This window comes from Lynx canadensis, chromosome A1 (genome assembly GCF_007474595.2).
Source record: "Lynx canadensis isolate LIC74 chromosome A1, mLynCan4.pri.v2, whole genome shotgun sequence".
Lineage (NCBI taxonomy): Eukaryota > Metazoa > Chordata > Mammalia > Carnivora > Felidae > Lynx > Lynx canadensis.
Genome location: NC_044303.2, coordinates 226,057,597 through 226,129,685, shown reverse-complemented (window position 1 = coordinate 226,129,685; position 72,089 = coordinate 226,057,597). Strand labels below are relative to the sequence as shown.

Here is a 72,089-nt window from a genome sequence, read left to right as displayed (position 1 = left end):
ATGAGACTGCTTAGCCCAATGGAAATAAGTCATTTAAGCCATGACACTGTGGAGCAAATAGCTATTTTACTGGGGATGGCTAACGACTTGTAAAACCTTTTACAGGTTAGATTGAATGTAGGGTTTATTAAACTAGACAGTATCATCTTATAAATCTAATTTGTTTGGCTGTGGGATTCAACATGGAAAGTATTAATTAATTAAATATTAATTAAATATTCCTTAGCGTTGGATGTCTAGTAAAAAAAAATAGATTAATATCATGGCAATGCCTAAAATCATGACCCTTTGTAAACTGTATGGATCCCTCTGCAAATGAAAGCATCCATGAGCAGGAGGGTTGAGAACATTTATCATGTCAGATGGATGAAGTTCAAAGCATGTGGTAAGGATCCTTGCATGAAATTTCAGTGCCTTAAAAAAGGATGCCGGAACCTGAGCTTGGTTTAAAAAACAAATACCAGCCAAGGGATGTGGCTTAGTTTTCTGAAAAAGGACACTAAGTTAGAGAACAGCAGGGATGCTCAGGGTGTGGACTAATTACCATCAGTACATCTGTTTGAGAAGGCGCTTTGTGTAGATGCATTCTCAGTACTATTCCAGAAATGCAGACACAAATATACAGTCTTAAGAAACCCGGCCTGGAGTCACTTTGTGAGGGAGGGCAGAGAACTGGCAAGGGTTTCTTTTTGTTTTTTTTTTTTTTAATTTTTTTTTTCTTAACGTTTTATTTATTTTTGAGACAGAGAGAGACAGAGCATGAACGGGGGAGGGTCAGAGAGAGAGGGAGACACAGAATCTGAAACAGGCTCCAGGCTCTGAGCTGTCAGCACAGAGCCCGACGCGGGGCTCGAACTCATGGACCGCGAGATCGTGACCTGAGCCGAAGTCGGACGCTCAACCGACTGAGCCACCCAGGCGCCCCTAGAGTTTCTTAAAAGAGAATTTTCTGTGTGGGTGTGAAAACATGTGGTTTTACAAATTATCACGAGTGCCACCAAACCCACAATTTTATTACTCACATAAAATGTTCTTCTGCTTTCTTGAGTTAACCAATGAAATCTGGGAAGCCTGACATATGATTATTTATTACAGGTTGGGCCAGCCTGGTCCAGAAAGTACAGGCTCAGAGGGGATGGTTTGGGGCGATTTGAGTCAAACGTAACATATGGGCCCCTCTCTGCTCCTTTGTCAAGTCTGGTGACTTTTCACCTGCCTTCGGTCTCCAGGGCTCCTCCTGCTCAGGTTACTCCTCCAATAATTTGCTTCCTGACATTATCTTCCTCTGACCAGTTTTCTTCCTCCACTCTGCTGATTCTCCTTTTTCTCCCCCTCTGGCTTGCCGAAATGCTTTCTTCCTTACAGAATGGCATTGAAGACACCCCTAAGTGCCTTAGCACCAAAATTAACTCATTTCAGGTGATAATTTTTTCATCAATGGAAAAAAAAAAAAAAATCCCAGTCCCGTCTTCTCGTATTTTCCCCTCTCTCCTGCTTGCCACTGGTGAAGAAGAGGGTATGTTGAAATCACAAGAAAACATGGAACTATGTTGAGAATCCTCCAAAATTGGCCAGAGGATGTTTTGGGTTGTGTTATGGCTGCCGCGCTCAGAAGAATCTGGAAGACCTCTGTCTACTCCTGTGGGAGACAGAGGGGAACAGCAACTCAGAGAAGAGCTTCCTCTAGAATAGGACCAAGGACATGGGCCTCCGAGGCCCAGCCTGGTAACACGTGTGGGGACACCCTGGGCCTTGTGGGTAGATCAGGATTAAAAAGAGTGGGAGTGAGTTGGGCACCCCCCTCGCTCATGCGGAGACTGAAGGGTGTCCTTGGGAAAAGAACAGAAATGCTTTCACACGCCCTTCAAGTGTGCATGTTTGCGGACAGCCAGTCTTGTCCCGGGAGAGGACGACGCCTACCTGCCCTTCCTGCCATCGTGACCATGTAGCACCCCACCTGTTCTGGGAGGTGCGCTTGAGAGGTAGCGGTTGTTCCAGTCTCTCTTCTGTCATGTGACCAAAGCATCACCCTTCCTCCTTCTAGCTGCCTTCCAGAGGTATGACTCAGATCTCCGCATGTGTGCAGAATCCGGCCTGCCCACGCCCTCCATGTCCTTCCCTGTTTCCCTCTTGCATCTCGTGCTCCTGATTCTCAAAGACAACACTCTTCTCCCAATCAAGAAGCTTGGCGCTTTGGACTTCTCCTTGACTCTTCTTCACGTCTGATCATTCACATGTGGTCGGCTTCAAGTTCTGCAGCTTGTTGGCCCGTGGTTCGTGTTGTGTAGCTATTCTCCTTCTTCCAGGGGCTTTGTGAATGCTCTGTCTGAGACTGATTTACCTCGTGGGACAGCCTTCTCATTGGCTCGTTCCTCTTTCCTCTCCCTTCCAAGCTAAATCCTTTAGCTAGACTTGCTGTCTTAAAAAAAGATCCTCTTATCTCTCTGCTGTTATTCAGAAACTCTCAGTTTATATCCCTTTGCTTGGTTTCCAGAGCCCTCTCGTCATTCCTCAAGCATTCTTATTTCTCCATCAGAGGGTCTTCACTGCATTGGAAAGGCCCTGTGGCCAGAGGGACAGAGGCTGCTTATTCTTACCTGGCTGTCTTTCTCTTCCTCTTCATCTATGCCTGTTAGCAAGGACGATTTAAGTTCTTGTGGCCCTCCCTTGGTACTTTGAAGCCCGGCATCACTTCCTTTGCATGGCTGGGCTCCTCTCATTTCTCAGATGCTTAGCACCCCTTTCGTGTTTCCTCTCCAGTGCTCACTATTGACTACAGATCTTGACTACATCTTGGTGGGCACTGTACCCAGGGTGAGGGAAGAACGTGGTCTTCCTCCCCATGAAAGCAAGGGCTCAACAGGCCATCTTGGATGACCACACCAACCTGGAAATGGGGCACCACATTTCCTTGTAGCCACCAAAGAAAGCCCTCCACAAAGCCTTCATGGCAACGTAGGTTTCACCAAAAATCTCCGGGGAGACGGCAGGAGAGGGCGTCCGTTACGCGACCGGTAATCACGATCCCTCTTGCTAAGGGCTGAGAGCGATATCATTTCCTGTCTCTGTGTTAAACAATACTGGGACCAAGCCTACTTTCCTGTCCTCGTGTTACCTGGAGTCAGGGATAGCTTCCTGGCTGTGTGTGAAACGACACGGATGACCATTCAACAAAACAAGCAAAACAAAACAAAACAAAGCAAAACACAGTAACAGAAATCTACGCTGCTCGCTCCAGAAGACACTTGCTCCTGGAAGACCGGACTGTGGATCACCGAGGAGCTTGCTCTTCAGGGCCCTCTTCAAAATCTCCACCTCCCTGTCCCCATCAAGCCACAGCTGTTAGGTTCTGAGTTCTGGCCAACCCCACCCGGTTCCCTGCCTTGGAAGACCCGCCTGATGACGACCCAGGTCTCAAAATTCCATACGTGTGTTTTTACAGTTTCTCCATTTTGAGACACCGCTACGCTCTGTCAGGTCTTGTGTTGTCAAGTACTGTTACCATGGAAAGTTAGTAAGCTGCACTTTGCTTGAGCAACAGATGTGCCTGGTGGCTTTTTGGGAAACTGATGAAAAGATCTTTCTGTCTCCCTCAGAGTCCGCCATCTTCTAGGCTTTTAATCTCTCATCGTGTGGCTCCTAACTGAGCCTCTGCCCCCAATTCCTCTTCCACAGGCAAGGAAATTTAGGTCAGCCTGACTGACAAACCCAGAGGCCTTGGAGGGCCAACCGTCAGGTAGGCTTACCTAACATCTACCCAACAAGGTGGCTCTCTCTCTGCAGAAATTAATATGATGGTCTCCGTAATGTTAAATAGCGTAACTCCACCTGCAGTCTGGATGGCGTAGAAGCCTCTGTGGGGTCTTTATGCATTGCTTTTCATTTCTTTCCTCTCTACCTATCGCAGGAGGCTGAAACAGCTGCCTCGCAGCTGCTCAAGAAATTGTTTGAAAGAGTAGAATCAGCAAGAAAACATTCAGAACCCTGCCTTGACCGTACTTCCTCTCTTCTCAGGACAGGAGAGTTTGTTTTTTGTGTGGGTATAGATTTACACAAGGATCATAGTCCTCTCCAACCAACTTCTCCTGTTTTAACACCATGGCGTGTCAACGTCTCTGATTTCAAAAAAACACAAAAAGTGAGAAAGGATATGAGGATATCCAGAAATTCTTTGGGATTAACCAGCGTTTCTGTAACCCTTTTGGAAGCATGGTGGAATTTTTAGAGCACAAGTGCGCTTTTAAAAGTTCCCTATAAATGTAATTTTTAACGACTATATAACATTCCATCTGAATCCCATTCAGTAATTTTCCTTACGGCTTCCTTATCGATGGGCATTTTGGTTGTTTATAATGTTTTAAGATTTTGAACATTCCTAAGAACAAATCCTTGTCTGCATTCCTTACTGTTTCCTTTCAGGGTAAATTTCTGGTAGTGGAATTCCTGCATACAGGGCGATGGTTATTTAAATGTCTTTAACTAGGGTTGGGGGCGGGGTGCCTGGCTGGCTCAGTCGGTTGAGTCAGCTGAAAGCTCAAGTCTTGCTCTCAGGGTTGTGAGTTCCAGTCCTGTATTGGGCTCCACCGGGGTGGGGGGGGTGGGGGTCAGTGGAGCCTACTTAAAACACAAAATGAAACAAACAAACAAAACATTAAAAAAAAAGAAAGCAGTGAAAGTCTGTAACTAGACATTGTACATGGGTCTCCCTTTGGAGATTTGAGATGTCCCTTGTGAGGTGGTTTAATTTATGGCAGAGAAAAAAAATATGCCGAGTTAGTTGTCAGCACCATCTGCTGACCACGTTTGTACGGAAATCGACCTTTTGAATAACAGTGAACACCAAGTTCTAGCTTTGCTTTTATGTATTTAGTTTTTAAAATTATTTCTTTTTGAGAGAGAGAGAGAGCACAAGCACGGGAGGGGCAGAGAAAGAGGGAGACAGAATCCCAAGCAGGCTCCAGGCTCCGAGCTGTCAGCACAGAGCCCGACGCGGGGCTCGGACTCACCGACCTGAGATCATGACCTGAGCCGAAGTTGGACGCTCAACCGACTGAGCCACCCGGGCGCCCCCACCTTTGCTTTTAAACAATCACAAGCAGACCTACCGGACGGTGGCTGGGGTCTGTCTGTTTAGGGAGAAACCGTAACCATTTCAAACGCAAGGTTCCGGAAAGGTGGTGCTTCTCGGCTTCCCACTGGAGCTGCAGCCTGCCCGTGCTTCCTGGAGAACGCAGAGGCCAGGGTCCTGGGGCTCCTTCCTGGCCCAGGTGGGGCATTCATGCATTTCCATTTGGGACCATCGTCCTGCCTTGGGATTACTTTCTCTGTGTTCTTTTTTTTTTTTTTCTTTCACTAGAACACGTTGTACTTTTGAAAAGCCAGACCCTCTTTTCTCTCCTCCCTTATGCTGGGTTGAGAGTGGTGCCTTTTCCCCAAATTGTCTAACCAAGCAGAGTAATTAGTGCCCAAGGAGACAGGAGGCCCGACTGCCTTTGCCGAATGAATGGTTTTCATGGGAACAGTGTGAACGCACTGGACTCAGCAAGGAAACTTGCCAGTGACCTTGTTTGGTGCCGGCCCTGCTGTTTGGTTTCCTAGAACTTGTTTATATTGCTGATGCTCTAATAAACAGCCCTTTTCACCGGGGCAAATCCTTGAAATAGTTCTATTCCCAACATGAGTCCCTATCGCCGGTCAGATGCTCCCGCACGTAATTAGCTGAGTGGTTGTTGTTCTCTGGTACATGGGCTCAGAAATCGGTAAGCCCCTGGTCTTTTACCCCTTGTGTGAAGGTTTTCTTCAGCTACTCAGTCTTCAAATGTTCATCAATTGGCCAAGCGGGTCAGATCCTGTTTGGGGCACTGGGGAGGGAATGATGGATGAGACAGACAAGGCCCCGTTTCTCATGGAGCTTACTATCTCATGGAGCTTACCGTCTCATGGGTGTAGTCGGACAATAAACAGATAAATAAATACGAAAGGTGTCAGATGCTGATAAGGAATGCAGAAAATTAGAATAGCCTGCTGTGACGGTGAATTTCTACCCCTGTTCGAGTGATCTAGGAAGGCATATCTGAGCTAAATTCTGAATAAGGGCTCAGATTGACCTGTTTAGAAGAGGGCTGGAACATGTCAGCACGAGGAAGAAGTAAGTATAAATCCCCAAGGCAGGCAAAGATTGGTGGATTTGATAAACAGAAAACCCGAAGGAAGGCCACATGGAAAGAACTTGAGTAAGGGGGTGTGGTATGTGATAAGGTTTGACAAATAGAGGCCAATCACAAGGGGCCTTGAAAGCCAGAATGAGGTGACAGGGTTTTATTCTAAGTGTGATAGGAAGCCATGAAGATTTTGTTTTTCAGTTTATTTATTTATTTTGAGAGAGACAGAGAACAGCATGAGTGGGGGAGGGGCAGAGAGGGAGAGAGAGAGAGGGAGAGGGAGACAGAGAATCCCAAGCAGGCTCCGCACTGTCAGCACAGAGCCTGATGTGGGGCTTGAACCCACGAACCGTGAGATCATGACCTGAGACAAAGCCAAGAGTCGGATGCTTAACTGACTGAGCCACCCAGGGGGGGGGGGGGTGGCGAAAGCCATGAAGAATTTTAGGCGATGAGCGACATATCGTGATCTATGTTTTTAGAAACCCATTCTGCTGGCGGATTATTAACCGCCTGGCAGGAACAGAGGAAGCCACAAGGCCACTGAGGAGGCCATGCAGAGGGGATCCCGGAGGGAGACGGGAACGGACTGAGCTAGAAAGGCATCAGCGGACATGGAGAGGGGTGGCAGAGTCGGACCGCGTGCGCGCACATTTTTTTCTAGCACCAGCCGGTTCCCTGACACCCCCTGGGTGTCCCAACAGTTCGGTTCAAGTCTGCCCAGAGTTCGCACAGACCCTACAGATTAAGGACTCAGTTCCACAAGACCGCTCTACTCCAGACACCGGCACTGTGTGGGGTCTCCAGGCTACCTGCACTCTTGCCTGGCTGGTGACAACTTTGGGGGAGTCCACGATGCGTCTTCTGCTTTGATAATTTGCTGGAAGCACTCATAGGACTCAGGAAAGTGCTATACTCACTACCAGAGTTATTATAAAGGATACTGTGGACGGCTAGGTGGAGAGGTACACAGTGCGAGGTCTAGAAGAATCTGAAGTACAGGAGCCCCTGCTCCCATGGAGTCAGGATACACCACCATCCTGGCATACGTTCCCCAACCCAGAAGCTTCTTTACCCTCATTGGAGGAGCGCGTTTATGTATCCAAGTTTCATTGCATGGGAACGATTGATTAAATCATTGACTGTTGGTAACTGAAGTCAATCTCCAGCCCCACTCCTTTCCCTGGAGGTAGTGAAAATTCTCACACTCGAATCCGTGCTTGGTTCCTTCAAGGGATCAGTCTCCATTTGGAGCTATCTAGGGCCCCTGCCAAGGGCCCCCGTCTCATTGGCATAAACCCAGGTATGGTTGAAAAGGGGCTTGTTATGAATAAAAAAAGACATCCCTATCCCTCAGGAGATCCATGGGTTTTTAGGAGCTCTACCAGGAAAGGAGACAACGATTAAATATACATTTTTTTATTATACCCAAACTGGAGATAGATTTTAGAGACTTGGATGGCAGAAAAGGGAGTCTGGGTGTTAGGGTTCTCTAGTGAAACAGAACCGATAATTTATCTATCTATCTATCATCTATCTATCTATCTATCTATCTACCATCTAACTATCATCATCTATCTAAAAAGATTTATTTTAAGAAATGCCTCATGTAATTGTGGAGGCTGGGGAGTCCGAAATCTACAATGTGGATTGGCAGGCTCAGGACCCAGGGGAGCCAACAGTGCAGTGGCAGCCCAAAGATATCCTACCAGAGCATTTTCTTTTGTTTGGAGAGACTACTCTGTCTTATTCATTCAGGCCTTCAACTGATTGGATGAGGCCCACCCACGCTATGGACGTCAATCTACTTTCCCCAAAGTCTATGTAGATGTTAATCTCATCCAAAGACAGTCTGCAAGTAGACCCATAAAATCAACTGTCGCAGTGGGTAACTCCCAGTTTTCTTGCTTCTGCATTACCGAGTTATACCGGTGTCTGGGCTTATTCAATACGGGCACAGACATATGACATAATTTGAGTCGTATGATTTCCAAAATTGTTTACATCACTCTACAAGATTTCATTTTCTCCCTAGCATTGTTTTGGGTGGCGATGAGGACTCAGTGGGAAGAAAGGGAGGGTTAGAATTACTAGTTGATGTATTTTAAAATTTCAAATCGATTGGGAATCTCTTGCCCACCGTGTAAGAGAAGGAAGGAAGGAAGGAAGGCAGGGTGCAGACCCCTGCAGCCCAGTGAACCGGTCTCAGTGGCAGGGGTCACGGAGCGCCTTCCACAGGGCAGCTTCCTTACCAGTAGGCGATTTCAGGTTCACAGACACAAGGTGAGCAAAGTTTTGCCGCAGGCTGGGGTATCCCTCCTGCTGGGTGTCATCACAGGAGAACTGGCTGCTGTCGAAGTGAGGTTTTTGCAGGCTGAGGGTGGGAAGGACAGCAGCCTTGTCCCGGGGCACAGACCATGCTCCCCAAGTGAGGGCTGTAGAATCTACAGAAGGTGGGTCGCTCAGCCCCCCCTAAGACTTCTAGGACTCAAGCAAAGCCCCTTGCCTCCTTTCTTCCTGCTCGTGTGGTCTCCCGTATCCTGACCTCTCGTTGGGGATCCCTGACTCATTATTTCCCTTCCGGTCTGCATTTCCCTAGCCTAGAGTTGTTTTCTGGTCCTTGGAAAGAAATCCTTTCTTTTTCAGGTGTGTTCCTGCAGGGATTTCCTTCTTTCAGGTTGCGCTGCGCTGAGCATACATTCGGAAGAAACATTGTTTCGATTTTTGGAATCAGGCTTTGGGAAACCGAAAGTTCTGAGCTGTGTGAACTCACGCAAACACAACTGTTTGTAAATGGAGGAGGAAGCCGGAAGGTGCCCAGAGTTTTGGAAAGGAAAGGAGACAACACTGGAGGCAAAGAAACATCATTTACGATCTCAAAAGCATTAGCCTGACCTGTAAGGATCAGGGTCTCCATCCAATGCTTTTCTCTTGGGTAATCCACCAGAGTCCGCTTTCCCATCAATTTCTAAGAGGATAGCTCTTTTATGCTTTTTGTCAATTTTTAGTAAGTAATGCTTTTCCACAGTGAGTTAAAAGGCTATCCAGACATGTGAGAAGGCTGTAAATATGACTGAAATAATTGATAGACACAGGGAAGCTGTTAAAAAGAAGTATAAACAATAACCTCCATTTAAAATGTTTCTTCTACCGTTGGCCACCCGCTCCTCATTAGAGACTTCTCTTAGAGATTTCGTCCCATTTTTATGTTGATCTCTGTCCTTGCCTAAAAGTGGATGGTCTCCAAAGTGGAATGTATACACAAGATTGGGTGTGGAGGAGTCAGATGATCTGTTGGGGTGTAGGAAGAAAATACTAGGATTTATACTTAAAAAAAAAAAAAATTATCCTTTACATTTTTCTATTTTTTTCATGCTACAACATTAGTACCACGATGATACACACACGTGATATATATATATGTATGTATATAATATAAAAGTAAAGGGGCGCCTGGGTGGCGCAGTCGGTTGGGCGTCCGACTTCAGCCAGGTCACGATCTCGCGGTCCGGGAGTTCGAGCCCCGCGTCAGGCTCTGGGCTGATGGCTCAGAGCCTGGAGCCTGTTTCCCTCTGTGTCTCCCTCTCTCTCTGCCCCTCCCCCGTTCATGCTCTGTCTCTCTCTGTCCCAAAAATAAATAGACGTTGAAAAAAAAAAATTAAAAAAAAAAAATAAAAGTAATAACAGTTGCACAATAAAAATGTCTAGAACTCCTGGGGCGCCTGGGTGGCTCAGTCAGTTAAGCGTCTGACTTTGGCTCAGGTCATGATCTCGCCATTGCCAAGTTTGAACCTCACGTTGGACTCTGTGCTGACAGCTCAGAACCTTGGCCTGTTTCAGATTCTCTGTCTCCCTCTCTCTCTGCCTCTCCCCTGCTTGCGCTCCTCTCTGTCTCTCTCTCTCTGAAAAATAAATAGACATTGAAAAAAATGTCTAGAACTCTTGAGCTAGACATCTTGTAGGTCCACATTTTTATTTGCCACCCCCCCCCAAGTTATGTTTCAGTTGGTCTTAGGTTGAGCCAATGATCTGAATTTTAAGAAAGTTTCCAAATGGTTCTTGAATGGATGTTTGGAAAAGAAAACAGGGTTTTAATTTCCAATTGCTCATAGCATCTCTTTGTGAAACATGAGACAGCATGAGTTATCTGCAGATTTTGACTGAGGCCACTTGCCCCAGATTGTGACCCTGCATATAGGTCTCCTGAATTGAAGCGATGCCTGTCTGTGTGTTCTTGACCCCTGTCCTAGATTCCAGGGGAGGACAGAGACTGTTTAAGATATTTCAGGGCCATCTTTTCAATTCTTGCCTCTACATGTAACTTCCACTGCTCCCTGTACTGTGAGTGAGCAGTCATGAGTCTTCATTTGTCCCCTGGAATTCTAAACCATGTGACAGTGTCCTCAAATGATGCTTCTATTGTCCTGCTTTTCCTGCCCCAAAGAGTTGTCCTCCCTGTACGGAAGACACCTTTGACATGAGCATCTTAATACCTACATTCAGGTTTGCTTTCAGCAACACTGGCCAGGAGTGTGCCCATGAGTGAACTAAAGATGTGACCTTTTAAATATCACGTCTCTTAAGGTCTCACATTGTGGGTCGAATCCTGGGAAAATGTCATATCAACTGGTAAACAGCCTCACCAGTACAATTTACTCTATTTCCACCAATAGGGGAAAGCGTTTGTTTGGGCTGTGAATTGTTTCCTCTTTCCACGGAGCCTAGCATGGGAAACACAAGAAACAGAGGCGAAGGACGGTTAGTTGTGCCATTGGTAAGTAATAATCTTACCTAGTGATATTCAAGCTGGGTATGCAGTTTTTAAATGGATCGAGATTCCGGATCCTCAACTTCCATATATTATCTTTCTTGGGAAGCGATCAGCCTCAGACCATGCCCTTGAAGGTGCTGGCTGGTTCTGCTTCCTACCTCTCCTCTCCCAATCTCGTTTCTGCTGCTTATAAAGAACAGTGTGGCCCTCTCATCTGCCAGTCCTTATTATGCAAGCTTGTTCACGATGAAAACACTTTAGGAAGGCCAAACTAACTGGACTCAAAATACCATATTGTGTCAGAGAAGTCTCTTTTAATCCAGGCTCCAAAACCTGGAGCCTATCCCTCTTACTAAAAAAAAAAAAAAAAATGTATTTCCAAAAAGCTTTACTTTTTAGGGCTTATTAATTACCAAAACTTATATGTGCTGTGTTGTCTTGATCCTTTGTGGACTAATAAATAATATTATTGGTTCCTGAAACCTCTGTCTCCCAAATTTTAACTTCAGTAACTTAAATACTACATAAATTTAAAATTATCTACCTATGTGTTGATCACCTCTGATTGAATGATCAATAAACCATATTCAAATGGGAAAATATATGACCTTAAGGTAAATTATGTGGGGAAGTAAAATAAAAATGGTCTCAAAGAGAAAGGAAATCACGTACAGTTTGTGACTTTCACGAAAGAGCTTATTTATGTAGTTTTAAAATGGCTGATGGCAGGGATCATGTTGCTCTGCTATTTAAATGAACAGTTTTGGGGACGCCAAATCAGTGGTGGCTTAATCAGTTAAGTGCCTGACTCTGGCTCAAGTCATGATCTCACAGTTCGTGAGTTCGAGCTCCACGTCGGGCTCTGTGTTGACAGCATGGAGCCTACTTCGGACCCTCTGTTCCCCTTTCTCTTTGACCTGCCCCTGCTGGCTCTCTCTCTCTCTCTCTCTCTCTCAAAATAAATAAATAAACTTAAATAAGTGAAAGAATTACATTAAAAATAAATTAACAGTTGCGTTTTAAGATTTCAAAATTTAAATACGATGCTAGAAATTCTATCATTTGCAAGCATTTAAACCAACAGTACAAAAAAAAATTGGGGGATGTCAACTATTTTAAGTATATTTTAATACATTTTCGTATTACATCAGCCAACGTTTGAGGTCCAACCCACTTGCTCACCACTTTTGTCGTTGCTGTTCATTGGAGGCGTCGTCTGATAGGCCTATTTTTCCTTCCAGTTGCTTCTCTGGTTTTAATTCATTAGTATGCTGACAATTGTTCTCATAACATCTTTAGCTCTACAGGATGGGGGAAGTTGAACACGTCAATGTTGATGGAAAGGAACCAGGAAAGACGAAGTAGAGGAAGGTGTAGACCAGGGCCCTGCCCGTGGACGTGTGGGGGGGATGGGATGCACAGGTACATTCAGCGAGATTTGTGCCCATCGCTTTGCCTCTTGTAGGAGGGAAGTGAGAATAACTATAGAGACAGCTAAGTCTGACGGCAGTGCCGGTGGTGATTGGGGAGTGGAATATTGTCTAGTTAATGAAGGCAAGTTGCCTCAATTTTCTCACTGAAGGAAGAAGCCCCTTTTTTTGGAGGGTGAAGGCAGTAAAAGTTGAGTCGTTGACATGTGACATGTTAAAGTTTGGATGGAACGGCTTCTATCCCAGTAGCGGTCTTACTCTTTCATAAATAATTTTGCATTACATTTTGCTTGTGAGAAAGACGCCTGCTGATTTGCAGTTCTCCCCAAATTGCTGATCTGTGATCCTTCTCACCGCAGCCGATCCTCTCGGGATTGAGAGAACTTCACTGTTTTTACCTCCTTCTTTCTGTCGCGATGAGAAAAAGAAAACCTCCCAGTGTCATGAGGGTCTGGTGTGTGTCCTTCACTGGGGGTCAACCCAAATCCTCCTCCGGGGCTTTCTGAACACCAGGACCCTCGGGGCTCTGCACCAATCCGTCTGAGTTGTAGAACGTGAGGGTCAGTGGAGGTTACCGAATGGGTATTTGTGTAAGGACGCGCCAGGACAGGGTCGGGGCTGAAGACCCACAGGCAGGTCCCAGGGCTGCTGGTGCAGCCCGCTAACTCTGCCCGAGACATTTGCTCCTGCCTGTCTGCCTCTTAAACATGACCCTTGCCACACTCCTGCCCTCTGTCCCTCCCCCCACTCACCTCTTTATTCTGAACCATTTCGTGTGCCAAGGACTCACCGCAGAATGTTAGGATTAGAAACGAAGTAGTTAAGGGTGCCTGGGTGGCTCAGTTGGTTAAGCATCTGACTCTTGGTTTCGGCTCAGGTCACGATCTCACGATTTGTGGGTTCGAGCCCCACGTCGGGCTTTGTGCTGACAGCATAGAGCCTGCGTGGGATTCTCTCTCTGCCTCTCTCTTTTTCTTCCTGAAAATAAATAAATAAAATGAACTTAAAAAAAATGAAGTAATTAACAGCACAGCTTCCTTATCACTCTGGGGCTTCAGAAACAAAAACCTTTTCTGAGGTCTCAGATTAAATATCTTCTCTTGGGTTTTTCTTTTTAATGAAATAAAAATTGCTCCTGGTGTTAGTTTTTGGTTGAGAGCACAAATGTCTAATATGCACTTTAGATGAACTGTGTTACATAATGTAACATACTTATATTATTTGTTTACCTTCTGTTTCTATAGACAGAATAATAACTTAATAACTACATAATACAGGTCATGTTCTCTCTGATCATAATAACCCACTTTTAGAGAAGCCTGATGAATCCTCACGGTGAATCATAGACATTTCAGGTATGCAGTAGGTTGAACCTGATATAAGTTAGAAACGGGGTCCCGATCAACTTGCAGCTGCAAAATGTGGGCCAATCTCCGTTTCCCAGATCCTTAAAGAAAGGGCCTGACCTGGGGGAGGGCTATCAGGCCACAGATCCAGAAAAAAAAAAAAAAAAAAAAACAAAAACAGAAACAACCAACTTGGATTGGATAATATCTCAAAATGTTGTCTCATTTTATACACACACACACACACACACACACACACACACACAAAGTGATACCTATACTGCTTAGGTTATTATAAGGATGGAATTGGTGTCTTCAAGGTGGGAGAGTCTCCCTAGTTCCTTTCTGGTAGGTAGATTTCATTTCCTGATGTGCTTGCCAGAAAGAACTTGGCAGAGATTTGAAATGTAGCACAGCCATTCATCTTGGGATAGCTCAGTAGAGATTTTTGCTCCGAGTCGTATTCATGCATTCTAGCCCGAGTCACTGTTTACATTCCTTTTGGAAACTCTTGATATAGCTGGTTGCAAAACCACTGCGGAATGCAATAAAATATAAAAATGAAGACTCGAGTGGGAAATGGATTTGAAATTCATGGTATTGTTTTTTTTCCCTAGCAAATATATTAGTAAGGAAACACAGGCATAGATAGATTTATTTTTCCAGAAATAATATTTTTTTCTAAACCGCTTTATTCCAAATAGAACCGTAGCTCCTTCTTTTTTTTTTTCTTCTTTTTTTTTCTTTTGCTAAATCTGCATTGAGTATTAAAGAACATAAATATTTTGAAAAGACTTACTGATTCCTTCATGTCTCTTCAGTTGAGATAAAAGGACATCAAAGGCATACATTGGGGGAAAAGCAGGGAGAATCCCTAGGGTCGTAAGTCTTAGTGAAAATTCGCCTGGGTGAGAGAGGACGAAGATGTGGCGTTCTCTCTGCGAGGAAGCTTTCTCGTAGATTATAAGCGCCACCGAGATTAAGATGTTAAATCGTATGTTTATTCTTAACACTAAATGATTACTTTTCACTTAGCCGTTTAATGTCTTTGTAGTCATTTAAAAATACAGTAGTAATGGACCCATCAGTCACAAGTTAGATCTGGGAGCCTGCAGACTCAGCTTGTTTTGCAGATTCTGCGGTGTCTGAAGATCTGTTGGTAAGAAAAATTTTGCGCTTTCCCCACAATTCAAGTTTTCATCAGGCCTCTCCTTTCTGGTAACTCCCGGTTCAGATGTTTCTCGTTTTAGGCCGGACGGCTCCCCGAAGAAGCAAACTCAACTAGATGATCCTTTAAATGGACTGAAAGCATTGGCTGCCATAAATCACGAAAGGCGATCTCTGCTCCAAGCCGCCGCTAATGTAGCTGACTTTTGAATTTGAATTCCCTGAGGCTTGACTTAGAGCTTGGCCCCCGGCCAAGCTGCCATTAGGAGATTTGCGGCAGGTGACTTCGAGACACTCTGCGTAATTGCCCCCAGGCCTGCATCTGCTCCCAACAGGGGGACAAGAGGCGGTTTTCTACAATTTTACAGACCACGAAGATGTGCCGTGGACATTTTATTACAATATCCCCTTTACATTAGCTGTTACTGCTTATGTGCATGGAAGCATAGGTAGCGGTATGATTGAAGTGGAGAGGAAAATATATTTCTACCCTCTTGGTATTTGTCCCATTCTGGAGAACCTCAGACAAGGGATCGTTTGGTCACGTGGCCCCGCGAAACATGTCATTTTGTACGTTGCATGCCTGAAGATCGTATCGTTGCCTCCTTCACACGTTTGCTGCCGGATGGAGCAATATATCAATGAGATGTTCTAGGAGCTTGTAGAAGGAGCTATTAGAGGGTGTGTGTGGTTTGATTGCTGTGGTATGGTGTTGCGGCTCATGAAAGAATGCAGTCTTGGCCCCACATTTAGGTCACCGTAGGTGCGGAGGTGTTAGTATTTGGGGACTGTTGCTTTCCGTTCTCCTGGAATTTGAGGTAAAAAGATTTCTCAACGGAGGGCGCCTGGGTGGCTCGGTCAGTTAAGCATCCGACTGCGGCTCAGGTCGTGATCTCATGGCTCGTGAGTTCAGGCCCCGCACTGGGCTCCATGCTGACAGCTCAGAGCCTGGAGCCCACTTTGGAGTCTGTGTCTCCCTCTCTCTCTGCTCCTCCCCTGCTCAGGCTCTGTCTCTCTCTCCTTCAAAAATAAATAAACATTCCAAAAAAAAAAAAAAAAAGATTTCCCAACGAGAGTTAACTTCTCAGATCAGTTGCGTGGGATTAAAATAATACCATACAGGGGGCGCCTGGGTGGCGCAGTCGGTTAAGCGTCCGACTTCAGCCAGGTCACGATCTTGCGGTCCGTGAGTTCGAGCCCCACGTCAGGCTCTGGGCTGATGGCTCAGAGCCTGGAGCCTGTTTCCCATTCTGTGTCTCCCTCTCTCTCTGCCCCTCCCCCGTTCATGCTGTGTCTCTCTCTGTCCCAAAAATAAATAAACGTTGAAAAAAAAATTTATTTAAAATAATACCATACAAACAATTCTTTAAAAAGACAGGATAGCTCTTAGGACCCTTCGACCTAGTGAGAGCATTCTTTCATCAGAGACGTTGAACCCAGTTGGAAGCTTGGATAAAAGGAGAATCAGGGGCAGACGGGGTGTTTCCCATCTAAGTGCAACCCAAAGAAAGTGAGTTTGGGCCAAGAAACCTCAAGTGCTAAGGACCCCAACTGGTGCCACTGCCTCTATTCCAGACGTGGTAGCCCAAATAACATCAAATCTCCTATTATTATTCTCTGTGTTCTGATTCCAAATTCACTGGGCCACTTACTGCAGGCGACGTGTTCTTTCTCTTCCATGTTTGTTTGCGTGCATTTCTCAGTTGGGGCAGTCAATGGACATTGGCGTATGTCAACAGATATGTGCTTCTCTTACATACTTGGTGACTCGTGGCTATGCACCTGAAAGACAACAGATCTCGTGTCTAGCACACAGCAAATAAGACACTTTTCCTGTTCTTTTGGTCAACAAGTATTCACCGTGTACCCTCTCCTGGCTCACGCCAGGCTGTAAGTCCTCTTGGGACAGAGCAGGGGATGCCTCGTTGGGTCAGTGCCAGTTTCTACTGGGAAATACCTGCCAGCCTTCCCCTCGCTCCCTTCCACACTTGAATCTTTCTCAATGTTTGATGTGACCCCATTGGTACCAGATGCTCATTCAAGCTTTGAAAGGCTTTGACGATTTTCATTAGCCTCCTACGTGGCAAGAGGAAGGACAAAATCGAACGTGGCTTTGCAGGTGAAGCTTTGGAAAACCTTGAATCGCAAGTCGTAAGTCGTTCTCTGCGGTCCATTTCAGGGTTGTACCTTCCGTGGTGAGTGGCTCCTGGGTTTGGGGAAAGGCTTCTTGGCCCACAGCAGGTTTTGAGGAACACTAGGTCGTGAAATCTTGGCACCATTTTGGAGCTGGAAGGAGCCCGAGAGATACCGCACTTCTGTTTATGAAAGATCTGGTACTGCACTTCTGTTTATGAAAGGAAACAGGTTCGCAGGTTAAGTCAGTTGGCCCAGAATCTGCAAGAAACAGTTTTATTTGTCTCCTGTGACTTGGGGCAAGTTTTCAGCGGTTTCTAGAAGCGTGTTCTCTTCTCGATCGTGGGTGCTTCTAACACTGATTGTTATACTCCTCATATTATTAAGATTCAGACCAGGCAAACTCAACTTTACTCAAATTATGCAAGAAAGTTTATAATATGATTTTATGTATTTATTTATTTATTTATAATTTAATTAAAAAAATTAAATCCAAGTTAATTAGCATATAGTGTAATCATGATTTCAGGAATAGAATTAAAAAAAAATTTTTTTTAATGTTTATTTATTTTTGAGACAGAGAGGGACAGAGCATGAACGGGGGAGGGTCAGAGAGAGAGAGGGAGACGCAGAATCTGAAACAGGCTCCAGGCTCTGAGTGGTCAGCACAGAGCCCGACGCAGGGCTCGAACTCACGGACCGTGAGATCGTGACCTGGCTGAAGTCGGCCACTTAACTGACTGAGCCACCCAGGCGCCCCTCAGGAATAGAATTTAGTGACTCATCACTTACATGTAGCACCCAGTGCTCATCCCAAGTGCCCTTCTCAATGCCCATCACCCACTTAGCCCTTCCCCCCCACCGGCCCCCCCCCCCCAGCCACCCTCAGTTTGTTCTCTGTATTTAAGAGAACAATGGTTTGCCTCCCTTTCTGCTTTTATCTTCTTTTTCCTTCCCTTCCCCTCTGTTCATCTGTTTTGTTTCTTAAATTGCACAAATGGGTGAAATCATATAGTTGTCTTTCTCTGACTGACTTATTTCGCTTAGCTACAATATGATGTTAAAGAAGCAGAAAATGGTTTCAGATGCACCAAAGTGGTCTAGTTCTGACGAATACGATAAGCCAAGGGGGCAGCCACCTCCAGCAAGAAGGCCTGCCTCAGTTGTTCCTATGACCCCGTGTCTCAGGTTGTCTGACAGAATCAGGTTATCACCTGACTCACCGTTGTTGCTGTCTGGTCATGACTGAGCACCTCCGAGAGACAGCTGTGGTAGGCAGGTTTCTCCGATGGCCCATAAGGGATCATCGCTCCTGGGTTCATGGCCTCCTGTTTTCTCTCCCCTTGAGCCTGAGCTGAGCCTAGTCATCTGCTTCTAACCAACACACACAGGAAAGGTGAGAGGATGCCTCTTCTCAGGTTGGGTTACAAAGAATTGCGAATTCCATGTTGCCAGAGGCTCTCTTGGTTGCCTTCTTGGCTTGAGCACATTGACGAAGCGAGCAGCCATGATGGAGAGGCCAGCGTGACGAGGAAATGAGGGTGACCTCCAACGAATAGCGTCGAGGAACCGAGATCCTCACATCGACTGCTTGTGAGGAACCAAATCCCGGAAGTGATCACAGGGGCTTGGAAGCAGACTTGTCGTGTTCTATCTGAGCCATCAGATAGCCACAGCTCAGCGTATACCTTGACTGCAGCCGGCGGGAGACCCGGAAATGAGCGGAAGTGCAGCCATGCTTGCGTTCCCCTGGCTCGCAGAAGCTCTGAGGTTACAACTGTGTGTTGCTTTACGTTGGTACATGTGGGGGATAATCTGTTACACGGCAACAGGTGACCAACACAGTAGCAAAAGGGGTAAGACAAGTTCATAAACGTGGATTGACTGTAAATGCATTGCTAGTCACACTAAGTTTTGTATTCCGCGTGGCCTTAACAGGGCAGTTTCAACACTAGGAGCATTTTGAATGAACGTGCCATCAGACCAAGAACGTGCAAAACTCCTCTGCTCCTTTTAAATCCACGGGGACAATGAAGCCACGTTTGTGACTTAATGTAAAGGCTGAACTGCGCCAGACTTTCCAGCTTAGGGCAACTGTGACATGCGGACGGAAGAGGAAATAACACCTGCCATCACAGTATTGACAGTTACACAAATCACAATAGCAACTGTGTTTCGAGGCCGGGATGTGTGCTAGATAATATGTTAAGTGATTATGAACCTCATTTCATGGAGTTCTCTTGCCAGCTCTAAAGTAGAGGTAGGATATCCCAATTTCTCAGGTGAGGAAAAGGACATTTTGACATTTTCCAACGAGTAATCTGCAGTAGCAATGACGTCGGAACCCGTTGTGTCTTGCTGGGAGGCCTGTGTTCACAGTGTTCAACCTTAAAAAGTTGTCTAAAGTGACACCCATTCTTCTCCTCTGCTTTGCTCAACCAGTGGTATCTGGTCATTAGCAATACGACCTTTGTGTTGTAAAACACAAAAACTAAAAAACCCCCAAACTTCCGGACTCTAAAAGCTACTATTTTTCCAAGAGCATGTTTGCAACAAATCATATTCTGCCTTGTGAGTTTTTTCATGCTCGTCTTGTCATATTAGTTTTATTACCATGTGAACTTTTTATCCCCAAATATTTGTCCTAGTCACAAATAAGTTCCTGGAAGACAGGAATACTCTTTTCATACTTCGATGGCCCCAGCCATGGCTGGTCCTGGACTGTGGAAATAATAAGCATCCAATAAATCTCTGTTGATGGGTTTGATTTACCCTGAACTAAACACAGTGATAATCTGAGAGATGACTTCTTTCTAGGACAGCCTGTCAGCTTTGCCTAAGGGGCCAGGGTTGTCAGGAAAGAGTCGTGGCTTGAGTGGTGCTGAGAATTGGAAGTTACCACAAGATCAGCTGTAGGAATTCTCTCAGGGGCAGCCTTGACCCAGGACCCCTCCTGAGAGGGTTGGCAGATAAACTGGGGTGACCAAGCATCCTAGTTTTCCCAGGACTGAGAGATTTCCCAGCACTTTCAGTGCTAAAACCAGGAAAGTCCTAGGCCAACTGGGAGGAGTTGGTCGTCACAGCAGGAATGTTATTATGGACTGAATATTTGTGTACTCTTCACCCCCATTCATATGTTAAGGCTCTAATCCCCAGTGTGACCATGTTTGGAGTAAAGAATTAATTAAGGTTAGGTGAGGTCTTAAGAGTGGGGAGCTGATCCAATAGGATAGTGTTCTTTTAGAGGAAATATCAATTGCTCTCTCTGTGTCTCTCTTTCTCTCTCTCTCTCTGTCTCATTCTCTCTCTGCTGTGTGAGGACACAATGAAAAGGAGGCCATATATAAATCAGGAAGAGGGCTCTCACCAGAACCCGACCATACTAACGCTCTGACCTGGGACTTCCAGCTTCCAGAACCATGAAAAATAAATCTCGGTTGTTTAAGCCACTCAGTCTATGGTATCCTGTAATGGCCGCCCAAGCTGACTAACCCAGTGTGCAATCAATCGGTGGTGAGGGGTGCTGTTTTCACTACACTGACGTGACTTGTCTTTTTGAGGAATTTAAACCCAATCAACCCAATTCTATGTATCTCAGAAATACATAGAAGCCTATTATTTCATAAGCGGTATAGGGTTCGTACCAGAATGTTGGCTAGATTTACACAGTTTGGGGAGGGAGGATGTATGTAACAAAATACTTTTGAAGACCATCATTATCAATATTTACCTGTGATGTGCTGACGGAGCCCCTGGGTCTTTTCCATGTTACAGATCTTCTTTGAAGTCCTGGAGAGTTTTGCCCCCTGAGTAGCGATATAGGGCGCAGGGAGGAATAAAGCCAGGAAATTAGCATGTGCCACAGGTTCGGGAGAGCCGTATCAAAAGCTCACCCACCAGGCTATTTAATCTGTTGGCCTGATGAGTCGAAAGCTACCTGCCAGGCAAGGGTGGGTTTGAAGAATCAGACGGAGAGAAATACGAATGAGTGTAATTCACACCATTATTTCTTGGCTGCACTCGTACATGGATGAAAAGTTTTTCCTACCTCAAAGCTGGCATCTATCTTTTGCCACTTTTTCTGAGCTAGTCCTGTGGCAGCTGAACGTTGGTGGAGAAAATCACACAACGGAGCTCGACTAGTTTTCTACTTGCAAGTTATTTTAAACTTCCAGTTGGCACCGCCTGGTAGTTCTACCGTTATTTCTTTAGCAGGTGACCTTTCCTCTTCACTGAGGCTCATCTTTCGTCCCTTCCTCTTGATCTCAAGCCATCACATCCCCTCCTTCGGCAGATGGCTTTGCCTCATTCTTCACAGAGATTAAAAAAAAAAAGATGTCATTGTACCTAATGCACGTCACCGCCAATGATAACAATCCGCTTCGATCTGCACCCATATCTTCCTATCCTGCTCAATTCTGATGAAAGAAGTGTTCCTCTTCTTCCAGAACCAATCAGCTCAATGAGCTCCGTGTGCTTCTTCTTTCTCTTCAGGCAGCTTCTGAACTGGCCCCCAAAGATTCCCGTCTCGGAGCATCCACACCCTTGTGCAATCCCCTCACTGGATTTAGCGACTTGCCTCTAAGGAGCAGAATACGGGAAAAAGTGATGGGTTGTCCCTTCCAGGACTACAAGATTAGGTTATGAAAAGGCTGCGACCTCTTTCTCCGCCCTGCTTCCTTTCACTTACTTGCTGTGATGACACAGGAATGCAAATGTTGTCACTGGGATCCTGTCCCTCCACATCTGGACCCGTCGGCATTATTCTGAGGCTGGTTCTTTACTTGTGGTGGTGGTGATGTCTACCAGCAATTGGGAAATTGTCTACCAGTAATTGGGAAATTACTCCCAATTTCCATTGTCTCTAGAGAAGGAGTAACAGACAACATCGTGTGCACTGTGTAAAAACATGTTTGGTCTTTGAATTGAAAACTTTCATCACATTTGATAAACATAAAGTTAGAAATTTTAGTATGCATTTGTTTCTCTCTCTCTCTCTTTTTTTAAACATTTTTATTTTTGAGAGACAGAGCACCAGTGGAAGAAAGGCAGAGAGAGAGAGACACACATGCACACAATCCGAAGCAGGCTCCAGGCTCCGAGCTGTCAGCACAGAGCCCGATACGGGACTCTGAACCCATCAACTGTGAGATCATGACCTGAGCCGAAGTTGGACACTTAGCCAACTGAGCCACCCAGGAGCTCCTAGTATGCATTTTTCTATAATTAGCCGTTAGTTATATATGACCTTCTCCTCCTTACTTTGCTCTCACTTGGAGTTTTTCAAGTTTAGCCCAGTTCAACACTCCAACCTAGTTGACACAGATGAGAAATTGATTAGACACACCCATTTCTTTGGGAGAGAGAAAGATACAATTGTTTTAGAAGAAGATGAAGCATTTTTTTTCTTTTTTTAAATGTTTATTTTTGAGAGAGAGAGAGAGAGAGAGAGAGAGTTTGAGTGGGGGAGGGGCGGGGGGCGCAGAGGATCTGAAGCAGCTCTGTGCTGACTGCAGAAAGCCTGACGCAGGACTCGCACTTATGAACGGTGACATCATGACCTGGGCTGAAGTCGGACCCTTAACTGACTGAGCCACCGAGGCGCCGCAATGCAGCTTTTTCTTGATGATGTAACATCATATGAAACTGACAGAAGAACAGAAGGAAAGAGTTGGTGCTCCAGGAAGCTGTCCACACTCTAGTCACTTTCTGCTTGACTAGACTCTGTGGGCAGACTAACTCTGGGTGAACATGGCATTGTGCAGCCCGAGGCTGAAGTAATTTTGTCTTTTGGCCCCTTAAGAAGAGAAAAGCCTCCCAGAGGCATCAGAGGTGTTTCTCAGGTTGCTAGGTCCACAAACGTGTTTCTGATCTGTCGAGGGACATGGTCCCAGAACAGGTGCCCTGGGCTCCATTACAAAACAGTGTGTGAGTATTAGTTTATGTGAGACCTTGAATGCAAAGGGAGAAATCAGAAGATGGGAGAGAATCAGCTCTATCTTGGGCAGAAAACTCGGGTGTTATCCTCTCTGGATCTCTAGTAGATAAATGACGTATAATAAGTACTAGATAGATATGTATTCACTGACTTGAGTAAAAAAAAAAAAGAAAAAAGCTACCTCAATACATAGCTGCTTGCTGAATTAATCCTTGCACTCTGAAAGACCAAGTGTTCCTTTATATAATCAACTGCTATTCAATTAACTTGTAATAACCACCTTAATAATTCTAGAGCGGCAATTTGAGTCTCCTGAAAAATCGGGTAGCATTTTCCTTTGTAGTCTGTTCTGGGGAAATGAGTCACAAGTATTAATTACTGGGTGGGGATTCATTTTTTTTTCTCTTTCTTCTTTCTTAATGCAATGACAAACATGCTGCACTAATATTAAATAATTATTGAGCTTTGGATAATTGAGAAGTTATTAATACTCGGACCAAGTGGAGATTTTATTCAGCTGTGCAAGCTCATGGTGAAAGAAAACTAGCTTAAGTTGCTGAATTTCTGCTTCCACTGAAAAGCTATTTAAAAATGACACCGGAGAACATGTAATTACCCCAATGGAATGGTTATGGGGACACTGAAAACCTGGTCACCCTAGGTGGTTAACTGCATGATTAAAGAATAACGATGGCATGGGTAGCATAAACCTTGTCCAGTAGTGATCTCAATTTGCATGTTGGTTCAGCAAAGCACGGGAGGTTAACTGAACGCCAAAGAGCAGTGAACTGCCTGCGATTTGTATCTTGCCATGGTGATTAAGAATTCAAGAAATTGGAATCTAATATTTATAACACTCTCTGGACAAAATCTCCCCTCAACTTCCTGTACTTGCGACGGTGGCAAGACAGAGAGGGGCATCCGTACTCTTCACTTCTGCAGTTGGTAGCTATTAATTTCCTAAGAATTTTCCAATGATTGTTTGCTGCCCAATGTAAAACGGCGCCAGAAGCTTTCGGATGTGTTATTCACACTGTAATTTTGGTTTATTTCTTTCTAGCCTTTTTTTCCAGTGCATATTTTTTGGAATAGTTACAATCCTGTTGTGTTTAAAGTTTACCCTCACTTTCGAAAACCTGGTTGTTATGAATGTTGCTGATATTTCTAATAGCAAAAAATCTGGAAACAAAGTAAATATTCATCATAATCGATGGACGCATGCCATTCTTAAATGTATCGGGTACGAAAATATTGTCATTTGCTTAACAGTCTCCATGTAACTGGCTACCTAGACTCTTCCCGTGTTTTGTTTTTGTTGTTACAAATGAGACAAATGTAATGCATTTTTTCACACACGTAGATTCTTTCTGGGTTTTGACTGTTTTCCTAGGAGAAATTCTACAAGGGAAATTAGTGGGTGAAAATTTATAAACCTCTATGTAATGACTTTGGAAGCAAATATTATTTAGAACCTATTTGTTTTCAAGTGTCACTAATTAGCTTAGAAATAAAAGGGGGATTTATTAGATGTAAACTGTTGTCTATATAGAAGAACAGGAAGGAGAGAAAAGTGCTTCTGGGTGGCTGGAATCAGGGACTAAGATGCCCTCGGGGTTTTCGCTGACTATACTTCGTTCTGGGGTTCAGCTGTCAGCCTCGTTTCATGCATTCAGAGGTTGGCTTTTATTCCCCCCCAGGGGTAACACAGCCTACCCGAACTTCTGTGTTTGTGCCAGTATCAAGGGACTGGATTTAATTTCAGTAGAAACGGTTCTGGGGAGCTGCCTGAATCCCAGCCTGGCTTGGGCAGGGGGCTGCTATGGTGCCGCCCCCATTGGTACAGTAGGCAAGATCCTGTAACAGAGACAAGGTTTCAGAGGCCTAAGGTTTTACCTTTTTAGGTCCATTCCTAGAGAATGCAGGACTTAGGTGAGTTAGGCACCTTGGTTATTTACGTTCATATATGTGATAAAACGGCCTTATCAGTTGGCAATCCTGTAAACCCTATTTAGAGGTACCAAGTTTACCACACCTTCACCAGTATGAGCTATTGGCATTGTTGTTGTTGTTGTTGTTGTTATTATTCTAAAATATTTTCATTCCAGGGGCGCCTGGGTGGTTTGGTCGGTTAAGCATCCAACTTCAGTGCAGGTCATGATGTCACAGTTTGCGAGTTCGAGCCCCATGTCGGACTCTGGGCTGACATCTTGGAGCCTGGAGCCTGCTTCAGATTCTGTGTCTCCCTCTCTCTCTGCCCCTCCCCTGCTCGTGCTCTCTCTTTCTCTCAAAAGATAAAATAAACGTTAAAAAAAAAAAAAGAAGAAGACAGGTGTTATTACTTAAACAAAGATAAAAGTAACATTTAACAGGGGCGCCTGGGTGGCTCAGTCGGTTGAGCGTCCGACTTCAGCTCAGGTCATGATCTTGCGGTTTGTGAGTTCGAGCCCCGCGTCGGGCTCTGTGCTGACTGCTCAGAGCCTGGAGCCTGCTTCAGATTCTGTGTCTCCCTCTCTCTCTCTCTCTCTGTCTCTCTGTCTCTCAAGAACAAATAAACATTAAAAAAATTAAAAAAAATATTTTCATTCTGGTTCAGGAAGGTAGACCTAACACATCATGTACATAAGTTCGCATTCGCCCTAGTTCCACTGGAATGACATTAAATAAATACAATAGCAGTACATCCGTAAGTATTCTGAAGGGGACAAAGAGCCCTAAGTTGGTCAGTAATTTGGGGACATTTATGGAATACACAGAGACCATTTTGATGGATGAGAGAGAGCAGAGGATGTTACTGTCCAGAACATGTACAGAGAAGGCCATGGTGGAAGTAAAAATGATTCTTACTGATACAGGTCTGGAGTCTACAAATATGAGGAGAAAAGGAGAAGGCAAAGCTACAGGGGAGACGTCGCATTGAGGGCGTGAGGCCAGGGGCCTTCTGTCACCCTTGCTCAGGGCATTCCACTCTTTTTCTCGTTAATTTTTTTTTTTAATTTATTTTTGAGAGGGAGAGAGACAGAGCATGAGTAGGGTAGGGGCAGAGAAAGAGAGAGAGAAAGAAAGAGAGAGAGAGAGAGAATCTGGAAGCAGGCTCCGAGCTGTCAGCACAGAGCCCGACGCAGGGCTCAAACTCAGGAACCGTGAGATCATGACCTGGGCGGAAGTCGGACGCTTAACCCACTGAGCCACCCAGGCGCCCCAGGGCATTTCCACTCTTAATCGTGTAGCATGACTTCTCAGCAGCAGCCAAGTGTTGCCCAAAATAAAACCAGAACGAGATTGTTCGCCCAGAAAACTGGTGGAGTATGTTCAGCCATCACTCCTAGGTGAGAGCTGACATGCAAGACAGGAGGCTTGTCTCGTCTAGACATGTCTTATGTAGATATTCATTGTCTATTACTGAATAAAAGAGACCCTAAAAACTTAGTGGGTTAAAGCATTTTATTTATTTTTCTTCAGGAATCTCTGGGTTGGTGGGTTCTGCTGGGTAGCTTTCTCCTTGACGTGGTATTGGCTGTGTCGCCCACTGAATTACGTTTTGCTGGGGGCAAAACATCCAAGATGGCTTCCCTCCCACGTCTGGTGCTTCCGTTCAAGCGTTCGAAATCGCTTTGGGCCTGCTCGGACTCTTTCTCATTACACTGTCTCCTACCATTCTACAGCTTAGCCCGAGATTCTTTAGGAGGGTAGCTATCATGGATTTTATGAGGGTAACCGGATGGGAGAGTAGGTAAGGTCCCTTACATCACACAGCATCCCTTTGACCTTGTTCCATTGGTCAAAGCGAGTCGCAGGGCTAGGCCAGGTTAAAGGAGAGGAGAAAGAGACAATTTAATGGGAGGAATGGTATACGTGACTGTTAATTTAATACATCAACTCGACTGGGCCAAGGGTACCAGACGTTCGGCCGAACATTACTCTGGATATATATATGAGGGTGTTTCTGAATAAGATCAACATTTGAATTTGTCAACCGAGTAAAGGAGGCTGCCTTCCCTAACATAGGTGGGTCTCATCTAATCAGTTGAAGGCCTGAACTGAACAAAAAGTATGAGTAAGAGGTAACTCCTCCTTCCTGACGACTGAGCTGGATTGGCCTTTTCTGATTTTTGGACTCAGACCGACACATCAGCACTTCCTGGGTCTTGAGCCTGCTGGATCTGGGGCTGGATCTCATAGCTTTTGCTCTCCTGCAGCTCAAGACTTTGAACTTGGACCAGAACTACGCGTCAGCTCGTCTGGGTCTCTGGCTTGGCAGCTACAGATCTTGGGATTTCACAACCTCCATAATTGTGTGAGCCAATTCTTAGAATAAATCACTCTCGCCTCCGCTCCCCCCACACGCACCCACACCCACACCCACACCCTATTGGTTCTGTTTCTCTGGAGAACGCTAACTCAGCATTCATGCACATGGAAAGTGGAGATTGTTGGTGGTCATTTTTGTGGATATTCTACCACAACGATGGTGGGTAGGCACGCATGCGTTCTAAGGAGGGTTTTTCCATTGCTACTTCTTGGCCACGTGTGTAGGGCTAGGATTCAGTCCTGTTCGTCAGGGGAGAGGACCGGTGGGGAGAAAGAACTACATGGTCTGACACTGTTAGGCTGTATTTCTAAATATAAATAGGAAACAAAGGATCTGAGACAGTTAAGGAAAATGACCAGCATGAAAGAAAAGAGTCAAGATGAACATACAATGATCAATTTTGGAGGAAAACGAGATAATTCCGTGAATAGCATAGAACTTTATAATGATTATAATTAGTGTCTATCCGTTTTCTAACACTTCCACAGCAAATCACCACAAACTTAGTGGCTGAAAATGACACAATAATTACCATGCAACTCTGGAATTCAGAAGTCTGGAATGGTTCTCACTGGGCTAAATGCAAGGTGCTGGCAGGGCCCATTCTTTCTTGAAAGTTCCAGAGGAGAATCTGTTTCCTCGCTTTTCCAGCTTCTAGAGGCTGTCTGCATCCCTTGGTTCATGGCCCCTTCCTCTACTTTCAAAGCCAGTGATAGCCCGTTGAGTCTTTATCTTATTGCCATCTGTTTTTGACCTTCCTACCTCCCTCTTCCCCCACTTAAGGACTTTTCTGATTACATTGGGCCCACCTGGATAATTCAGGATATTCTCCTTATCTGGAAGTCAGGTGATTAGTAATGTTCATTTCACCTGCAACATTAATTCCCTCTTGCCACGTGGAGCGCCTGGGTGGCTCATTCGGTTGAGCGTCCGACTTCAGCTCAGGTCATGATCTCACGGTCTGTGAGTTCGAGCCCCGCGTCGGGCTCTGTGGTGACAGCTCAGAGCCTGGAGCCTGCTTCGGATTTTGTCTCTTTCTCTCTCTGCCCCTCCTCTACTCATGCTCTGTCTCTCTCTGTCTCAAAAATAAATAAAAAAGAAACATCAAAAAAAAAAAAATTCCCTCTTGCCACGTAACCTAAAATATTCACAAATTGTGAGGGTCCGGGCATGGACACCTTTGGGGGAGCGAGGGGCATGCGTCTGCCTACCACAGACCTAGGGAATTCTGAGAAGAAACCTAATTCTGTGAAAATAGGAAGGTGACCATTTTTATACGCTAGCATTTATGTGTTGATGGAATCTCAAACCGAGTTGGTGCTCAACAAACAATTATTTGTTGGATATGTAGGCGGGGGGCGGGGGGGAGGAAGAAGACAGTTATACTGGACCCTGTAACGTTTGCAGGTCCTGGTAACGTGGATAAATAGTTTGAAGTCTGTGTTGAAGTGTTTCCGGGGACATCGTATGAGTGAAGGGCTATGGAGCAGGAACGTGTTTTCGAATATTTGCTTTCCCAAATGATATTTTGTGAGGAGGAACATAGGAGATACCCCAGGGTATCGAAGTGTGTGGGTGATACTGATTGGGAAGGAAGGGGAACATCTAGAACCATAACGTGCGTTATTTTTGTCTAGGTCAGAAGTGCCTTATTCAGTTAAGGCGCTTCTATGTAAACCAGTGTTGGAGAGGGCGTGGAAGAGAGCTCCCTTGCTACTTTGTTTCTTTAATTTTTATTTTTTTAGTTATACTATTTTTCATGTTTATTTATTTTTGAGAGAGAGACGGAGAGCATGAGTGGGGGAGGGGCAGAGAGAGGGAGGAGAGAGACTCCCCAGCAGGCTCCGCGTTGTCATCTCAGAGCCCGGCACCGGGCCCGATCCCATGAGCTGTGAGATCATGACCTGAGCGGAAATCAAGAGTCAGACGCTTAGCTGACTGAGCCACCCCGGCACCTTTCTCCTTTGTTAACCGGTGTAGATGAAGACGTGGGTTGCAGGAAGGAAGTTCAAGGTTCCAAACGGGCAACGGGAATATAAGGTTAGGAAAGGCTAGAATGCCCGTGGAAATGATCTCGAAAGGTTTTTCAAAGTATGTTGGAATGGTACAGAAAATAGGGTAGCTTAGTCAAGAAGGGCTTTTGTCGCTACATTTCTTCGACATAGAAACTACGTTTACCTCTGGTCTGAGTGGGATGCTATGTTATTTGTTGCCACAATGACTTTACAGTGGATGTCTGCTTTCTTTCTTTTAAAAATTCCATGAACTTTGAAATAAATTATTTTTATTTAGTGTTCTTTGCATATGTGTAAACAAAATGTTCTACTAAATCTAAACAACTAGAGCTTTAAATTTTGAACAACTATGAGAAAACTGACTCCCAGAGATTCAAGAGAAAACACATGTAAACTCTGATGCTTGTTCCCACTCCCAGAGCTGATAAGTCATTCGGGGGGATCCTCTCAGGATCTGGGGCAGAAAACCACACTTAAAAACCCACCAGGATGGTTTTCGTTTGTTTCAGAATGAATAATGTTGACCTGTGATAGAAGATACCCTTTGAAAAATCTCAAGAAGAGCTTCAGCTTTACGAGCAGGGAGTAGTGCCATGAAAAATCCTACGTGACATGGTCCAGGGCCCTTTAACATTCTGGGACGCGAGAAACTTTTTAAGACTTAATAAGGTAAACAAATAACAGCATTCCATTACTTTCCTTTTTCATGCTTTTTCCTTTTTAATTTCTTTTGAGAGAGGGAGGAGAGAGACAGAGAGAGACAGAGAGACCGAGAGAGCCGGGGAGGGGCAGAGAGAGAGAGGGAGAGACAATCTCAAGCAGGCTCTGGGCTGTCAGCGCAGAGTCTGAGGTGGGGGTCAATTTCACCAATGGTGAGATCATGACCTGAGCTGAAATCAAGAGTTGGATGCCTAACCGACCGAGCCACCTGGGTGTCCCAGCATTCTATTACTTTCTGTTCAAGTTTCAAGTATGTATTACGTTTCAGGACGTGTGTTACATATAGGGTTCTAAATATGGTTTTATATTAGGCTGCATGAGTATTGTAGGAAATAAGGCATGACGTTCTGCTTCATGATGACACATATTGACACATATATGTTTTTGTAGTCAACTTTTTATTTTGGGCTGATTTGCGGTTTACAGAAAAGTTACAAAAATAGTACAGTCTCATATATACCCTTCCCCCCCAACTTCACTTCCCCCTCCTATTATCTTCCACTGCTCTGGCGTATTTGTTAAACTAAGTAACGAGCATTGCTATATTCCTATGAACTAAATTCCAGACTGCATGCAGATTCCTCCAGTCTTTCCCTAATGTCTCCTTTCTGCTCCAGGATCTCAGCCAGGATACGATGCTACGCTAGGTTATTATGTCTCCTTAGTTCTCTCTGTTCTGTGACAGTTTTCTCCGTCTTTTCTTGTTTTTCATTAACTTGACAGCTTTGAAGAGTGTTGGTCCGTTATTTTATAGAGCGTTCCTCAATTTGGGTTCGTCTGATGTTTTTCTCATGATTAGACTGGGTTGTAGACTGGGGGTCAGAAAACCACAGAAAGGAACTATCCTTCTCGTCACAAAGTATCAGAGGTTACATGATGCCCACGTGATTTGTCATCGGTGATGTTAACTTGACCATTTGGCTAGGATCAGGCTTACCAAGTTTCTACTCTGTAAAGTTGCTATTTTCTTTTTTCTTTCTTTGGAAATGAGTTACGAAGTTCAGCACACGCTCAGCAGAGTGGAGGGATTAAGCTCCACCTCCTGGAAGAGAGTGTGTTTACCTATGTTATTTGGAATTCAAAATCATATTTTAAGAATGTTTTTCATCTAAGGATTGTACCCTCGGTGGACCCGTATTTTGTATGTACGATGAAAGGAAATACCATACTCAAACTCCTGTGTGCAAACCCTTTCTTATTTGTCTCTGTCCTGGTGGACAAACGTGTGTCCAATGCCATGTGGATACTCCTGAGTCTTTTGTCTAAGATGTCCAACCGTATTGACCGATGCAGGATTATGGTGGATGTAAGAGGAGGGAGATTTGCACATGTGTTTGGCATGTGTTTTCATCTTTAGATGGAATGAGGCTGAATTCTAAGTATGGAATATAATAAACTCATTGATTTTAGATCAAAGTTACTGTGTGGCGAGTTCACACCATCAGTGGCTAGCTGACAGATAGGTTTCTACCATGGTTCGCACCACTGCCCCCTAGAGCAGATGTTAGGGATTGAGTTCTATCCTTTTACAATTCATGCGTCGAAACCCTAACCCTCAGAAGTTCAGAATGTGATTTCATTTGGAAATAATCTTCGCAGATGTAATTAGCAAGATGTAGGTCATGTGGGCAGATGCTAATCCTTTATGACTGGTGTCCCCATAAAAAGTGGGCAATGTGGTCACAGAGACACAAATACAGAGAGAAGGCCATGAGATGATTAAGGCAGAGATTGGGGCGAGGCTTCTATAAGCCAACAACACCAAAGATTGCAAGCAAACACAAGAAATTAGGCAAGGCCTGTGGAACAGATATTTTCTCATTGTCTTAGAAGAAACCAACTCTGCCAACACCTTGATCTTGAAGTTTGTCTCCAGACCTGTGAGACAATAAATCTCCACCGTTTTAAGCTACCCAGTTGGTGGTGCTTTGCTACAGCACCCCTACCAAACTAATAGAGTAGATAATTGAAATTGGATTGAACAACCCAACTTTTGTGGCTCAGAGCCTGGTTGGTGAGAAAGCTTTGTCTTGTCACAGACTCCGGAAGGAATCTGTAATTTCTCCTTTATGATAAGCCCTTCACAATTAGACACCTGTACTAAGTGTTCATGTAAGATTGTTTCGTGGTACGGATCACGTGGACATATTTCTCACCTCGTAGAAGGTGCTTGTCTTCCAAAGTCAAAGCCCGACAGCTTTCCATCCAAAGGGCACTGTTGTGATAACAAGACAATACCAGCGTTGGTGGTCAAGTTCCTGCCCACTTCATAATGGTCGAACCAGTAGCTGAAGTGTTCAGCCGTGCCTTCTGGTATGATCGTAGGTGAGGCAAGCTGCTTTTCTTCCTTTCTTTTTTTCTGGTAAAGCAGCATTACCTTCGAGGGTGAAATGAAATGTAGTTGTTTCTTTAGCAGTTGAGTTGAAAACGTCTGTGCGTTTTCCGGAGGAAAGTGCACCACACCAGCAGGGTGAGGGTGTGGATGATTACAGACAGCTGTGCCTGGCACCTAGCAGGCTACGGCAAATGCTTCTAGACTCATCCAGGGATGAGAATACGTTCACTTTCCATGAAAGAATTACCTAAGTGATGGCCTTGGGGGGGGGGTGGAGAAAAGAGGTGGTGGGTGGTGATATTCATTAAAGTTATTTGAAAATTAACTCCTTGAAAGGCATTCTCTTATACTAATACTTCTCCCAAGTTGTTCGGCTTCTTTCTTAGGCATACCTGATGATAATCTAGGGAAACGGAGCCATCCTTGTGTCTGTTTAGCATTTGAAGGAACTGAAATGTGGAAATGAATGAACAACTCATAGAGGCACCCCCCCTCCCCCACCCTAAAGTTCAATTCAAATGTAATTGAAACTAACATTTCCCTAAGAAGGTATCTTGGACATTTGAATAAGCCAATGAAAACTTGGCACTTTTGTCTATGTTTAACAAACTTGTCAAGCACAGTTTTGGTTGCTTGAGGGTTGTGGAGGGTAAAGAAGGCTGCTATAGCCCTGGACTGTTCCTTCCTTAAAGGAAGACTTACAACTTGTGTGGGGTTGGGGGAGAAGAGGGGACTCTCTACCCAGGGAGGTGAATTCCATCTGGTCCTCAAACGAGAGACCATTGGAGAACGGACTCTGTGTACATCATTGCTCACTCGAGGGTTACCAGTTTGGGGACCAGTTGCAACTTTCAAGGTTCAATAGCATGTATTTGGCTGAGTGCATGTCTTATATTTCATATTAGGCTTTTCATTTCTAGAGCAAAAATTCTAATTCATCCTCAAATGTGCCTATTCCATCTCTTTTTGTAGTTAGTGCATTTTTTTAATGCTTATTTATTTTGAGAGAGAGAGAGAGAGAGAGCACGAGCCAGGGAGGGGCAGAGAGAGAGGGAGAGAGAGAATTCCAAGCAGGCTCAGTGCTGTCAGTGCAGAGCCCGACACGGGGCTCGATCCCATAAACCGATGAGATCATGACTTAAACTGAAATCAAGAGTCGAATGGTTTACCATTTGAGCCACCCAGGTGCCCCTATAGTTAGGGGATTTTTCAGGAAAGAGCCTCCAGCCCCAACTTCTCCAACTGCCAACTCCTTATCTCTTATTTGGAAACCACTGCAGTCTGGATCCCCTGGAGGGCATTTGGGGAACAATCTTCCCTTCTCACGATGGCACCAAACCTTCTGTTGGAAGGTGTCGAGGGAGGAGGAGAAAGCCTTTCCAACAGCGAAACGAACCAGGGTAAAGAGAAAAAAAGAGAACTGATGACCCACGTACCTCAATATATGTCACTTACCTGAGCAGAACCGGACAGCATGTTCCGAGATGAGAGCCAGCCCCAAAGCCGAAAGAACAGGAGGGCAGGGGAAGAAGCTCAGAGGAGAGGACAGAAGTCGAACAAAGTGAAGCAATGCAAAATAAACTAAAATAAACTAAAATAAGGCCCAGTGGAGGGGTACAGGAGTGGTGTCAGACCCACAGTGGACACGATGATTCCTGCAGGCTGACCGAGAACGGCAGGCTGCGATGGTGGCCAAGAGCTATTGCCAGGTCTGGGTGAAAGGAGACCTGAACCACTTTGCCGTGTAGAAACTCACCCGCCTATGCATCTTGGCCCATGGGGAGCTGATTAGGTTACAGCCTGAGAAAATACTCGCTCGTAATTATGATCTCTAGCTATCAGGAACGTTGGCTTGTATGTTTTACTAAGGAAGTAAAAGAAGTTTGCGATACGTGAAGCGTTTAATCTAAAAGCTAAAGTTTTGGCGAAAGGGTTAAATTCAATGGTCGGTGACTGTGTTCTATAAAGCCATCGATTCCTTGAAGTGCTGGAAAATTGATGTGAAAATGACATTTTACCTTACGGTTGACATAAAAGGATTGGAAATGAAATGTCAAAGGAAAAAGACCCTTGCCTTGAAATTATTATCAATGCAGTGGCGGCAATTAGGGAGACATACACATTTTAGAATGAAAGGAATAATAATAAAGACGACCCGAAACACACACGCACGTATACGTACATGCTCAGATACACACAGGTGCACATACACACATACTCCTACACACCCATACGCACCCACACAGGCACACTCATCCACTCACACGTTCACACACACTTTCATACACATGCTCACTTTTACATACACATACTCGCACACACTCATACACACACACACACACACACACACACACACACACACACACACTCGTGATCAAAGCTCTCCTGTTTCCTTTTATTCTGCCCCCTCCCCTGCCGTTTTACAGAAAGGCCCGCGTTCTTACCCTTCCTGTTTCAGGATTTCTAAGTATGAAATCTACCCGGAAGGTAGGAGAAAAGTCAGCTTGGGGAACGTCACGAAAATCCTTAGCAGAACAGAGGTTCCGAGAAAGCTCCTTTATCTGATACACCTACCGCGTGACTTATCCCACACTCCCCCCCCCCCCCCCCCCCCCCACTTCACATTGGCCTCAAGCGCCCATTTCCGGGGCTTCTGGGCTCCCGCGTTATTGACAAGCAGGCCCTTCCCCCATCCCCTCGGGGACACCGCAGGAGTCTGCGGTGAGCCACCACTTTAGCAAGGGGAAGTCAGGGAGTAAGAATCTGTTATTTCATCATCTCAGGGGCAGAGTGCCCGCCTCCCTACCTGTTTACTAACTAAGTGGGCACCACTAAAAACTCCCTAGAACAGGAAGTCTAGGATCTGATGTTCACCATCTTCTCGTCTCTGTTTCCCTTGGACGCAGAGATGGCTTCGAAGGAACCAGAGAAGCTGCATGGGATGAAGGCCTGCGGTGAGGCCGGATGGAGATCACCTAGGGCCCCCCCCCCCCCCCCCCCGGAACCCACGCTTGGCTTCTTACTTTTAAAACACAGGCTTGTAAAGCACATGCCTGGTTTGCCCAAACGTCGGAGGAACAGATAAACATTTAGACGGTGGACTGATAAGATCTCGGAAATGATAATTCCTGGAGCTCAGAGGGAGCTCTGTGTGCGGCTCTCTGGCATTTGTTTATTTGTGTGTGTGAGGGTTTTACAAGCGAATCCCGGGTGGAAGAATAATAGTGATCCCTGTGGCACCAGCGGCTGACTGGGGGCATTTTGTGGGCTAGTAGCTTCTTTCAGCGGTAATTGCTCTGTGAACATTCCTTTGCAAATTTTGAAACAAGTGCTAGAAGCGGCCAAGTAAAGTTTTCTGTCTCTCTCTCTCTCTCTCTCGCTCTCTTTTTTTTTCCCCAGAGAGTTAAAATGAGCCAACTTTAGAGCTCGTTTTGAAAACCGCTTTCTCACGCTTTCTTAGGGATTGAGAGTGAAGGAAATTGAGTATCATCTGCATTGGACCTTTGGATGTGGGTGAGAGCAAAAGCCAAGCCCTGGGTTATTGTAATTGAGCAAGACAGAGAAGGAGATTTAGAAAATTCAGGTCGTAAAGGGCCCCTGGGGTCACTTGTTGTAAGGTTCCTCCCATTGTCCTTGAGGAATCTGAGACCCCCGGTGCCAATAACCCGGGTTTCTTGAATCTGAGTCATCTGCTGCAGGTGTTGAGAGCCTGGGGGTGGAAGAGGATGAAGTTACGTGGGTTCAGGCCACGGTGTCAGTGGGGGAGATTTTGGAGGAACAGGGCAGGTGAGCCGTCAGAAATGCCTTGCAAGGAGTCAACGTCATAGTCGGGGAGATGGAGACAGATTCCTCCCAGGCCACTTCCCGACAAATCTGCCATTCCTCTTCCTGAGTTAGAGGGAGGAAAAATGTGCTATTTTCTAAGGTGACTAAGGTGGGTGCTCAGCTTAGCAGACCTGCCCCGGTTTTATCGTTACTTACCAGACCACCCAAGGACCTGCCCGCATTATTGGAAAAGACCCAGAAGGTCACTCTGGGCTATGAATTTTTCCACTGCTGGTCTCAGAGCTCTGGGTGTGCGTGGAGGCAGAAGGCGAAGAAGGCTGAATCTTCATCGTGCCTCTACCAAAGCTGTTATGTTTTAGATTTTCTGTATTAGAATTCTCAGTAAGGTTTCCTTTGGGGAGAAGAAGGGAGTTCTGTCCATTAACAAAATGTTTGAAAAGTGACTCGTCTAATCGCTTCTCATTTTACCAGTGAGGAAACCGACACCCAGAAGGTTAATTAGCTAACGTGGGATTCCACGGTTAATGGTGCAGATTAAGTTACAACTCTAATCTTTTGACCACCGGGATACTGGTGGTGATTGCAAAGGGGGTCCCGGACTCAGAGAGGACTCTACATGTCGCTTGTACTACCTAGAATTCTCCTTTAAAGTACTGATGTTTCCATGGCAAGAGTCACCCATATCTGTGGGTCACATCTGTTTAATAGCAGCATAGTTACATGTGGGTTGGATGATGTTGATAAATTCTTTTTTTTCTCATATTATCATCATATGATAATTCTGAAGACCTGTTTTGCTTCTTATGTGAAAAAGACACCAAGATAAAATTTCTTGTTTTAAATAATTGATCGATAACTAAAATGTTAACCAAGTGGTGAGCCTCCTGATATTTTGCAGAACGCTTCCCACCCCCAGAAACAGAAATAATTATGTTTGTGGACTGTTAAGGCTTATAGGAATAAGCAAGCTTATTGCTTGCTCCCATTTTCCCTTCCCTCTTTCAGCTCGAAAGCTCAGCTTTATTTGATCCACTTTATTCAACTTTTAAATATTGTCTGTCATCACCGTGCGGTAACAACGCAGTGTTTATCTTCCGTAAGAGAATACAAGGTAATCTCTATCCAGAGGAGAATAATAGCTAAAGGTATTGGCAGACTAATAGAAAGCTGTTGTAGGAAAAATTGAAATGTGGAGCTAAGTGCTATTTTCCAGTTTCTGTTGAGTCGGTTCTCAATAGTTTGTGGAAAGCATCCTCAAGGTTTGAACTAGTGACTGTCTTCCTAACATCACCTTAGGTGTTACAGTTACCTACGGGAGCAAATCCAGCTCCCTGCCTTAGGACCTGTAGGCTAGAGTTTTACAAAGGATGTTCTGGGAACCTGGAGGAAGAACAAATAAACGAGACGCGGCACGTGGGGCGCAGAAAGGGTTCTAACAGCAATACTTGCTTTCAGAGAGGTTTTGGGGGACTGAGCTGGAGTAAACCAAAGGAGAAAAAGCAGGGTGGAAAGTACACCACCACCTAAGAAGTTTGAAGCTACGTGGGAAACGTAAGTCTTTTGCGATGCCTGCAAAGAAGAAAGAAGGAAGAAAGAGGAGCAGGCAAGCAGGCAGTGGATGGATTGCAGAGAGCTCTGTGAGCCAAGATGAGAGTTTAAACTAGGTTCTAAAATCTAGGGCCAAACAGTGAAGAAGTTCACGCCTAGGGGTGGTGGAAACCAAAGGCAAATTAAAGTCAAAGCTTTTGAGGCAAAGACAAAGCCCTATGGTTGTCATGAAATGGGGTGGCTAAGTTGGGTTTAGGGAGAAAAATTTTTGCGGTGGAAGAGATCAAGGGTATTAAGTGTTCAATACCAGGTACAAGATCAATCGTCTGTCATCAGACATGGATGTCATACACAGTGTTTTTGGGAGTAGAGGTAGAAAAGAAAGATGGCAGCTAGAAATTCAAACTCTCAACCGCTAACAGAGGGAGGCAGGGATGTGATGAAGAACTTGATGAGGCTAAGCTGTTTTTATTTCCAGGTTGGGGAGGTGTGATTGGGAAGAGAAATAGGAAGGTGGCAGGGAGACTCTCTGTCTTGTAAATTCTGTGTACATGGAGGTGGAGGGGGAGGGCCCAGTTGATTCCTCTTGAGAGTTAAGGGGTGAGTTATGTCCGAGTTTAAGGGAAAAGTGTCCATGAATTTTCCATATGATGATCCTGAAAATACCAGGTGAGTAAGTTGCTCAGTAAATGGCTACTAAACGTTGAGTAAACAGCTGTGACTGTTCTCTGGAGAAATGGATCCTGATGATGCCACATCTTTGGCCCCTTTCCTGGAGTACTGAGATATTTGCAGTGTTATTACATGTTAATATCTCCAGTCCTAGCAGGGAAGGTTTATTGCCATCGATTTGCCTTCAAGCACAGTGCAGCTGCATTTCCTGATTTCAAGGGCATTCCCTCAGTTACCCATATTTACCGAGTGCTGTTGTGTGTTCCGTGCTGGAGGTACAAAAGGGAATACATTAGGAACTTTTCCCTCTTCTCATGGAAACCTCCTCTGTTCAAGTAGGTGTGGAGTGTTAGGAAGATTTTTTTTTTTAATGCTTAACTAATATTTCTCCTTGAAAAACCAACAACAAAAATAAGCCACTCTTTAGAGCAACATTATAGTACATTATCTTAAAAGACGAAGGTGTACTGCAAGGTATAAATAAATCGATATCTGTGTGTGACCATTAATTGTTAACCACTGTCAGCCACTGCTTCATCTAACCTGTACTTAACTTCCTGTTCTTGAATCCTAGAATGTATTAGATGTTTTAGAAGCATTGTCATTGATCCCTGAGGAATATGGCACCCGTTGTCCCCGAATTACTTTGTTCAGTTGTTGCGTTTTCTTCTTATGTATTTCTTAGATGTTTCATACAACTAACAATTTGTCTTTACTCATCTTCCTGTGTTTTCTTTTTGGGTCTCATATTTCTTTACAAATGGTCTTTAGTCACTATTTAGGCTAATCCCTGTTGTGGTATTGAATACCACTATGACTCCTGGCAGAGGTGTATAATTTTTCCCTTTTGGAAGAGGAAGAGAATTTTACTCATTCCAAGAAGAAATTGAGCTCATTAGCTGTGTACCTTTTTGACAGTTTGCATTAATTTCCTTCACTGCCACAAACAGTCTGAGTTGGAATGAGAAAAAGTTCAGGTTACACCCCAAATTACTTTGGTTAAGGGTTATCCATTTCCTCTAACAAATTTTAAAAGTAACAATGAAAAAATGTGACCAGTTTTAACAATAAAGCTAAAAATGGCTTTAATTGCAGGTTTTGTAAAACTCCAGTGACTGTTACAAATTCTGTGAAGACCCGTAAGACTAAAATTACGATTATTACATTTGTAGTTTTATTATTTTTAAACACAGGTACAAAGTCTAAGGCACATTTAAAAAAAAATTTTTTTTAATGTTTATTTATTTTTGAGACAGAGAGAGACAGAGCATGAACGGGGGAGGGGCAGAGAGAGAGGGAGACACAGAATCGGAAGCAGGCTCCAGGCTCCGAGCCATCAGCCCAGAGCCCGACGCGGGGCTCCAACTCGCGGACCGTGAGATCGTGACCTGAGCTGAAGTCGGACGCTTCACCGACTGAGCCACCCAGGCGCCCCAGTCTAAGGCACATTTAAGAGTAATTTTTTTGTTAGCAAGTTCAGTTTTAAAATAATCTTAAAATACCGCATTCTTTCTGTGTGATCAAAGGTAGAAAGCTCCCTTTGATCGTATCTACTTGGTTCCACTAAACTGTCAGAAGGGCAGAAGGATCCCAATTATTTTATGTGACTGTATGTATACATGTAGAGATCGCAAATTAACATAATTCCATAAATTGACACAATTAAATCACATTTATGACAAGATGTATCCTTGATGGGCACTGTTACTTGAGTCTCAAGCAATTGAATCATTCTCCCTCCTTCCTTGAGAAGTTCTGGAGGATTGAAAAATGATTACCCTTGCTGCGAAGGTAACCATGTGACAGAATGATGTGTTCTGGCCAATGAGATGTTAGAATTCCACTTGGGAGCCTCTAGGAAAGATTTTGCTTTCCCAGGAAAACGTCAAGTGCAAGAGGAGAGCTCCTTAGTTCTGTCCTTTCTATCTTCCTGCCCTGAAGGTGGTTATGTGGGAAAATGATAGGTGGACCTATGGCAGCCATCTTTATTAGGATCATGAGACAAAACACCTAAGGCCTAAAGGCCATCCTGTTTAGGATGATGGAAAATGGAGAAAGGATCTTAAAGGGTAGAAGGAAGGATAGGAAAAAGAAATGAACCTAGTTCTCTGAGGATCACTTCGTTACCTTTGTTGCCAAATTTGGAACTACTTACTTCTGGTTTCATCATCTGTGAGGTAATTGCTTAAACTTCTACTGGCAGCTGAATTCTAACTGATACATTTTAACATTTTTCTGACTCATTCCCAGCCTCACATTTGATTAGTAAGTAATAGCAGATATTTAAACCCAGGTTTTTCGATTCAAAGCCCAGTGTTTTCCTGGCTCTGCTGTCTTTCCACATGGTTATAATTTGGGAAATAAATACATACACTGTGAAGTAATAACATACATTACCCATTATGAAGACTTGCCCTCCTCTTATTTAAAGCCCTATTTCTCTCATAACCCTCTGGACTGCTCTCTTATGGTTTGTCCAACAAGTTCTGGGAATGAATTTCCCTGTGTTACCCTCTGTTTCCCTTATCATTGAATGTTTGTTTACCTCATTATAACTTCAGACAAGTTACTGATCATCAAATTTGTTTTCCTGATCTTTATAAGAGGATAATTTATATTAACCTTTTGCATATTTCGCGGTCTTGTTGAGTGGGAAGGGGCTCAGGGGTATGGGGCTCAGTTTATTACCAACATTCTAAGTTTTGCTTGCTCGTGGTTGCTATACAGGTGTTTAAATCTTTATAGAAATCAGATACTGAATAAAGGCCCATAATGACACAATACATTTTCACCTGCCTTTGTCTGTAAAGTAATGGGTGTGCTTAACATTTTTATTCAATTTTTAGTGGTGAAAGCCTGGTCCATCATTTTCCTTAGTTGATTTATCTCTTTTTAGACCTTTTTAAAAGATCTATATGTGGATATTTGGTATACATATAACTGAGATCTAATCATAGCATTATATATGTACTCAGAGAAACCACAGAAATTTTCCAGTCAGAGCATATAACTAACACTGGGAACTATGATTAGTCTCTTAAGAATGTGGCCTTAAATGAGCAGGCCCTCTCAATACACTATAAAACCAGGTTATAAGGGACCAGAGATTGCATTGATACTCATTAAGGGAAAAATGACTCCTAAGCTAGTGAGACTCAACTCTTGGAGTTAATTAAATGTACCAATATATTTAAAGAAAATGTATCCAACGGGTGGGTTGAGAAGCCACAGAAACAGAAAAAGGAGAAATCTAGAGATCTTTGTGCTGTTCAACCAAGACTTGTCTGAGAGAGACGATGTTCTGAACCGCTCTACTTCCAAAGGCAGGAGTCTTACTGTTTTTATTATGAATCTCTGACACGTATGGGCTGTTTCAGTGTTGCTACTGCACCCATTTATGTAATTGAATCCTCATAAAAACTGAAGGATGTAAGCACTACCATTATCCTTATTTTATAGATGAGGATATGAAAGCTGAAGGAGGCCAAATTATTTAGGTTCACACAGCTCGTGAATGGCAGCGTTAGGATCTGAACTTAGTCTAGAGAACCTGTGTGCGTAGCCACAATTCGGTGAGTTTATAATGACAAAAGGGCGCTCTGGCCTGAGTTTTGCAGAAAGCAAGCAATCTGAGGATTAGACGTCTGCGACTTGTCCAACCGTATATGTGAGAATTCAGGCAGTAATTCAAAGTCTCTCGAATCTTGTGTTGATGTATTTCCAGCATAACAAGATGCTTCTCCGTGAGGAAATCATTCAGGAATCGACCAGTGAAGATGAGACTGCCTTCAGCGCTGGGCAACACTGGAAGCCTGTGCTCTTTGGAAGGAAGTAGATATGCATAGCTCTCACGCACGTGTACGTGTATTTAAATGTATGTGTGTGTTTATGTGTGGAGTCAGTCCTCATTATTTGTGGATTCCGTGTTCGTGAATTTTCCCACTTGCTCAAATTTGTCACCTCTACATCAATACTCATGGTACCTTTGTGGCCATTTGCAGACATGCACAGAGTGGAAGAACCTCTGGATCACCCGGTACCCGTGTTCCCAGTGAGTTTGGACAAAGTGACCCTCTGGCTTCTTGTTTTAACTTTCATGATGTAAAGAAGTATCCTTTTCTCGATATACTTAATGCCACATTTTTCACACTTCTGTGCTGCTTTGGGTGACTTTGTTATTTAGAATGGTCCCCAAGTGTAGTGCTAAAGTCTTTCCTAAGTGCAAGGAGGCTGCAATATGTCTTAAGGAGAAAAAAAAAATGTTAAATATACTTTGTTTACAGTGCTGTTGGCTGTGAGTTTAATGTTAATGAATCAATGATATATATATATATATATATACACACACATACATACATATATATACATATGTATTAATGTTTATTTATTTATTTTTGAAGAAGAATGAGAAGGAGAGGGAGGGGAAGAGAGAGAGGAAGAGAGAGAATCCCAAGCAGGCCCCGTGCTGTCGGCACAGAGCCTGGTGAGGGGCTTGAACTCACTAACAGTGAAATCATGACCTGAGTCGAAATCAAGAGTTGGATGCTTCACAGACTGAGGCACGCAGGCACCCCTGAATCAATGACATATATTAAACAGAAACAAGGTTGTGTGTTGACCAGTTGATGAAAATGTGAGCCGATGCTTGAAGGAACTTAAAGCCCTGTTTCCTCCAGGAGCCGTGGTTCAGTATTTGCTGATTTGGTGTTTGTGGTGACTTTATAGAATATAAGAACTATGGATAATGAGAATCAATTGTGTGTGTGTGTGTGTGTGTATATATATATATATATATATGCGAGATGGATAGATATAGATAGCTACAACATGTCTATATCTAGATAGGAACACAAAGGTGTCCATTTCTGTCTCTCTCTTTATACAGATATAAATATATAAAGATATGAGAAGCTATCAGTATAATAAACCCTCAATTAACATGCTAGCTATCATTATCTAGTATCTGACTAGGATTGCTCTCCAAACCGCAGTCACTCCTGGGAATGATGATGATGAGTTTTCTGGCGCTAAGTAGCACTTCTCCATAGTATGGAACAGTAATAAACAAAGCCAAGTCCTGACTCTCATGGAACTTACGTTATAACATAAGCTAAAATACTAGTAACTAGAAAGTACCCACCAGTTTTTGAACGACCTAAAGATCTTCAAGAACAAGTGAAAGTTGGAGGAAGAAAGAGCATAGTTCAAAGTTCAGTAGCTGTGTTAGACTAAACTGGACGGGTAAATACGTGAGTAAGGGGTAGGGGGTTTTTGTCATGACTCGTCCTCGTTCTGAAATGTAGTATTCTGTGAATAGGTCTGGAGCTCTACATTAACAATGAGAATGCTATCGAATGCAGGAAACGAACACATGTTCTAGCTTTCAGGTCAATTAGTATGATATTCCTCTTTCCTTTCTAGGTTGAAGAAGCAGATCTGTTCCGATGCAATGCCAACTGAATACATGATCTGATTGTTTCAGTTATCCTGTGCCAAAAAAAGCAAGAACAGGCTTTCCGGTGTTCATTATGGAGTATTGAACATATTTAGTGTTAGAGTGCCTTAGAAACAAACCACTATTCAAAGCTTTCTAGGCAATTTGAATCAGGTTGCCGAGCTTTGAAAAAAAAAAAAAACAACACTGCAGCCCAGTTTAGAGGATCCAAGTACTTGGAAAACATATATACTCTAGGCTATGTAAAAAATGCAGCACTCAAGCCAATATGAGCTGTACTCAGAGCAATGCAGAGGGGAGCAATACGAGGGTAGATTTTAATTCCAAAAGGAGGGGAAGAGAAGGGACAGTGTCATGAGCATTTGCAAGACAGGACAAAGATAAGTCCAGTTTGTCTCAATAAAATATGCATAGTTATGGAGAATTCTATGAGGGAGGGTCATTTAAGTGAGACCCAGAATGATCCACTAGATATCAAAGCCATATATGAGCCTTTGCTAGAATGGTGGCCACATAAGTCCAGTCCTAGAATTCCTCTGGGTAGTCTATCTGGACCATCGGACCACACCACCTCGATATCTGGTGTCTGGGTGAAGGATCTGGAAGAGAGAATCAGGACCCTGCTCCAGAACATACGGGCTAAGAGGTAGGAGAGAAAGCCTGTTTAAATGAAATCGGACCTCATATATAAACTGACTCAGCTATTTCTAAAGCCCCCATTTATCCCTAAAATGCAAGAATTGTGAGAAAGAAATATGATATTCTTATTTCACAACAAGAGTCATTTTCTCAGCCGCAAAATTAAAAAGCACTGCCAGTAGGCCTGCATCATATACTGTTCATGCTATTTCCTCCTCGGGATGCAGAATTGCTTCCTTTCATGTGGGGGAACTTTATTCCAGAGCTAACCAAATAACAAGGTAGAAGATGCATGCGTGTGGTGCCGTGAGCTATGGTGCTCACAATCCCTTCAAGAAAATCTGAGGCAGGAAGGAGGTTGGGGAAGCAGTTCATTCCTGCAGAAGGTGGGTGTCTTTTAATGGATAAGCCCTGCCCCGGGGGCTCATTGTCAGCTGGAACAAGGTGTTCTCAGAGCTTACTGTAGGCTGAGGTTCCTCCTACCAAATCCCAAAGCCCGCGTCTTTCTCCGGTATGAGAACTGCAGCTGAGGCTGAGGACTTGCCAAAATGGCCCTGCTCTCTCTCCCCTTCTCTTTATCCTTCAAAGGTGTCTCCCCTTCTTCCAGTCCCCCCAAATCCCTCCAGTGTCTAATGCTGTCTTTGCCGCTGCTTCTTGGAGATCATGACGGAGACGCATGAAAGAAAGGAAGGACTTCTTAGTCCATAAGAACACAGAGACAAGAAAGGACTGATATGTGCATTTCTGACACTGGTCACCAGGTGCCCTCTGGGACCAAGGACCTGATGGAGCCTTCTAGAATTAAGTAGGAGGTGACACAGACCAGCCTCCCTTCTTGGACCGTTCCCAGGAGGGACAGATGAGCCACCTGATGTGGACTGGGGGTCAAGGACTCTGACTTCATCTTGGAACACTAGCTGATTTGGGGTGAGAAGAAATAGACCGAGGTTCGCACAATGAACCCACAGGCAGCTGTAGGTTTCTGCACTGAGAGCGAGGTGAGAAGACAGCTTTGTGGAGAAAGGCCAAGGTTGTACGCCTAGCTGCATGCTGAGTTTCTTTCACAACTTTCCATTCAGCGTTCAGAGTGTACTTCTGGGACCTCCTCTTTCAGAGCTGCCCTAAATGTTCATTTGGCAGCGCCTCTGGATGGAAATGCTGGGAATTTGCCTGGGAATATGCCTCTGCCCCCCGCCGTATGGGTAGATCAGAGCTTCAGGCGTTTCTCTTTGCTTGTAGCTGGAAAAGACTCAATTTGAAAGGTGAAAGGAGCAGAGGGATCATGGATATTACTGAAATACAAAGCACACTGACGTTATCAAGTTTATAACCTATTGCCTGGAAATCTAGAAAATAATGATAAAACGATACAGGCTTTTCTGCCCTGGGAACTGGAGACAGACTGGTAGAAATCTTCCTTCCATGCTCTTCCTCCAGCCCACTTTTCTCTTAATGAGGAAAAGAGCTGGTTACCGAGGTGGTTGAGAGTCAGGTTCTACAGCGGCAAACATTTCGCGGGTTATCTATCCTCAGGAATGGGAGATACTTTGCAAATTCAGGAAGGAACCTAGATAGGAGTTTAGAGCTCTGGCTGTTATACAAACCTGCTGTGTCACTCTGAGCAAGGCGGCAAATGTCTCTCACCCTCGGGTCCTTTGTGGTCAGATGGATTAATCCATGATTCAGTGTGAGGGCTACCCCCGCCATTTCCAGAATCCCGTGTTGGCTAAATTAAAAACGGACACACAGAATATGACAATGCAGAAGCGTATCTGAGATCAGGGTCGCCTTCAGTAATCTGGCTGGCCATTTTTGCAACACTGGCTCTTATTTTCATAACTATTTCCTTGGAAAACTCTTGCTTATGTTGAAGACTTGGTTGAGCACCTTTTGTAGACACAGAAGCTCATTATTCTCTGCTTAATTCAGAGATTGATTACCAGGCATGTTTATCTTAAAAAAAAAAATCAAGCTTTACACAGAAGCTAGATTACCTATAAAAGAAGGAAGTTATCGGAATATGCCTCATAATTTTTCCAGGCTTATGGTAATGTTATTCTTTGTTTTTCTACTTCCCCAAAATATTAGCTACTAAACAGAATATTAGATTAATTTTTTTAATTAAAAATTTACTTAGAGAGTAAATAATGTAAATCTCAGTATTTCATAACGCTAAATAATAAACTTTATTAGAAGAAAAGAAGGACCTAAGAAGGACAAGCAAGGAATGGCAACTATTGGGAATCCATAGTAAATATGGCAGGCTCATTGTTCAAGTTAAGTAAGTATGATTATTTGATAGCTATCTGTAGTTGTCATAAAATACCTTTTTCTCTGTATGCATTGCTGCTGGGATTGAAAGGGAAGTCTACAATTTTCTGCCCTTAATGTCTTTGTCAACCGTCAGTAGCTGGTTAAAAAAAAAAAAAAAAAAGGAAGGAAGAAGAAGAAGAAGAAGAAGGAGAAGAAGAAGAAGAAGAAAGAAAACACAATCACTTAGGTTTGGCCATCCTACTGCCCCATTACCCTATCCACAAATTGCACTGAGGCCAGAGAGATGGACAGCCAGCTGTAGCCACACAGGACCAGGGTCCCAAGGCCCCCCACATGCAAAGCAGCCGGAACTGTAGGGGCCCGAAGCCGGCTTCTTTTGCCTCTGAACACCTCCGGCGTAGCTTTCTCTGGGCCAACGTCTCTTCTAGGATGGGAATCATCCAGTAAGGACCGGAATGTTTTGTCTCAAACCAGGAATGTTGCTAGAATCTGACTCTCTGCAACCAGCCAGGAACCTGTTCGCCACGGTTTACTTCTAACACGTGTCCTGTTCAGCAGCCACTTTGTAAAGAGGATGCCCCAGCGATAGGAAAGGGGAGGGTGTTGGCATGGATGCCTTCCTACCCTCAAGGGAGGTGATGGCCTCTACCCAACGGGCTTGGGAATTTGGAACATCCCTTGTAGAGGAATACTCCTTTATGGGAGTAGAGAAGACCGCCTTTACAAACAGGCACCAACAACAAGTACCTTTTCCTTCACAACTCAAGACAATTTATGATTCCCATTTTCCAAGTTAATTGAACACAGAACTATCTTAATTGCTTATTCCGCTGGTTCTCCAAGTGTGATCCCTGGACCGGTAGCATCAGCATCACCTGGGAGCTTATCAGAAATGCAGATTCTGCAGCCGTACCCAGGACTTACTGAATGGGAGACCAGAGGCGAGACCCAGAAATCTGTATTATAGCAAGCCCTCATGTAAATTTGCTGCGGGCTCAAGTCTGAGGACTGCTATTTTACTCCTCTTTTCATGTTTTTATAGTAATACTGGTATTTTCAAATTCATGTCGTTAAAATTCATGTTTTCCAGTTAATATCTGCAAACCGTTCCTTCCTACAAGTGGCCCATGGGACCCTGTGTTACATTTCTTATGTCATGGGCTTTAAAACTTCAAAAGGGTAGGTCTCTTTGGTCCTAGAGCCTACACCTCTGGCTTCAAGTCGTATATCCATGCCTTAATTTTTCTCTTGATTCACAGAAGTCTTTAGATTCGATCCAGGTTGATCACTTGATGGAACTTTACGTTTCTTTGGCTCATAAGATCTATAAATATATTTTCCTTCAGTTTCTTAAGACCATTGAACTTGATGGAATCTCAAGGTATTTAAAAGTGTAAATTCTATTAAGTGATAAAATCTTTTAAATCTTGATGTGATTTTGTTTTCTTTTATAGTATTAATACTTTGTATATTTGATGGATGTTTGAGATGATATCCAGTTGAAATTTGGATCTCTCACTTGTCTTTCCCTGACTTGCTGTCACAACTTATGAGACCATTCAAGCAGCGCATGCACATACACATACACAAGGATTCATGCACAATTGAAAAAGAAAAAAAAGCTTAATTTGGTCTGTTTTGAGAGAGCGAGCACGAAAGAGTGGTCGTGTTTGAGTGGGGGAGGGGCAGAGAGAGACTCCCAAACAGACTCGACACTGTCAGCACAGAGCCCCACTGGGGGCTTGATCTCACGAACCATGAGATCACGACCCGAGCCAAAATCAAGAGTTGGACACTTAACAGACTTAGCCCAGGAGTCCCTGAAAAATTTTAAGTTCACATGCGTTAAGGGCCTATTGTCCATTTTGTCTTCCCAAAAAGTGCAGTGGAAAGACAACGATTGAAATTTCTTTTATTCCTTTCAGGATTTTCTTGGAGAAGTAAATCAATATGAAGAATGGCAAGAAAAAAAAAAAGGAAATTTTTAACATTCACAATGGATTGTATTGGTAAGGGTCTCTCAATTGGAGAATGTTTGAAAAGTTATAGAGCTTGAAAAGAAAATTCTAGCTTCTATATCCAATTAATTGTTCATTCAACATTCATTAATCAAATATTTATTGAGCCCCTACTATGGGTCAGGCATGGTTTCAGGTAATTTGAAATACATGAGTGAACCAAATGAACTAATTCCATTAGTAATTTCTATGATATTCCAGAAGACACTAAACCTATAGAAAGGGGAAACAGTAGAGTAGGATAGTGGAGGAGAGAAGACAAAAGTAGTTCTAATTTTGAATAGGGTGGTCTGGGAAAGCTTCATGGAACCCAGGTAATTTGAGCAAAAAGTTGAAGGAGGTGAGGGATTTAGTTCTGCGGATACCTGGAGGAGAGGCTTCCAGACAGAGGGAGAAGTTAGAGCAAAAGTGTGGTTGAGGGCATCCACTGTGCTAGATCACGGGGATGAGGGAGAACTCTAATTGGGGTCACCTCAAGTAGGTCATGGTGACCATTTACAGGGGCTTTGGCTTTTCTTTGGAAGGAATTAGGGAGTCATTGCAGGGTATTGGTCAGAAGTGATCTGACATGTTTTCAAAGGGTCATGTGTTTTGAGTACGTTTTGGGGGGGACTATATCAGATCCATAGAGAGTCTATAATCTAGGTGAGAGATAATGGCTTGGATTAGTATTGCAGCAATGGGTGTGGTGAGCAGCGGTAAGGTACTAGATGATGTTTGAAGGTAGGTTCTAGAGCATTTTGGATGAATTAGAAGTGGGATGTGGTGTGTTTTATTTATATGAGAAATTTAGTTTGTTGGATTGCTTTTCAACTCTACTGAAGAAGTGTCTAGAATTGAGTCAGCATGTTCACTCTAAGAAAAAGATTCAAATTCCAGTGTATGCTATTAATTTGTCAGGGTTGCCTTAACAAATGCCACAAACAGAGTGGCTTAAACAACAGAATTTAATTTTTCCACATTTTTAGATGCTAGACACTTGAGATCAAGGCGTCGTCAGGGAAGTTTCTGCTGAGGCCTCTCTCCTCGGCATGTAGATCGCCTTCTCTCTGTGTTTCACACGATCTTTCCTCCATGGGTGTCTGGGTACTAATCTCCTCTTTTAAGGACACCAGTCAGATGGGATTGGGAAGCACCCATATGACCCCATTTCTCCTTACTTTTTTAAAGTCCCTGTGTCTAAATATAGTCACATTCTGAGGAACCAAGGGTTAGGGCTTTAACGTATGATGTTTGGGGGACACAATTCAGTCCCTAACAGTGTGCGATTGTACGTTTTCCTCACACATGGTCATTTTACTCATCGTTGTGTATGGCACGGCCTTTGGGACACGCAACTTAGAAACACATCCGAAGGCCCTGATGAAATCTACTCAGATTTCACAGTGAGATCCTTTAAAATCAACTGGAGTTCAGTTTTTGGCGGTACTTGGAAGCATCTCAGTCTTGGATTGCAATGCCTCCATTTAAATAGAAGCAAGATACTTTTCGTTTGTACGTGCTATTCGAGATACAGCTATAACTAGGAAGAATGTTGAGTTAGAGGTGAGTTTTAGGCATCTTATTTTTTTCTGATAAGATGTCTGTTTATTATTTTACTTTTAATTTTTTAGCGTATGTGCTGCCGAAGCGAGCACTAGTTTTCTTTTTTTTTTTTTAATCTTTATTTATATTTGAGAGAGAGAGACAGCCCTATATGGGGCTTGAACTCAGGAACGGTAGGATCGTGACCTGAGCTGAAGTCCCACGCTTAACCGGCTAAGCCACCCAGTTGCCTCCGTGTTTATTATTTGAAAAGTTTATTATTACTGTTTCGGAAGCACATACTCTGGCAGGGGAGAATCTCCTGTAATCTTGCCCGACGGTGTGGTCGAGGATTTAGATGGTACAGGAGTGAGCAGCTACTGAAGTGTTCTACCTGCTGACATTTCAGAACCCCCAGAGCTTTAACCATGGGGGGTACTGCTGGGATTGCTCTGACCACCCGTAAACTGTGATATGTTTGGACTTTGGCCACGATTTCTTGGTCAGGTTGATGATTTCTGACTACCCAGCAAAAGCACCCCATCTCTGGCCTCTGCCAGGGGAGCAGTGTGGGTGAGGAGGGGGGCGGTGGGGGAGGGGGAGGGAGCCTCAGAAAAGTTCTGTTCCATCAGGGTTGGGGAGGGGGGCCAGCTCAGGGAAGCTTGATCCCTGCCGGCTGCCTCTGGCCCCACAGCCTTCCGGCTCCTGACGGGGAGAATTTGATGCCCTTCAAAATAGCGAGTATATTGATCTGTTTTCTAGGCAACAGACGCCAAAGCTCTGTCAGCTAAATGTGACTTCAGAAGGTTAAATATGGTTTTGGAGTGAACGGCCAGCCACCCACAAATGTTTTATAGGTGGCTTGAAATGCAGATACAGAGAGGGAAGAAGCTCCGGGTGGGTTTTTGTGTGTGTATATGCATCTCTCCAGGCAGAAGTCATGTCCTTTGTGTTTTATCTGGCTCTGCAGGGCTCTGCGTCTTCATGAGACGATGCCATCCCTCGAAAATTGGTAAAAATAGGAGGAAAACAGAAAATGTCAAAGAAAACAGTTCTCTTTACTCTTCTGAATTTTATATATATATATATATATATATATATATATATGGTAATCAACAAGACGATCATTCTCCCATCATGCCCAAAAAAGGTAGGAGAGAGAGGGAGAGAGAGAGAGAGAGAGAGAGAGAGAGACAGACAGACAGAAGGTATGAAGCCTTCAATAGTGGAAAGCAGAATTTAAACATCTTGGGATAAAAACACCAAGAATTTGGCAATATGTTACTAAGCGACAGATTTAGAAAGTTCTTTGTCATTTGATCTGCCTTTTTTCCTCCTCTTGCCTTTTATACATGTGGCCAGTAAAAACAGCTCTGTTGGTTTTCGTCTCGAGTCTGGTTTGGCGCTTTTGTCTTTTATGTGATGGTAAGCTGTGGGGTAGCTTGGATTTATATAGAAACTACCTCAGGGGAACACTTACAGTCCGCCCTTGGAATATTTTCCACATTTCTGTTTAATAAAATTTGTGTGAGTATGGACCGGTTCGTGGCAAAGTGGATTTTGTTAATCATTTCAGCCTCAGGGAACCTGGGTTTGGGTCTTAAGGTTGGGATCTCCTAGCCCGTGACCGATGTCGTCTGTTGTCTCCTCTCTCTCAGCTCTGAATTTTCATATGCGGAAAGTGCTGGTGATAACGTGGCTTGAACTTTCACAGTGTTGTTTGGAGGGTTGTGTTGGAGAAGAACATGGGAAGCAGTGCTTCGCAAACTCAAAACCCTACCAAAGGTTGATTATTAATGTTGAAATATTTCCACATTTATTTGAACACTACTGTGCAGACTTAGAGCTCTCCTTAGCAATAACAACGGGCATGGAAATGACGGGATGGTCCATTTTTTTTGGACGTAGACTATTAGCCTTGGAGACAAACTAAAAAGGGAGGGGAAACTTTTCTACATAAGCATAGGGGTAGTTACCTAAGAGCTAGGTCTTTGGTTTTTCAGGCTGCTATAATTGATTTATGCCCATTTTACTGCCTGGGTGAAGTTTGTGCGCAAATGTGACATTAGCACATAATTATATTATAAAAGCATGAGTTACCTAGGTAATTAAAGATGGTGAGATGGAAAAGTGATGCTGACCCAGAGGTACCATTTTGTGGGATTAGTTTCCATTATGTTTCCCAGAATTGATTAGATACGGCACCCCACCCCCCACCCGCCCCTCTATAAAAGTAGCATGGGGCTACTTGGCTTAGGGAATGGTCTCTTCTGCTGGCTTTCGTTTTGGGGTCCAAGATGAAAAATGAAACACCGCATGTCGAGATGGACATACCTCAGCGTTTGATTTGCCACCTGACACAGTGGAAGAGAATTCTGCTGATTTTTCTTTGGGGCACTCTGTCTTTTTTAGAAGATGGCACAGGAAAAAAATATTCTTTTCCATTCTGCCCAGTTCTGAGGATATTGTGGATTCTTAACAATCACGAAGTTATCTGTGACAGTTTGAATAGATTCTGCAAGTTATTTACTTCCTGGACGGATATGCAGCTTTTTCCAGATCCAGGTGTCAGGGAAGAAGAATTCACTCTGCCTTTCAACGTCCTTCTAGCTGAACTAAGAATCAAATTGACACGAGACAGAGTCCACACAGGGAAATCCACGCAGACATGGAAATTCCAAAGGCAGTGAGGCAACACAAAGCCTATATGAGCTAAGGGAGGGGTGGAAGTCTAAGGATACAAATCAGAGAAAGATGTTTAGTGGGGAAGTGACAGAGGAGGTGTTTGGAAAGCAAAGTTTGGCCTATTATGCAAATCAGTTTCTTAGGTAGAGGGAAGTCTCTGTTAAGAGCTCTCTTCCTGGTGCATTAGTTGAGGGGCAGGTTAAGGTTTTCCTGCATCCACTGGGTTTTGATGGTTTTTAATTCAAAATAATGTTGTGCCAAGGTGGCCCATCTTGGGGTGGCCTGCCTTTGGCCCCTACACAGGGGAACAGAGTACTCTAAAAATCAGGAGAGTGGAGAAGTTATTTTGTGGATGAACGACGTTAATTGCTGAGGTTGTAAGTAGAAGCAAATCAAGAAGTCAGTTTTTTTTTCTAGATAAGGCTGATTTATTTAATGTTTTCAAGTGTCTGAGAGTTCAAAAGTATCTTTGAATACACCCTGCGCTTCATCAGTTACGAGCTGTGACACTTGGGTCTCTTCATCTGCAAAGTGAGAGTAGGACTGTCGCAAAGTTTTCATAAATTAATACATTTAAAGTACCTTAAGATATGCTGGGGCGTCATAAACACTCACTAAATGGCAGCTATTACAAATTTCAGAAAAATGATTGGAGCAAGGAAAGCTCGTGTACTGAAGTTTTTGTGAAGGCCAAACGGCAACGCTGCATTCAGAGTCTCCTGTGTGGCGTCTGTGTTGCGACATTTGGCACAATTATTATTGTACTCAAATTGCCGGAACAATGGATATTGTGCTAGGGGATCCCAGGCTTCAGTTTCATTGCATCACAGACTGCACTGTTATTTAAGGGGGGGGGATGATGAAAAGCAAGAGGGGAAAATAGTACTCATTCGTAACAATTGGACTTGACATTTCACGTATGTGTTGAGCAAGACAGGCAATCCTCTTTAGCGAATTCAATTTCACGACACAGCCTGTGCCTTTAAATATATAGACATAACCCCTCTCATTATATACATATTACATTTATATATGTATATGTGTTATGTGTGTGTGTGTGTGTGTGTGTGTGTGTGTGTGATGCCTTGCAGATAACCATGCCTCAGTGGCCTCTAACTGATGGATGGGCCATTGCTGGTGATGCCCCATAGCCTCCTATCAGATGCTTCTCTTTTTCTTCTAGTTTGACTTTTCCTCTCTCCCACCGACAGTTTCCTTGCCCCATACTCCTTATTTTCTTTAATTTTTTTCTTCGCTCTGTCGTGTCTGAAGTCTGCCCAAAGCAGTCGCATCATCTGTCAGGTTTTCACCACCAACGTAGGGACAGACCTAAAGAGATTAGTAACCCTCGAGGAGAGTATGCTTTACTAAATAAAGGAAAGATAACATCACGGGGCTTTTCTAAATGTTGGAATCATTGCATATACCTTTTGGGGGAAATTATTTGTGGCTCCCAGTCATGGCTGAGATTAGAGTTCTGTTGCAAAGTTGATCTTCTTTGCTCCTGGGATTTTTCCCGAGGGGATGGGAACACAGCTAGCGTAGTCCGATCTTGGCAAAGGACTCTGAAAGAAAGGAAGTAGCAGTTGGGTCACGTACCTGCTGCTCTGGGGTTGTGCATTTCTCTCCACTCTTCGGGGAAATGAGTGGAGATACTAACTGGCGTAATTGTGACCAAGCAAAGAAGGGCATAACTTGGAGCCCATGGTGGAAGAATCCATGTATTGGCTAGCATTTCTGAGTGTGCAAGGGTTGTTGTGGGTGAGGAAGAGTCATCCTGCCTTCGGCTGACTTCTCGTTTCAGTGGACTCCGTGCCCAAGGAATATGTCATCTGTGTAGGTACAAATGGAGTGGAGGGAAAAGGAGGCAGTTGCTAACGGGCCGGAACTAGCACTCGACCGGATGGACTTCTCCAAGTTTTGCTTTAATGGTGAATAAAACCATTGTGATTCCCTAGACATTGCCAGGGAAACCTTTTTACTGGCGATTGTACTTAATAGTCCTTAGCTTGCGGTAATGTTATAACGCACATTTCATTCTCTAGTGAGATTGGTAGCCTGTCCCTCGTATGCGATTTCCTCAAGTTGTACAACTGCAAAGCCATATTTCCCCTATTCTTTCTTCTTTGGTCAAGGAGAATTTATGTGGCCTTTGAAGCTGAAGCCAGAGTCCCTCCTGTGTTGGCCTCAAGCTTCAACTGGCATTTCTGTCTCCTACAGAAACCTAAGACTTCCGTGGCAGGCAAATTCTTCCTTTGTAATTTTTCTATCTCCCATGATTCTTAAAACGAAGTGGAAATTGGCCAAGCCATCAGAAAAACTCAGAGTTGGGGTACCTGGGTGGCTCAGTGGGTTAAGCATCCGACTTCGGCTCAGGTCACGATCTCACGGTTTGTGGGGTTGAGCTCTCCCTCGGGCTCTGGCTGACGGCTCAGAGCCTGGAGCCTCCTTTGGGTTCTGTGTCTCCCTCTCTCCCTGCCCCTCTCTGGTTGCGCTCTGTGTCTCTCTTTGTCAAAAACAAATTAACGTTACATAAATCAGTAAAATAAACTAAAAAGAAGAAAAACTCAGAGTCATCACTGTGATATTATCCTCTGTGATGCGCTTTTTAGGCCTGGAACGTAAAGGTTGCCTACACCCCACCTCTGGCTTCAAGGCCGCCCCTAGAGTGTGTGGGAGGCCGGCTAAAAACAATTTTTTTTGGTGGAGCTCTTGAGTATAGAATCATCTTCGTTGAAAAATACTTTGAAAAATTCACGAACACTATGAAGCACGTTGGTTTATCGTTAACGATATAGAATGATTGAGAAGACATGCCAGCGTATTTGTTTATTGCGAGATCGGAGCCCTTGATTCTTCATACTATTCAGGTATCGTTTCTTTCGGTTTAGGTGCAGGAACCACCGCTTCATATTCTTTGTTGTCAAATGTGCTGTTACCGAGTAATTTCACATCTCCCACTGTGAGAAAAAGGTAACGACACTGTTATTATTCAAGTCCTGTAGCTCGTCAGAACCTGTCTGGATTGAAACAATGCAGCTGTTCTGGGCTCCGAAAGGCCCTAATGCCATTTGTTTCGTGCTGGTTACATCGTTATTCATGATGCTGCACCATCCATTTTGCTGTCCTGTGAGTAGCTTCCGATGGCTTTCAACTGTCGTGCCTGGGCTTCTTTGAAGGTGACCACAAATGCACAGAGTGTACAGGGAAACGTGAGCAATAATTTATTTTATGGGCATGTTAAATTTATCATTCGGAATTTCATGGCGTAAATATAGAACAACCCAGTTTCCATCTGCCTCTTCCCTTGAACTTCTCAGGCTATAATCACAGCATTCCTAAAATGTGATCTTTTTCGGCGTCGACTGCACCCCTGGTTTCTGCTCACCGTCACCAGTGTGGTGGGGAGGGGAGGGATCTGTAGGTAGAGCCAGAACAGTGATCCTATTCATGCGAGGAATCCCTGACCCTTGTTTGACTCAGCTTCATATGGGAGAGCACAAAGTCACCACGTCAACTGAGGCCAGAGCGGACGCGAAGGGAAAGGCCTAATGATGTTGCAGAGCAACAGTGTCGAAAGCCCTTGGAGGAGAGAGGTGGGGTCACTCCCAAGGACGGTATCACATGTGGTGCGAGCCTGCAGAGGGATGGGGTGCCAGCAGTGGGGGAGGGGGATGCACAGGGTAAATGACACTTGCTATTTCGGGTGCTGTAGGCCAGCATCCCCAGGGGGCACGATGGGTGGCCGAGGATGCAAGAGACCACAGATGCAGCTCAGACTCGGGGGGTTGGCTGTGGGCTGTTGGGGCGCAGGGTCCTGAGCTCTTCCCATATCCAAGCGAATGAGGATCATCAATCTCAGGGTGTTAGCACCACTCCAGCAGCCCGGTCTCACGCCACCCCATGGAAACAATCCTGGGCCTGTTAGCAGAATCGAAATCGCTAGCAGAAAAGCATCTCGCCAGGCTGCTTTTCTGGAACTGGAGCCCAGCCCCAGGGCCCCAGAGGGCCCCAGCCCCTGGAGGACCCCACAGGCACAAGTCTGGAAGCTCTTCAGGGCATCGGGTCCCCCAACCTGCTCCCCAGCACAAGGTAGAGGGTTGGAGAGAACGCTAAAGGGTCCAAAAGAAGACGGATCGCATGCTGGCCCCCATCCAAGCTCAGGGAACCTGCGCAGCCAGGCCCCAGCACCAGAGCGGTGGGAGTAGGGAGTCTTAGAGAATTTCGTGGAATGCACAGGGAGCTTAAGATCCCTTGAAGCACAGGAACTCAGACGGAGCCCAGTTTGCCTGGGTCTAAGGTCATCACTGCCTTCTCTGTTCGAGTCCTGTGACAAAAAGGAGGGACAAGAATGAAACAGAGGGTAGATATGGGAGAGATTACAAGGGCTGTTCTTACAAGTCCTGAAAAGGGATGTCCGTGCGTTCACCAAAGACTTGGCGTAATACGTAAGCAACGACAACAAAGGCGCCCCAGTTCTGACCTGGAGGGAAAAATCTCCATAAAGACATTATGAGGTCGACCAACAAAATTAGATTAGAGTTGGCAGATTCTGTAAAATTGCCGTATCGGTCTAAACTTAGGAAGTTGATTAACTGTACAGTGGTCACGTGAGGGAATATGCCTTCACCTGGGAAGTACACTCTGAAGTGTTTGGGGGTAAAGAGGCATGCCTGGAAAAAAATTTGTCTGTCTGTCTGTCCATGTATCTATCTGCCCGAGCGTGGGCCGATTCAACAAATTACAGATTGGGTGGCTTCAACAACAAATGTTTATTTCTCACAGTTGTGGAGGCTAGATGTCTGAGATGAGCATGCCAGCATGGTTGGGCTCTTGGTGAGTTATCTCTTCCTGGTCTATAGATGGCCTTCATGCTTCTTGTCATCATCATAACATACGCTGGACTGTCAGTCTTCTCCTTTGTTATTTTCCATGCTGATGGGCCGTGTTAATGTTGGAATGGACTCCCATTGAGCACAATGATCTTTGCTTTGTTCATTTCGGGTAACGCTGCCCCTCGTGTCCATCTAGAAGTGGACGTTTTGTCAGTCCAGTGGGGCTCCACATACACAAGTACAACCAAATTTTACTGGTGGATCCTTTCCAGGTTGCTAGCTCGGTACTTTTCAGAATGCGCTGAGTGGCTGTTTGGAACTTGTCTCTGCTGACTCCGCTGGGCTCAGTTTCAAATCTCTCCTAATCCACTAGCGAACCTTTATTAAAGTGAGAGAGAGGTTGAATCAGTCTTTGGACACATTATTAAAATAAAGTTGGGGCCGTGCAAAGATCAAAAGAGAATACTGGTCTCACTTCCACCCTCTATCCCGTCGCTTTAAAGCTGAGTTGTTTTGTTTTGTTTTGTTTTAGAAATGTCAATATTCGTAGGTGAATTTTAAGTAGTCTTTATTTTTGTTTGGTTTTATTTTTAAAGGCAGCCATATGAAGTTTCTCCTTCTACAACCCCCCCCCACCTTTTCCCTTTTGTGACTTAAAGTTCAGGTTGAGCAGGTCAGGTCGAATGCCCGTGAGGATTTTTATATGATTAAGTAGGCAATGAAATACCAACCCTTAGGATTTGCTGGATCAAACTGTAATTATGAAGTACCCTGATGGTTTATTACTGCCCCCCACCCCCCACCCCCCACTTCTCTCCCACCCACTCTTGGCTTTCTGTGTCTAGAACACCCTGAGCCTATGGTGACTTGTGCTCAACTGCAACAGAAACATCATGTACCTTTTCAAAAATGCCCACTCATCCTTAACGTCACAAGTCAAGAAAGAGATGGCCTTTTGATACGCAATTCAACTTCTGGTCCCAGCCCGTCCTTATTGTGCAATTGCCCTGTTTTTCTGCTGCAGTTTTTCGTTGCTTCTGCTAGTTACTCATTTGCTCAAGCATTGAGCAAACAACTTTCTATTAGACCCGGGGGATATACTGATGAACGTTTCAAAATTCCTGGTCCCCAAGGAACTTGTATTCTGCCAAATAATTTGTTTTACAACAGGAAGCCATAATAATTGCAGTCACTAAATTAAAAGACAGAACCTTAATTAAGTCTAGTATTGGGCTTTGTACTTGTTTTATTCCATTTCTTTCCATTTCTTTATTAACTCCCTAATTGGGCGGACAACGGTCATTACACAAATCTATTCTCCAACTTCATCATGGATGAAGTCTCTCTCTCTCTCCATGTAGTTAGATACAATACATAGATATACAGATACATGGATGTAGATAGGTACAGATATAGATATGGTGTCTGTATTTATTTATATACAGATATATGCTATTTCTTTTGGATGAGCTGTATTGTTCATTTATGAGAAGTTGCTAACCAGATCAATAAGTTTTCTAACCACAACTTTAAGTTATACAGCATTTAATACTTTTTGGAGTGCTTTTATAATATATTATCTCCGGTGATTCCCATAGGGACTAACATTTATCTTCAAATGAGAAAACAATGGCTCAGAGTAATTACTTGGTTAAAGTCAGAAAGCTAGTTAGTTAGGTAAGATATCAGTTACCTGTCTAAGATAAGAAAGCCAGTCAGTGACGACATGAAGTGTGAAGAAAGTGTTAATTGTCTCTCTGTTTTACCCATTTGTTTTATAAATAGTTCTTGAGTCTTTCTGTGTACTAAGCATTATTTTTGATGCAGGCATTCAGCAGTGAGCGAAAGGAGAAAACCACTTCACTTTGTAGAACTTACATTCTGGCGAAGGAGACAAAAAAATCGTATTCTACAAGATGTAAGAATGTGATAAGGAAGATGTAGGAAAGGCAGAGTTGGATGGAGGAGATAAGGAGTTTGGGGAATCATATTTTCTAAGTTTAGATAAGATGGTCAGCAAGGCCTCACTGGGAAGGTAATATTTGACTTAAAGGAAGGGAGAGAACAAGTCACAGCAACATCTGGGGGAATAGCAGGAAAATGAGTGTAAAGGCACTGAGGCAGAAGGGAGCCCCGCATGGTTGGAATGGAGTGACAAAGGGGTCCTGGAGGAGGCAAGATCTGAGATGACTGGTGTTAAGGTCAGAGGAGGGGTTAGGTGAAGGTGTAGGCTCATCTGATGGTGGATGACCCTGGAGGCTACCATAAGGACCTTGGCTTTTTCTCTTTGTGATATTGAGTTCCACTGGGTGATTTGAGGAGAGGAGTGAAAGTGCTTTATTATATGGCTTATTTTTTAAAAGTTTATTCTGGCAAATATTTTGAGGAAAAAAAAAAGTAGGAGATCACGAGTGTGCACAGAGGATCCTAGTGGTAAGGGTTTGTGAGCTAGGCACACGTCCAATGGGCAGTGGACTTAATGGCCTCATGTTCTTATCCTAGTTGGGACTCTTCCTTCCACTAACTGTTGGGCACAGGGGGCGGGGGAGCTTTGGATAATCAGTTAATGTTTTACTAGAAAGGGAAATAAAAATTGACAAGTTGGTGTATGTCTGAGCCGATTTCCTCTTACTCCCAATGATCTGTGGACTGCTAAGATCTTCCAGTTTAGCTTGTTTCTTTTCCCCATGCCAGAGTGTGTGTTTCTGCCTGTCCCACCTCCATCCTCATAGTGTTTTTACTGTCTGAGTGCCCATCCCAACCTTCTTAGGAACATGCAAAAGATGAGACACGATGGACAATGTCCTTGCTAGGTCCTGGGTTGTTCTGGAGTTCCAGGACACAACCCATAACCCATGTCTTTCTTTGAAGTGGTCAAAATTGAGTGTAGAGATATTCTAAAAGTCAATACAGGCAACTCAAACAACCTGCCTAACCACTGAACTATTTAACGTTACAGAATTTATAGTACGTGGTAGAAGAAAGACCACTGTGTGTGCAGTTCTGGGACTGGAGTACCGTAGGCTGTGAGCAGACACGCGTTGGCTCTGTTTTGGTTTTGCTTCATTTTAAGTTATTTGATTTGGTGTCTGTAAAACCCCGTGTGCACATTTTTGTGAGCCTTAGGACCATTCGCTGACAAGCTTGCTTGAACTCTAAGATACGCTCCCAGTTTCAGAAAACCGCAAGTTATTTACTCCATAGACAAGGAAATGGAGGTCATTCAGCTCATTTCTTACATAATTTTCAACTTCCTTTCTGAGTCTTGACGTCTCCCAGCAATGGGAGTCATGTGCTCTTTAGGTAGACGCAGGAATGGGGAGAGCAGGTAGGTAGCGCTGAGAGCTGCTAGCTGCTAACTCTACTCCATGCACTTGCTTTGGCGCTAAAATGATACGAATCAAAGCGGCAAGAGTGGAGGAAGGTGCATGTAAATTAATCCTGCTTTTCCTGTTTAATTGTGTTTAGAAAAAGTTCAGCAGGAAATGCCGGAAAACCTCTATCTTACGGGAAGTAAAATTCTCTTAAAGTTCTTTAAGACATGACAAATAAATATTAACCTGAAACAACACAAGGAGCAATCCTTAACATCCTTAAGATTAGAGAGCAGCGTAGAAAGTAAATCTTTCAAACACCAACTGGCGTCTTCCAAGATGTTTTCAGAATGACTACATATAATGAGCAAATACATACCTTCAGCAAGAAAGAAAAAAAAAAAAAGAAGACTGAGTCATGAGGAAAGAGTGACTCTGTAAAACTTAGAATGGAATCAATAATCACCAGATATCAAAGGAAAACGATAAAGAGGAAAAGATAATTCCTATGTGTCTAGCTTGGAAAGATAATGACTCAACTCGGTGAGGTGGGGAGAGATGGGCATAGTTTGTTTGAAAATTAGGAATGGCTTACTAATGGCACGATTTTTTCTTGTGTAGGTCTACTTAATGGTAGATGGTCCGTGAGTCCGTCTGAAGAGGCTAGAACAAAATTTGAGAACCTTTTAGTTCCAAATGTTGTCTTTTCTTTGTCCTCCAAGGGGACAGGGGATGGGAGGGACTGAATGCTGATGGATCATTCACCTTGGAGAGTCCCACATTATGGAGGAAATAGCTTGTAGAATCAGAGAGGAGAAGTCTTCTGGGGGACCTCCAAATTGTGAACTGAGCGCTGAGAGCTGAGACACCAGATGTTTTCATGACACGGGCAGGGTTTAATTTAATCAAAGGATATGGCCTAGAAGGAAATTCAGTGACGGATGGTGAGGAGCAGAATCCCAACCGAGCTGACTTACAATTTCAGATGCAGAGAAAAGAGTGGTTCAGGAAATTCTGCAACAGGTATATCATGGGTTCTTAAAATCCTTCATGTTTATGATTTTAATTGTTCCTGTTTCCCGAAGTGATTAGCAGAAAAAAATTCAGGAGGAAATGGATATGTGTGCTGGATGGGAAGAGAAAAGCCAGGGCACGATATCCCATGTCACAGCCCGCTTGTGGTTGGGGAGGGGGTGGTGTAATGTGAGGAAGGGAGAGGGGCTGGAAGTTTCTGAGAGGAGGGTGTGTGTGTGGGGGGGGGGGGGGAGAGAGGAGACCAGGCTTGGTCTGTGAGAAAGGACTCAGTGGGAGCCCAGGGTGATCCCATTGGGGTCTGCGACCCTCCAGACAAAATCCAGAAACCAACAGCTAGAATGTGTGTTTACCCCTAAATAGGACGAAAAAGGAGGGGAAGCAGAACTGAAAACATCAGACTGTCTGGAACAGTTTACACTATGGAAGGTCAGGTTATGAATGAGCTCATTTTCATGTCCACGTATGATCTATGTGAAGCTCACTTCTCATGCATGATGATCTCGGAAAGAGTTTAAAATAATGCCCAGCACCTACTAAGGGCTCAACAAATGTCGACTCTTTACCTCTGATTCCACCTTCAGTTTGTCTAATTCCCGTGATTCCAGTGTCCTGAACGACCTCAGCCATGGTTTTTTTTTTTTTTTTTTTTTTTTTTAATGTTTATTTATTTATTTTGAGGGAGAGCGAGCAAGCACAGGGGAGGGGCAGAGACAGAGGGAGAGAGAAAATCCCGAGCAGGCATTGTGCTCTCAGAGCAGCAGCCAACACAGGGCTCCATCTCAGGAATCATGAGATCATGACCTGAGTTAAAATCAAGAATCGGGCTCTTCTGACGGAGCGACCCAGGCACCTTTCAGCCAAGCTTTCTAAAGCAAATGCATGAAGGAAGAGTTAAGAGCTAACATTCCTAATTGCTTCTTTGGAATCACTTTCCAATTTACTCATATTGATCAGGCATGGAGGTTCTTCTGGAAATTGGTTTTATCTCGATTATAGGGAAACAAATGGTGTCTATTATTTTGCAAAGAAGCTCAAAGCTTCAGACAATAAACACGTTTATGTGTCTCTCACTTGGTCTTGTTTTGAAGTTATGGAAGTTAATTCCCCTTTAAGCAGTATTAAAAAATAATTCATAGCACATTCTACTTGGGTTTAAAATTAAGATTATGGCATACTGACTATCCTATCAGAATCAGGGCGAATCTTTTGTCTTTAGCGGTTTGTGATATGCCTGGTTATGATTTTCTTTTGTATTTTGGGGCTAGCTGAGATTCTTGAATATGAAGGTTGCTTTAAGAATTTTGGAAAATTCTTGGGGCGCCTGGGTGGCGCAGTCGGTTAAGCGTCCGACTTCAGCCAGGTCACGATCTCGCGGTCTGTGAGTTCGAGCCCCGCGTCAGGCTCTGGGCTGATGGCTCAGAGCCTGGAGCCTGTTTCTGATTCTGTGTCTCCCTCTCTCTCTGCCCCTCCCCCGTTTATGCTCCGTCTCTCTTTGTCCCAAAAATAAATAAACGTTGAAAAAAAATTAAAAAAAAAAAAAAAGAATTTTGGAAAATTCTTGATCGTGTTTTCCTTATATATTTTTTTCTGCCCTGGTCTTTTATTCCCTTTCTTCTTCTTCCCCCCCCCTCCCCCACCCCTCATCCTTCTCCTCCTCCTTCTTTGTCTTCAGTTAATTCTAATAATAAGGATGTAGGGTTTTGCCCTATGACCTGCACGTGATTGATAATGTGTATTATTTTATTCTCTTGTGCTTTAGTCGAATATTTTATGCTCATCTGTCTTTGGGACCATTTAGTGAATCTTCTGCTGTGTTTATCCAGTGACGTCTTAGTTTTGGGTATTGTAGTTTTCAGTCTTAGAATATATATTTTTTAATGGATTCTAATGTTTGATCAAATGTCACATCGTTTCATCGCTTTTGTCCGTATTTTCTTCCAATTTTTTAAACCTATTGATTATTTTATCAAAGTCTTTGGATGCTAACAGCAATATCCACTTTATCTTCGTATCCACTTGTATCATTTGTTCCATTTGGTTATTGCTCATGTTTTTCTGTCTCTTTCCATGTTAGTAATTTGTTATCAGATGCCAGGTGTTATGTACGAAGCCAGAGTCGGAGGTTTTGCGTGATTCTACTTCTAGCAGACAGGGCTGCGCTTTTCCCTGTGAGGCCGATGAGGGGAGGAGGTGGTCAGCTCAGTCTGTAGGGACTAAACTGGATCAGGACCATAGAGGTTTTAGTTCTGGTTTGGTTTCGCTTTAGTTCTCTAGTTCTGTCTTTTTTCCTTGGGCCTGTCTCTCCCGCACTTTTGACTGAGACCCCCCGAGAGACAACTTTTGCGTCTTGCCACGCACTACGTATTTCCAAACTTGGTGAACATCCTGGGGACACCAGCCCTGATTCTGAGCCAGTCTCTCCCAGTTACTATGGTAATTACTGGAGATCTTAGTTTACCTTCCAGAAGTTTCTCAGCCTGGAGCTCAGCCTTGGAATTCAACAACAGTACCATGAAGAAACTTGGCTGAGCATTTGGGGAGATTTTCATTTCAAGTCGCTCTGGTCCTTTGCATGGATGCCAATAGCTTGGCTGGTTTCTGTCCCTCCTGTGGTCCTTGTACATGGGCCGGGTCTGGCCTTCAGACTGTGCCTAGGATCTGTGAATGAAGAAAACAGTCCGTGAGAGACAGCTCACCTCAGGGAAGCTCTCTGCCCTTGGAATTGTAGTTCATTTAGTTCTGTTTGGTTCCACAATTCTCTGATCTTTTCAACTGTGATCTTTGAAATACATGTATTTGAAAAAAATTTTTTAACGTGTATGTATTTTTGAGAGAAGAGAGAGAAGACAGAACACGAGTGGGGGAGTGGCAGAGAGAGAGGGAGACACAGAATCCGAAGCAGGCTCCAGGCTCCGAGCTGTCAGCACAGAGCCTGATGCGGGGCTCGAACTCAGGAACTGTGAGATCATGACATGAGCTGAAGTCGGAAGCCCAACCGACTGAGTCACCCAGGAGCCCGAAGTAAATTTATATTCCGTAGTTGGGTCCAGCAAAAATATGTTTGGCTGCACCAACTGCATTTTACCTATCGTTGGAAGTACACGTGGGGTTAATTTTTAAAAAGTTTGCGGCCACTATGTCTTTCCTGCCTAAGAGCTTACAAGGAGATCGTCACCCATTTTTCCCAGAGGGTCAGGTAAGACTATCACAAAGAGAAGAGTGGATGTGTGTGTGTGTGTCACTCAGAATTTAAAAATTACATTTGGATGCCAAAGTTCGTGTGGAGAAATATTCCCGAGCAAGTTCCAGGCCTGTCACGCACAGTAAGAAAGACGGGACTGCAATAGCCACTCAATTTTCTTTTCAATACGGGAAATATTTGTTCAGGGGATTGCTATGTGGGGAAGTATTTCAATAAAACCATAAGAGACTCTTAAATACAGAGAACAAATGGAGGGTCAATGGGGGGGATGCGGGAGGGGGGGGATGGGCATTGCAGAGGGCTCTTTTTGGGATGAGCCCTGGGTGTTGTATGCAAGGGATGAATCCCGGAAATCTACTCCTGAAGCCAAGACTACATTGTATACACTGTATGTTAGCTAACTTGACAATACGTTATTTTTAAAAAATGAAAAAGAATTTTGCAAGTCATCCTAAGACCTTAAAGGTCTTGGCTCGGGGCCTGCCCACATGAAAGGCTTGACTCTCCTTTTTTCTCTCCATGGGGTAGAGGAAGTACAGGTGTACTGAGGGATATCTGGCTGCCATAGAACCTCGAGGCAAACGTCAGCGCCACGGGTGATATTACTCTGCATGTAAACCTGGGCGAGTGTTGGATCTCGGGAATATTTTCTAAGAATATCCTTAGATACGCATCGAAGAAAGTGCCTGTCATTATCCTTAAGTATGGTGGCTGTGTTTGTGACTTCATCAAACCCTTTTGTACGTCCTAAATAAATATTCCTTTTGGAATCAAACTTGAATTCCTCACTTTGGCCCACTCTGGTGTTCTCTCTGGTTTTTCTACCACCATGATATTCCAACCTGGCTGTATAAATTTCCCTGATCATAAGGCAGTACCTTGGCATTTCGAAACACTTGACAGACTTTATTTTATTTGATCTTTACCATGAACTTATGTAGCTAGGCATGGCCTAAGTTCCACTTTATAGACAAGAAAACCATAGGTTGAGAGGTTAAACACGATTGGTTATAACAGAGAAAATATATAAAACCTGGCCCTCTTACTACCTTTTTTTAAAAGGATATCATGTGAATTGATCCTAACTCTAAGATGACAGATGGCACTAGAGCAAGAAAACTTCTTTACATCTGGTATATACTTGAAAAATGAAGATTCCACACAAATAAATATGGAAGGAATTTTTAGCCTCTCCCCTGACTTCCTTTCTGGGGCCTGGCACACCGCAAGCTTACGGAACGGAACCAGGACTTATATAACAACCCAAAGCAGACAAAGATGTAGAAACTGTCAGCGTCACAGACAGAGCAGGAGGTGATCATTTTTGGAAGTGTGAACCAGCTGATGGTCCGAGAGGTGGCGGAACCTCGGACTGCACTGGCGTGGCCCACATTCTGGCCTGTCTCCTTCCTGCTCGACTTCAGTCGTGGACTGGACGCCTTTCTCTGCCAGTATCAGCCATGTCATATGATCCGATGAACTATTTTTGCGACTCCTTCTTTTCCGTTCTGAAACAGCAATCGTTGATACTGTAGGCTCTGCACATGCGTGCTTCGAAAATACAGTGCCCCGATTCTAAGACGATGGAGATTTCATTCGTGACTTCATCCTCACTTGAAGACGTAATAGATTAGTCAAATGCTTGCAGCTATGTGAAGATTACGGTAGGTACAAATACGGATGTCATTAGGGGTATTCTACTAGCGACTAAACACTAGTGTTCTGCCCCACTTAGGGCCGCCCCTGGGGCAGCTCACATGTCTCCAGGTCCGCCTTTCACTCTTTCCCTTGTTTCTGGCATCTGACTTCCCTTTCTCCCTTGGGAACGCAGTTATGTATTTTAAAAACACATTCAGCTATGTTTTAAACCTGTCTTTTAGCAAGGAATTTTCCTTATTGGAAAGCTTCCCCTGTTACTGGAAACAGAACATGCCTGTTTGAGATGCACGAAGTAGAGAGATTTCATAAATGATGAAAGCTAACCATGTGATGGCTTTCCCATAAGGAAGCATTTCAAAATGTACATGTAGAAAGGCAGCGAAGGAGTCAAACTCCGACTAAGTCATTTGAAACCATTATTTTCAGGGCCAAGGAAGGCATCGCGAGAATAAGGCTTTTAAAAAACGTTGTAAGTCCTTTGGCGGTGTTTTTAGTTGGACTCATTTAGAGATGATTGGATATTGTTATTTTTAATTTGATTTTTTTTTTTTTTAGAACAAAAATTTACCAAAATAGAAAGTTTGGCCATCTCTTTTCCCCACAACTTTAAAAAGTAAACTGTGAGAGTTGGTCAGCATAGTCTTTCTTTTTTGGACTCGGTTGCTTGCAAATACACCCACCATCAAATTACATTGTATTCCTTCTTCTTTTGCCTCCCTGTGGCGGAGGCTTAATATAAATAAATCCAAAGCCCAGTTTTCTTCTTGTCTGTTGCTCTAAGTAAATACAAAGAAATCAGATGCCTGAGTCCATTGATTTCATTTTTTACAAGCGGATCTTGTGAGAGCATTTCTTTACCCCTGGGATTTCAGGAGATTTACCTGTAACCTTCTTCGCCAAGAGAACAGCGGTGATACTTACATTTGTGCAATGAGTTGTAGTTTCAAAAGTCGTGCTTGACTCTTGCCAAAGTGACTGAATGAAGAAGGACTTCAGGGACTGATTAAAACAACAGCGACAACTCATTTAAATCATTCAGCTCTTTGGCCTGTGCCAGTCCATACTTCCATAGGATTGTACGTTGTGATTTTTTTTTGTTCTATTCCTTGACAAGACGTAGACCCAGCTGTTTCTGAAAATTATATGGGCCTGTGAACTCCAGTTTCTCTGTGTGTAAAATTGGATAACAAATTATCATGGCTGCTTTCGAAGAGAGCACTGTCTGTAAGTGAAGGATTCCTTAAACAACTTTGGGGGTGGGGCCGAGATCCCATAGAAATAGGCTGATCCGCGGGGAGAAGCGAGGGGGGATCCTATGACTCACAGGGCTTCTGTGTAGGACGCACAACTTCAGGGCCAGAGCTGAAATGCTCATGGCAATGGCCGTGCTGTTGAGCATCCTTGAAGTCATGCCTGTTTCCTGCCCCCTTCTGCGTTCCCTGGTCCCACCCCATGCAATTCTCAGCCTCTTCTCTAAATAAATATTGAAGATATATTTACCTAGCAAAGGTGCATCAAAGTATATGGCTGCCCAGGTTGTTCACATATCTTGGTTGGGCCCCTGTCAGTTGAAGGGATAAGGAAGAAACGCGCTGCTGTGGTGATTTCTGTCATTTATTTTTCCACGGACATTGGTATTAATTGTTTTTTTTTTATGAATTGTTAATACCTTGAGCTTTTCTTTTTTCCCCCTTCTTTTTTTTTTTTTTCAGACCACCACCAAGAATGAAATGGAGGTATCTATTGACAATGCTGTGAAAGTGATTTGTAGTGTGTTGTCAGGTACAGGGTTAACCCCTTTGAGCAATCAGGGATTGGGTGAGAGATACACTGGAAGATAGAGAAATAAGATTCCTCTATCTTCCCCGCCTGGAGAAATGATTCTGTAGGCACGTAGCCTGAACGAGAAGCAAGTGTTGGCATTTCTACCATCTTTGAGCACTGACTATTCGTGTAGCCATCTTTAAAGAATTTCGCTCTTAACTGAGAACAAACTGAGGGTTGATGGGCGGTGGGCAGGAGGGCAGGGTGGGTGATGGGTATTGAAGAGGGCGTCTTTTGGGATGAGCACTGGGTGTTGTACGGAAACCAATTTGACAATAAATTTCATATATTAAAGAAAAATAAAAAAATAAAGAATTTTGCTCTTTACAATAAAACTAGAGCCTCTCCCCCATCTCTTATGTTACACAGCCTCTGATTGCAAATTTATTCTTGGCATCTTTGAGTAGCAAGGGCCCTTTGACTGCCCTTCCCCTCCACATTTTCTTTCTTTCTTTCTTTCTTTCTTTCTTTCTTTCTTTCTTTCTTTCTTTCTTTCTTTCTTTCTTTCTTCTTGGCCCTGCCACTTTTTACATTTTCTGCTACGGAAGCAGTGAGCCTGTTAGCAGGTCACCTCACTCAGCCAATGAAAAGCCGAGAATGGAGACATTTCTACTCTACAAATCAGGAAGAGGTTGTCTGTAAAGATAGTGTATTTTTCAAAAAGCGATTGCACTTAGTTTTGTTGTCAGGTTGCAAAGAAAACCCCAAAAAACCTTTTTGATTCAATATTGCTTGTTTATTCTTTTTATTATCATTATTTTTTTTAACGTTTATGTAGTTCTGAGACAGAGACAGACAGAGCACGCGTGGGGGAGGGGCAGAGAGAGAGGGAGACCCAGAATCTGAAGCAGGCTCTGGGCTCCGAGCTGTCAGCACAGAGCCCGACGCGGGGCTCGAACTCACGAACCGTGAGATCATGACCTGGGCCGAAGTCGGTCGCTCAACCGACTGAGCCACCCAGGCGCCCCTCAATATTGTTTGTTTAATACAGAGAGTGATCCACTGGAAGAGATTTGTGCATTTGTGTTACTCTAGGCAAATTTCTTGAATACTTTCTATGTGCCAGGCATAATGCTAGTTGACATATGGTTGAGAATAACAGCCATAGCTTCTGCCCTCAATCGATTTACAATTTGGATAAAACAGACCTCCCATTTTTGAATCCACAATGACATAATTACAATATGACGATCATTGTATTTGAAGGGAAGCGAAGGAAAGTAAACAGAACTTATAAGATGGCTTAACGGGGGGTGGGGGGAGGGACTTCATGTAGCTAGGAGTCAGGATAACCCTTACTAAGAAAGCAGCATTTCAGGTGAAGCCTTAAGGATGAGTAGAAAGAGATTAGATGAAATGTGGAGTCAGGAGCTGGGGGTAGAAATGAGGGAGGGAGGTGGCAATGACTATACTGTTGGAGAGTGTGGACGATTGAGGAAGGGGGTGTAAATGAAGTGCGGGTGTTATTGGATGGGAGGTCTTGAGGCAGGAAGAAGCAGAGGTCCTACAACAAGGCAGTTGGCAAGAGAAGAGGTTAAAGTGGTGTGTGTGTGTGTGTGTGTGTGTGTGCGCGTGTGTGTGTATGTTATTGAGGAATTAACTGGAGTACAGTTTCTAATGAGGAGCAAATTCTTGGTATGACTTGGAAATTGGCACTTGAGGTGGAGTGAGGGCAAGGATCATTGGGTATCAATGTTGGCCAAGGTGTTGACGATGCATCCGTGGAATACTGGAGTTTCCTAGCATGATGGTGGGCTTGAGATGGAAAGAAGACTAAGTCTGTATTAGATGGCTATTGCTCAGCCATAGAAAGAAGAGAGAGTTATAACCAGCTGCTCAAAGGGTCAAGCTTACAAAAGAGAGAGCAACCATTTGTCTGAACGTGGCTTTGGTTAGTCAGAAGGACATTGCAATGTCCTTCAGGACTCGTGACCCTGCAGTCTGAGAGAAAACACAGCTCCAATACCCACTTAAGAGAAGAAGCAGAATCCTTAGTTGAAAGTGGGTTTCAGTGAAGTCAAAATGTGTGTGTGTGTGTGTGTGTGTGATAACTTCGAGATAATTATGGGTTAGAATCACGTACAGTAAAGTAAGAATAGACCTCCTTAAAACTCATACTCTCAGCCATTCCTCCAAACTTTGAATTTCTTTCGTAACCTTCCTCCCAAATCACAGTCAAGTACCTGTTTACAACCTTCCAGCAACAGGTGAGTCACTATCTTCTAACACAGGGCATTTCACTTTGGGGGGCTCTATTGAAAAAGTGATTCTGGGGGTGCCTGGGTGGCTCAGTCGGTTAAGTGTCCAGCTTCAGCTCAGATCATGATCTCGCAGTCCGTGAGTTTAAGCCCCGCATCCGTCTGTGTGCTGACAGCTCAGAGCCTGGAACCTTCTTTGGATTCTGTGTCTCCCTCTCTCTCTGCCCCTTCCCTGCTCACATTCTGTCTCTCTCTGTCTCTGTCTCTCTCAAAAATAAATAAACATTAAAAAATTAAAAAAAGAAAAAGTGATTCTGCATATGACAGACATTCTAATAACTCTAGGACTTTCTAAGTAAATGTGTAGAAAAAAGTGCTCAGGGATGTGCAACGAGGGTGAATAGACTGAAAAGTTATTTCATCAAAAATTTTCAGAATGAGCATTTTTTTATGTAACACTAGCGTGAGTTAAAAATATAAGAACCGCATTCATATTTTAAAAAATGCATCAAAACTTGAAAAATAAATTTAAAAACACTTCATGATACATGCTGGGGACTGAAATGTGTCCCCTTAAAATTGATAGGTTGAAGCCCTGACCTACAATGTGACTGTATGTGGAGACAGGGACTCTGGGAAGCAATTAAAGTTAAATGAGGTATTAGGGTGGGTATTAGGTATTAGGGTATTAGTGTCCTTATAAAATGAGACACTAGAGAGTTTACTCAATCTCTCTTTCCCTGTCTCCCCACGTTCTGCATGCACACCAAGAAGGCACAGTCTGCAAGCCAAGAAAAAGGCTCTCACCAGAAGCCACATCAGTCAGAGACCCTGATCTTGCATTTCAGGCTTCAGACCTGTGAGAACGAAATGCCTTGTTGTTTACATTCCAGCTTGTGGTTAGTCCTGAAGGCTGAGCAGACTAAGATAGTAGGATTCAAATCATGAGTATAGTTAGCTTTCTGAACAAGTTTTCTGCAGTTACCACTTCTAATTGTATATCATTTTTTTTCCTTATTGGAACTGTAAACATTCTACAATTTACACTTCACAGGATGAACGTTATCACTCAAGAAGCGAATTGAGTACGATGATG

General features: G+C 43.9%; 1 long non-coding RNA gene across 2 annotated transcripts; it reads left to right on the top strand.

Moving 5' to 3' along the window:
- Window positions 1-35,190: 35,190 nt before the first annotated feature.
- On the top strand, window positions 35,191-68,595 carry LOC115525158. 2 transcript variants are annotated; one of them, XR_003972307.1, is made up of 4 exons: window positions 35,191-35,279; window positions 42,056-42,205; window positions 42,333-42,440; window positions 66,412-68,595. It is a non-coding gene; the product is annotated as an uncharacterized LOC115525158 (long non-coding RNA). The 2 variants fall into 2 exon arrangements; XR_003972306.1 differs by lacking the exon at window positions 66,412-68,595 and having other exon boundaries at window positions 42,333-42,591.
- The last annotated feature ends 3,494 nt before the right edge of the window (window positions 68,596-72,089 follow it).